The following is a 72,089-nucleotide window of genomic DNA, read 5'->3' on the forward strand; positions in this document are numbered from 1 at the left end:
TCCCAGGGGTGGCAGTGCCACATGGGAAGAATTTCCTGCATTCAAACCATTTGACTGAATGGCCTGGGAGTTCAGGTGAGAAGGTGGGAAGTGTTAAATAATGGCTTGGCCTTGGGAGAGGGACATTTACTGAGTTTAGGCGGAAGGAAGAATGGTGGGATAGGGGAATAAGTTTGGAAAAGAGAGTTGGGTGGAGCAAGAAAAAGTTAGGAAGGGAGGGAAGTTAGGAAACAGGACATGAAGGAGGAGACAAAGATAAAATATGGGACAGTAACAGATACTCAATACTACCTTATAGTATGTTAACACTATTTAACAATAAAGCACATGTCCAATAAAGCATCAAATATGGCCAAGTGGAGGTCAAAGTTTGAAAGGCAGATCTGATCTGGGAGCAGGGAAATCCTTGCAGGTACGCAGGTAAAGTGAACAATCAGAACTCAGAGCCCTCCATAAAAATGACTGGGCCTGGGGAGGGTGGGGATATGGATGTCATTCATTTCAAAATCAGTCCACAACTACAAGTATTTTTAGGCCTGCACAGTTTGCTCTGGATCTGCCTTTGCTTGTGTCACTATTGGATTACTTCAATGGTGTCAGAACATCTACCTAAAGGACTGCAGTTGAAAATTAGCCAGCTGGTTAACACTTGTACATTTACAGACGTGTGAGATATGTGGATTAATGTGCTTTGTCCTTATAAATACATAAATGACAATGCAATGGAATTGTAGAATTTTTCTGTGTTTGTGTTGTGGCACTTAAAGCTCTTGTATTGTTCAAAGAAAAACACACTTCAGACACTTGGTTTTTAAACCTGCATTAATTAATTTTTTGGCCACTTGGGGGCAGTGGAGTATTTTTCCACACTGTATGACAAAATCACACAATACTGTATATTATGTATTAGCTGTTTGCTACAGTTCATTCAACCTATTTTTTTAGCATGAAAATATACTGTATTTTGTGCCATTTTGCATATATTTCCCCCAAATTAAATAAATTAAATTAAACATATTTGGGATCTTTAAACCTTTGGGAATCTATCTACAATTTAAAAAGTTCTATGGTTTGGAATAACATACAGTAGAGGAAGTTATCCCCTCTCTTATAATTGTTGTAATGAAAGTGCACTGTAATAGTTAGTTGTCCTCAGACGTAAGCTGTTTAGGTAATAATTTTCAATTTTTTACCGATCACTTATTCTCCTTGTTGGAAAAACTAACTTTTAATTCAGAAAAGTTTATTGCCTATCTATAGAACTATAACAAGTGGGATAGATGGAACAGAAGATTATTGAGGCAGAGGAGAGAACAGATTCTACATATTCATTTTCACTGTATGAACAAACTTGAATATGTGTATATGAATTGACCTGACAACTCCCCACAGTCTCACTTCCTGCTAATGTGAGTCAAGGTCACCAAATTACATCAAAGTTTGATATGAAGACATATGATAATCAATGGTGTTGTGAAGTGGCACATGGATAAACCTTGTGCTGACTTAGGAATGGGGAATACAAAAAATAAAACTGTAAAAATATGTCTGGGATTTCAGAGTAATTTGCCACTTAAGGGCTTTCTCGGTGCCTCCACTCAGTTTTCTCGAGCGAGTGTAGCACAAAATCCTCTTTTACAGACCTCATTACATACTGAAGGAATTGATATAGCAGGGGAAAATCTAATAAAGTACTAACAGCTGAAGATAAGTGTGTAAAGAGTTTTGAGGCTATCACAGGGTGATCATTCAAACAAACATACAAAAAAGTCATGCCTGAACTGTATTTCAGGTTGATTTGATGCCAAGTAATTTCACACTACCTGCTACTGAAATTGGCCCAAAGCAGCTTCTGGCCCTCCATTCATATTTTGTGGAGATCGTCTGTTTAACAATCTTTATGTGATTTAAAACCTGACATAAATCTCAAAATGCATCATATGTTCTAATGATGGCAATGCCAACATTATTTAGTCTGTTTTTGATCCAGGACAAAAAATCTCAAAAACTACTGGCCATGAAATTTGATGTATTAGTCATACTCATCAGAGAATGAATCCTATCTATTTTGGACACTCCATGACCTCCCCTAGCACCACAGTCAGGCTAACTACTGGTTAGGCTATGAGAACAGCACAACTGTCAGTATGTTGCTTTTTTTGACAAAATTTTTTTGTTGGGATAGTATATTGTGTCTGTGGGTTCATCACAACAACCAGCATCACAAATAGTCACTTAATCGGCTTAGTTTTATAACATAGTGATTAGGGGATCTTAGAACTAACATTATCTAAAATTAGCCACCATACACCACTGGTAATACCAGACCACGAAAGGTTGTAGTAGCAGAACCCTGAGAGTGTTGAAATGAGCAAGGATGCATTTTATTCCTTATGAATTAAAGTGTTCTTTTGTAAGAGGAAGAATACATTATTATTCCTTCAAAAGATACATAAGCTTGCTATTCTTGTTTCTGGTGGTTTATTTTCTTATGATACCTATCGACTGAATGTTATCACTTATATACCTTTTTGACTGGATCAGAATGTGTTGTGGATGCTATCCACTTCACCTGAGGTCTTACTGTATACAAGTAGCCTGTCAGACACCAGCAGGATTAGTATAAAAGGTCACCAGACCATTGTCTTTTCTCAGGCAGGTCCAGCATGACAGTGATGCCATTGAAAATCAAACAGGCCAGCATTTTCTTTGGAGATGTCAGAAGCCTTCAAACAGCTGCACTGAGGCGTTCCTGTCAACTGTTTCTTAATGGTTACTGTCTGCCCCCACAGAAAGACAAAGCAGCATATGTAGTACATGCAGGATGCAACACAAACACCCAAACTCAGTGATAATGTACATACATTGCCAGAGAACATAGATACACACCCATTATTTAGCTTTTATTGAGTAAATTTACAACTTCCCCCAGCAATAAATACAGAAAATGAGCAGCAGTTCAAGAAGTTCTTTAGTCCTGTTCAAGTGATTAGTTAACTAACTCACTCTTAGACACACAGACTCAGCAGTCACGGTGTCAAGCAGAAAAAATATTTTCTTTACCTCACATTGCAAACACGTTCACCACACAAGCCTGAACACACTCAACTCTTTGCCCTGCAATTTCTAAGCTTCAAGTAGCTTATTCCAAATTTTCTAAAACTTTCCATTCAGTTTCCATTTGTTCTCACTTGTTTATACATTCATTTATCCTCTTTTCCCAAACCTTCACATCTTCCTGCCAATCCTGAAGAATTACTCAAATTTAAATCTAATCCTTCTTTAAACTCAAGTTTTAAAGCTAAACTAGCTGTTTGTTGAATTGAGGACTAGCCAAAGAAGGAAATGTCCTTCATCTTTCTGTTTTAGTGGGGTCAATATACACCATAGACACAGATATAGTCTCTTAGTTCAAAACATATATTTAATACCTTTACCTTCCTGAGCCAATGGATCCTCCGTCTTCGTCTTTCCCTCAGGGCTCCCCTCAGATCTTTGTCTGCCTGGTCCGTCTGTCGAGCCAGGACTTCAAGCCCTCTCCTCTCCTCAGCACAGCACAGCACACTCCTTGTTCCATCCCCCTCCTTCTACCAGCTCACACTACATCTTTATTCCAGCTTGCTTGGTTAATTCAGGAGATCCCACATACAAAAATACAGCAGGCAGCTTAAACCACCACCCTCCACCACTCTGGGCCAGCCTCCCTGCTGCCTGATCCTCCTCCTCCACTACCTCTTTCCTCAGTCCACCAGGACTATCCCAGGGTATGGAGCCCCCCCAGCTGTGATGTGGTCAGAGGTGCTCAGCCAACAGCTGGTGCTGCAGCAGTCTTACATCTGTAGATTATAGGTTGGGGGCAGTGGCTTGTCTGGTCTCTGCCTCTGGTGTTCTCCATCCTTTCTCTTGATTTCCACCATGAGCCTGGGGCCAAATTGATAGTTAAGGAGAAGATTGAGGGCCAAAGTAGGGAGCTTGATCTTGGCAGCGTCCTTAAGTCTGATTTCTTCTTTGTTCCCTGCAGTGAATCATCCCCAGGTTTCGTCGCCCCCTTTTCCACTGTGCCTTGCTGCAGTATCAGCTCCTCTCTGTTTTCAGCAGGGCCAAATTCCTTCTCTTCCTCTCTCCTCCTCTGTCACACTGTCCCGCTTGGCTTGCTAGCTGGCAGACCAACACTGCTGAGCTTCTCCTCCACAGCTCTTCTCTCTGTCTCCTTTAACCCCCTTCTCCTTCCCTCTCCCCTCCCCTCCCTGAACACCCCAGCTAACTCCCTATCTCTCTGCAATGCAGCCAGCAGTCTCCAACAAGCCTGGGGACTGTTTGACCAGTGCCCCCTCTCCTCTCCTCCTCTCTGCCTGACTCAAAGCATCCTTTATGGGCTTATTTACCTACCCTCCCTTCCTCCTCTCTCCTGCTCTATGGCTGAGCGGCTGACATCCTGCAGGTTCTGTGACCATACTGGGCTGGCAGCCTAAGATAAATTACAGTTTGCCTCTGAGAACCAATACATGGCTGCCAAAGCCACTCAAACACATTTATTTAAATCAGGTCATAGAATGCACATTACTTAAAACAAACTCTCATCAGGAAATAAGGCTAAAGTGGCTCACAATCATCTCTATCATACATTCTCCTCTCTGGCTCCCTGACTGTGACACATTGTGAGATATAGTAATTACTGTAACTGACCTCTCATGGCTTCAGCACACCCCCTCTCTCAGTGGGAAAACAGGGTAAGACTAACTCACTATAGATGGCCATATTAAAGGCTTTTAGATAGAGCCACCAGAGTTAATTGAACAAAAGGATTTTCTCAACAAGTCAGTTAACAGCTAACCAAGGTTGAAAATTGGTATCATAACGAGACCACTAGTCCACTCATTTATGTCACGTCTTGTAGTCCCTGGCATGGATAAAGACTCAAAAATGCTGGATCTGACAATTCCCATTATGCAACATGTTAGTATCATTTGTGAGGCTGTAATTATACTTCTATGTAAACATTTTTGCGAAGCAACATAGGAAAGGGTGTTATGGGTATAGGTCACAGAGGCTCGCAGGGGAGCAAAAGGACACACTTTCAATACAGTCCGGGTTGAACTTATCGGCGTCCCTGAATTTTAAGGAAAGAATGTAGAATATCTTCAGAAATAAATGCAAAGTAACCAATTTTGTATAATAAGAATATTCAATAAATAAATAAAAAAAGAATAATGAGATAAAATATGCTAAAAAGCTTCATAGAGCTATGTGGAACCGCAAAGTTGTTGAAAAAAAACCAATACAACTACACAGCTACAATTTAGCTCTCCATTTAGAGTACCCAGTGGGACCTTGACCGAAATAACATGTACAATGCCTCATTCTCAAATGAACCCGTCAGACTACGTTCACAATTATTCAAGTGACAATTGTCTGCAGTCTCATTTTGTGCAAAAATGTGTTAACTTTATCTGTAGCTAACATGGGGCTTCACTTGTTTGAATTAGACAAATCAAGTGGGTATCTTCCAAAGTTAGTCTTTTTAGTATGAAATTCCCCATTTTGTTACTATCCCTCTTCTGTAGCTCAACAAGGAAACATTGTTGCAGGAAACACAGAGGGAACTTTGATTTGAAAGATAGTAACCAATCCTTTAATTTTTTCCAAGTTTAGCTTCTAGACATGTATCACCTCAACTCAGCATGTTTTCTTGATGATGCAGATCTATAAACATTAAGCATTTTAACCTGTTTGTACAAAGGTTGCTGTCTTTAATTTAATGGGAATTAACTCTTTGACATGCAAATGATACATTAGACCTTGGCAAACATTTTTTTTTTTAAACACGTCTTATTGTTAGTGTTTAAAATCTACCAGCAGGATGTTTGAAGCATTGCTAACTGAAAAATAAATAACCTTCAGTGTAAACACAGGTGTGATTCAAGAGCCATTGATAACAATGCTGTGAAGAGGCCTAAATCTGCCATCATGATGAAAGAGCCTATGTTTTAACCGCCTGAAGCACTGATACTGTGACTCAATGTTGGGGAATAGGTCCATGGATTACAAAGAAGGCTGAAGCTCCTTGTGTTTTCTTGCTGTATGTTCACACAGAGGGAGAGATGGAGAAGGTCAGGCTTCATACACTACTCGCTTATTGCCCAATGGATGAAACAAAAAGAAGGAATGTGTCCTTCCTTTGAGTAGGCCTTGAGCCCGACTGTTCAAACCTTGCTGGAACCCATTCGGCCCTGTTTACACAGTGGTCCAACTATTGTCCAGTTTCTTCTTCATGTTAGTGTTCAAAGATAAAAATCACTGCTTGCCACCATGTTTTCAAAGACATAAAAACGTAATCACAGCTCTGTAAGTCTCTAGTCTGTTTAGAAAACCAAAATATATCAAACCAGGTGAATTTTTGAGAACTCAAGTATAATGGCATCTTCAAACCAACAAAACTTGTACTTGACTAAAGTAGTTAGGATTAACATGTTACTCTTGCAGTGATTTTGAATTCTACATATAAGCAGATGTGTTCTGAAGTGGCACATACATGTGATTTAAGGGAATTTGTTGCATTTTCCAATTCCTACTTAGAATTTTCTCTTTGTGTCCAGGTGAGCATCCTCAGCTTGCCCTGACAGTGTAACTTCACCTACAATGGGATGTTTTCATGCATCGATCTCAGTCCGGTCCCCTTGCCTGCCTCCTCCCAGTCATTGTCATCCAGTTTAACATCAAACCACTTCTTTATTTCTGTCACAAAATGGCACTGCTCAGCTGTAGTGTTTCCTTACAGCCCATAACACAAGTACTGACAGCGCTAAATATGTATATTTTTATATGCTGATTTCTCACTGCAGGACTTCAACCGCCACAGTCGGAAGTTTTTTCTTCTTGGATAACATTTTTTAAAACATTTTTCTCACACCTCCTCATAAACTGACAGTTGTTTAGTTTTTCATCAAGTTGAAATACAAAAAACAATACTGTCCGCTTAATTATTTTCTTACTTTTCTGATGATATATGATCATTAATAAAGCTGTTTGAATTGGGCAGTACATCCAGGGTAAAACAGTGGCATTTCAAAACATTGTATCACTTTACATATTTTGTATACTTTATAATAAAATGGAAGAATTTGTTAAAACTTTATTTTGTAAGTTGAATATAAATGGTACAGTAGAACACACTGGTGTAGGGTCACTGTTCCTTTCATTATGGAAAGACTTCATGAAGGATTTCATCACTGCTGTTTGGTGACCTTTGGTTTGTAGTTCTGAAACCAACTGACCACAAAATCCAATCACATGGAAGCAGATCTATTACTGCCTATAAACACAGCACATAAAAATAAAGTTCTCTGTAAATTCACACCATGAAGGGATTATGAAGACCCTGCAAAATAAAAATTTAGTTCTACGGCAACACAACAATCTTCTTCTCCAGCTTCTGTTCAGGGAAGATGGACCTCCGCATTACATCATCAAGCTCCTCCAGAGCCAGCTGGGCATGCAGTACTGCAACGTCATCTGGATCTGAGCGCACCACCCACTTTAAAGCTCGGTACAGATCCAACAAAACATCACTGAGAACCTGGAGAAGTAATGGGAGACAGGGAGAGATTTCTACATTGTTGAAACAAAACTTTAAACTGGTCTGCAGACTAGGATGGGTGCTTACAATGGACAGTTTGTTGTTAATGTTCCCCTTTGTTTTCTCATCCAATTTTGGCAACTTATGGATAATTACTGATAGTTTAGAAGTTTTTCCCATCAATCCTAAGACCCAAGTTGTATGTAACTGAAATTTTCCTCCAAAATTTGGTTAAGTACAGACAGGCAAAGAAACAAAAAGGAAACAAGGACGTTAACTGTTGAGATATATTCATCAAAAATCAGTTGAGCCCTTTGTGCAATATATTTAACTGAAAGAGAGTTTAATACATAAAGAGGAACGCCACAAATAAAAAATTGCCCCTTTTCCATTTTTCTCCCTTTAAAATAATCTCCTTCCGACCCAACACACTTTCATACAAAAAGAGAAAACTGTTAATCATTTCTTTTAATCAGTCAAGGAAAAAATGTTAAATAATGCCTACTTCACACTCCACAAGTATAACAACGTGTTGCCCTTCCCTGTCCCATATTTTCATGAACTGAATATCTTTGGGTATTGAACTGCAACTCGAACAGAACAAGCAACTAAAAGATGTCTCCTCAAGTTCTGGTAACTGCAATGGGCACAAACAACTAATTGATTAATTGCGAGAATGGTCAGGAGATGAACTGCCAAAGAAAACAATCGTAATAAAAGTTATAATCCTTAAGATTTTGATGAAATAAAACCCTTGGATGGCTTTGATTATGAAACAGTCACAGGAAATATAATGTATTCGACGCAAAGGTTAGTGCTGACTGCAAATGTTCATCAAAAACACATCTACAAAGATAACGCCTCAACAAGGTAATCAACTCCTTTTACTGTGTCCTGCTGTTGTGAGGAACACTAATCACACTGTGCACATCATGAAACCAGATTATGGTTGTACATATTACTGACAAACTTCTTTAACAAAATAATTTGAGTTTGTTTGGTTGTGCTGTACAGATAGCCCAGTTGCTCTTTTGTTGAATTTCTGACAAAGTAGCTACGCAGTGAGTGTTTGCTGTCAATCAGGACTGACATCGTAAGGATTACAATTAAACTGCAAGCCTTCTTATAACAACAATAGCAAAATTACTGCATCTAACCACAAAAATTACATATTTTTTTTTAGGCCTTTAGTGGATCGCTGGATACCCTGACTCCTGCCTCAGTGTTTTTCAGTCTCTATTTTCCTCTTCTCCACCATACACACCACCACACTTGGCCTGCTCTTCTCCTCTTTGGCCTCACCTTTGTGCTCTGTTCTGCCAGGGTCTGTCCCTCTCATCAGTTCTAAATTCACCCTGTGTATCATTAGCCCTGTACAGCTGGTGCTGCCCTTCTCCAGCTGTTCCAGTAATGACAGGACTGGGTCTGGGATCAGCAGCTAGCCAGTTGACTGTAGTCGTGGCATCACACTTGAAATTACTCTAGTTCCATGACTGGTTCATTTCTTGCCCACTATAAGATGACTGAAATCTGCCAGAAGGAAAGCAGCTGAGCTGCTGTTGGTGACAGAGACATTCCTAATGACAAATTTCTCTGTTGATAAAGGGTTATTTAAATTTAGACTAGTAGACTAGTCTAAAAGTAGAAAACACAATTAAGTAGGATCTCAGCGTTGGGTAAATGATATTATATTGGTTTTACGAGATGTGATCTGTCCCACTTTTCACCTTGCTGGTTTACAACATCTGGGCATTACAAGAGGAGGGGGGGCTGCAGCCCTGGCTGGTGGCGGGTGGTTGCCGAACATCTTAGGCACAACAGTTTACTGGCGTTGTAAATTAATAAAATACCAACAAATAGTTTAACTGACTAGTATTTCTGGTGCTGTCTATTGAGGATAGCAACGTTTAATCGTTTAGTTGACTAATCGCGCAGCTATGCAACAGGTGGCAAATAAGTGACTAAAACTTTGAATTATTCTGTTTGTTTGGATCAAGCAGTTACAATTCCATCAATGCACCTAAACAGTTCTTTCACTATAAATTTTTAGAAATAGACTTGGTGCTACTGAACCAGAACAAAATCTTACAGTTTTCATGCACCCACCTCCAGATCAGAAAAACATTTGTATCATCTTTTAAAATATATCACAGAAAACAAGACCTTTTTTGGCCTGCACTTATGAAACACTTTTGTGAACCATTAGACATGAAATCATGTCTAATGGTTCACAAAAGTGATTCATAAGTGCAGAGCATTGCAGAATTTTTTCAACTCACTTCGTAATGGTTGCAAAGATTTCACCCGATAATACAATACGGTAATTTTATATAATAAATGTATTAAACCCACTGATGATAATTTACATTTTGCCAAAGACTTTAAAACATTTTTACGGATTTCTTCATAAAGTGTCATCATTTAGGTACATTGTACATATCCCATTTATTATTAGTGCCTTATAGTGCTAAGAATACATGGCTGGCTATGAATACATACTGCCCCTAAAATATACACCAAACCACATCAGTGATTACTGAATTAGGAAATACAGTCAGGGATCCTGCATCACTGCTTCCATTTTTAAAAGGCCAAAGAGCTGTGATGTGATTAGCCTGGACCCTGTGGTCAACTATCTCTGAACAACACTTGAGCAGAGACGTCAACAATACCACAGACTTTTACACTAGTTATCTCCTTCTCACTGCTTCATGTTCCTTGGTATGAGTGAGTCTCCCAATGTTTCTTGGTGAGAAGCTAACAATGAATCCTGTAGGACCTGAGACGGTCTGTAAAAGCAGCCTCTCACTCTCAAAAACAAACCCTGATCCAAATTATTCAGCTGTTCAGCTGTTTGAAATATATACAAATTTGAATTAGCGCACTACTTTGGTTTATGACCAAATACCTGCAAAACTAATGACATTCCCAACAGCCTCAGCTGTACTTTGTGTTTAGTGCTCCATTCCTGAAGTCATAATGTCTCCTAATGGAATACTACCAGCTATGAAACTTTCAGAAGCACCAGTTACGTCCTGTTGTTGCAATGAGCAGGAGGCAGGTACTTTGTAAATCTGACAGGGAGAACAAACGCTTTGGGAATACTTGTGACGGATTCAGTTTAACCTGCAGGTCAAAGGATTAATGACTGACACCATTTCAGGTCATGAAGTCTTTACAATATTTAAATGGCACAGTAAGTTTTGTGTAAAATGGATGGTGCTAAAGAGTGTATGTTTTTCATGCATGCTCAGTTGTGAATGTATGTGGGTGTGCGTTTATACCTGGGTGGTTTTGTTGCTGATACCTTGAAGCAGCAGGGCAATAACGTGGACAGCAGCTCTCCTTACCTCTGCCTCCTTTTCTGTCTTTATCAGAGCAGTCACACAGGAGCTCAGCTGTGCACACACACAAATTTACAGTGATATAAATATGAAGACATAGGTGAAAAGCTAAAATACAGTTAGAAATCATCTATAAGTTAAAAAATACAGCATGATCTGGAGCGGTGCTGAAGCTGTGGGGACATGCATACAATAATGCTCACAAAACACAAATTGTCATTTTTTTTTTACTGACATTATTGTAAATTATAGTGTGGCTTGTGTTTCTTATATCATACAGTTGTGAATCATCTACATTAGGGATATTCTTAACGACTAATTTCCCCATCAATTAAACAAATATTTAAATTAGGACTAGTCTACTAGTCTAAGAGTAAGACAACACTCAGTCAAAATTGAGCACAATTTAATCAACAAGTTTAAACATTGTCTGAAAAAATATTGCGTGTATTTAACAGCCATTCGAAACCATTAAACAGATTCTTAAATAACCCCATTGTATTTTAAACTGCCGCTGAGGTGTGTGGCACTTTGCACTGTGTATCATCAACATTGCACATTATCCCACAAAACAGGACAACAACTCACTAAATAAAAAGTTAACATAACATTCAACATAGTAATAAATATTAAAAATAATAATCAGTTATCAGAAAAACTAGCAATAATAGGCCTACAAAAAAATAAATAAATAAATTAGGCATCGATTAATTTTTATTAGGCTATTCAGCTACTGCGTTAACCACACACACACACACACACACACACACACACACACACACACACACACACGGTGGTAGGACTGAAGTAACGTTTTTGTTCAGCAAAAATCAGCATGTCAACATGTTCGGGTTAAAAGCAAGACCTCTCTTGTCTATTAACAATAATTCCAGCAGCTTAAAAAGCTCTCTCAGCTGGCACAGATGTTGCAGGCACACAGAGATAGTGACTTGCTAGGTGGCAAAGTTTTGGAAAGCATCGTGAATCCTGTAACACCACTCAAGTGGATCTTCGTTTGGTGGGATACAGGTGTCTATCAAGTAGCGCTCCAGCTCAACTTGATCTGCAAACTTTCCATAGCCTTTATTATCCACATTTTCCTCATCATCATTTGCGGGGAGGCTGTTATACTGATCAGCAAGATTTTCTGTTACTGTCCATTGTATGTCCATCTGGAGAAAGCTGAGGTGCTTTAGATGAGGATCGAGAGCAGAGGCAAGCAGTGCCACACTTGCAGCTCTCTCTGTGTCTGGTTCAAGCATTTGTCTCTCCAGTGATGATGCCACCGTGTTGCTGGGAATTGCCTGCGGAGTTTAGATGCCTAATGGAGATAACTAATTGGATGAAAATGGTATAATCCGTTAAAGATCTCCTCTGGACGTGTATTCAAACATAAAAAGACTGTGTGGAACTATATTGTGTGTCGTGGTGGCACCTTTGAGGGAATCCAGCAGAGGGAGCATAGACTAATTTGTTTGCCAGTTGTCATTCGTCAGCTCCAATGCCCTGGCGTCTGTTAGTTTGGTCACAGTTCTGTCCAACAGACGGTGATGGCCCATCACTGTTCATGATTGCGGTGGATCATGTCACTGACTTGAGTGACCTTGCAGGTCTGTATAAGTTTGTTTGCAGGCAGGCCTTGCTGCTCCAGATGGCCATGGTGGCTACGGTACTGTGTTGGAAATCATTCACCAGTCTCGTGCATACACCAATCAGCCAGCTCAATGGCGTTTGTCTTAAATGCATCAATTATGGATAATTGCAGAGACTCCCACTCCAGCAGGTCATGAGGGAGCCCATCAAGCAGAATAAAGAGGCCTGGATGACTTTGTTCTCTAGTCCACACTTGCTAATAGCACTTTGCAGGTGTGCAGCCAAGTTTTCAGCAGAATGTTTTTCCTTTAGCATGCACGTCTGGAGCACATTATAAACTAGGTTTCCTTCAATGATAGAATGACATTTTATTGTTGTGTACGAATCGGTTGTCATGGAAGTCCATCTGTCTGTAGTTATGGCCACATATTCTGCCTTCTCCATGTTTGGTTTTATCTACTCTGTCATTTTTAAATGGTTGTACTCGAATCTGCATGTGACCTTTGTCTACCAAAAGGTAGCAATGGTAATTGTTAAGTCAACTATTCACGCACATCCCTAATCTACATAATAATGAAAATTGTTATGTAGATGGTATGCATATACCATCTACATGCGTATACAAAATTTTCATTATGTATACGCATGTAGATGGTAAATAAAAGATGAAACAGAATAGACCTCTGGGAGACCCTTCAAAAGAGAGGAGCATGACGGCAAGAGACATCTCCAAATATAACAGAGAAGGATCTGTTGGAAAGATAAGAGATGAACAAATCTAGAGCCACACTACTGATGCCAACATAGTTTTCAGATGTCTGATTAAGATATTATGATTGTCTGTTCAAAGGCTGAGCTCAGGTCAAGGAGAATTAAAATGGAGTACATGCCTGCATTGGTGGCAAGCAGAAAGTCATTGGTGGCCGTAACCAGAGCAGTCTCAGTGTTGTGCAGAGAGCAATACCAGATTCAAGCTCCTCAAAAATCTGATCATTGTTTCTAAAAGAAATTTTGTGGAGACATTTTTTTAGATCTTAGATAAAAAGTGCAGCTTAGAGATCGGTCTAAAATTACTTAAAACAGAGGGATCCAGAGAAGATTTCTAGGGGTGGTGGCATGTGTAAAATTGGAGGGGGAAAATGCCAGTAGACAGAGGGCAGTGATGCATCCATCCATCCATGCACCCATCCATCCATCTTCTGCCACCTATGGTGTCACGATGGCAACAGGTTCAGCAAGGTAGTCCAGATGACTCCTAGGGGACCCAGAGGCGTTCCCAGGCCACATAATATGTGTAGTCTCGCCAGCGTGTTTTGGGTCTACCCCGGGGCTTCCTACCAGTTGGACATGTCGGGAAAACTTTCAGTGGAAGGTGCCCAGGAAGCATCTTGATCAGATACCCAAACCACCTCAACTGGCTCCTTTAGATGCCAAGGTGCACCAGCTCTACTCCGAACTCCTTACCCTATCTATAAGGGTGGGCCCAGCCACCTTACAGAGGAAACTAATTTCGGCAGCTTGTATTCACAATCTAATTTTAGATTAGGTGATTTTAGATAGGTGTAGCCTTTGCAGTAACGCTGTCAAACCCTGACCATTTGTCAGGGTTTGACAGCGTTACTGCAAAGGCTACACCTATCCGCCTCCCTATGTAACGCTCCATTTTAAAGAGAACCTGCAAACTGTCCCAGTACATGCTGGAGGTCATGGTCTAATGAAGCCAACAGAACCACGTTGTCTTCAAAAAGCAATGAGGCAATTCCAAGGTCCCCAAACACACACTCCTCCTCCTGGCTGTGCCTTAAGATCCCATCCATGAAAATTACAAATGTGATCAGAGACAAGGTACAACCCTGATGGAGACCAACACCAACTGGAAACTGCTTAACGTCCTATCGAGAGTACGGACACAACTCTAACTCTGGTTATATAAGGACCAGATGGCTATTAGTTATGGCCCTGGTACCCCATACTCCCACAGTGCCCCACATAAGAGGGGTCCCTGTGGGGGGGCCTTCTCGAAGTCCACAAAAAACATGTAGATTGGATGAGCAAACTCCCTCAACCAATCAAGTAACCTTGTGAGTGTAAAGAGATGCTCAATTTTTCCACGGCCAGGTTGAAATCCACATTACTCCTCCTGGATCTGAGGTTTGACAACCGGTTGGAGCTTCCTTTCTCGCATCCTGACAAACATTTTTCCCAGGGAGGCTGAGCAATGTAAAACCCCCATAATTGGAGCAAACCCTCTGCCCCCCCTTTTTAAATATGGGAACCACCACCCTGGTCTGCCAGTGCACAGGACCTGTCCACGACCTCCATGTGGCATTGAGCAGGCTTGTGAACCATGAGACCCAAACAATGTCCAGAGCCTTCAACATCTCAGGATGAATCTCATCCAGACCTTGTGCCTTGCCGCCAAGTAGCTTTTTAACTCAGTGACCCAGGTTCAGGAGTTTCTCAAAGTGCTCATTCCACCGTCAGACGATTTCCCCAGTCAGAATCAGTAGTTCTCCTCCACAGCTGTACACATCTTGGGCAAATCCCTGCTTTCCCTTCCTAAGTTGTCTGATGGTTTGCCAGAACTTCCTTGAGGCCAAGTGAAAGTCCTTCTCCATAGCCTCCCCGAACTCTTTCCAACCCTGGGTTTTTGCATCTGCAACCGCCGCAGCCACAGCCCTTCTGACCCACTGGTAACCCATCTGCTGCTCCAAGATCCATGCCCTGAAAGGCCTCCTTATTCTGCTTGGGCTTCCTCACCATTTTTGTCAGGCACCTACAACCTTCTGAGTGCAACTCTCAACAGCCACCTCCACAATGGAGGGTCTGAGCATGGTCCTCAAACTCCCCTGGGATGTATGAGCAATTCTTCTGGAGGTGGGAATTGAAGAACTCACTGACATGGGCTTCAGCCAGATGTTCCCAGGCCTCCTTCACCACAGGTTTGGGTTTATTGTCTGTCTGGGAGCCTCCCCTGCCATCTGACCACCACCTGGTGGTGAGTTGGATCAGATGGCAGGGGAAGCTCTAACAGAGCTGACGCTTTTGACACCTTGCTCCTCTCTTCACCCAAGTGTCCAAGACATATGGCCGCATATATGAAGATCCGACCACAAAGTCGATCATTGATCTGTGCTTATGAACCACCCTATGCACGAGCATGGTATTTATTATAGCCCATCCATAAGGAGCACAGAAGTCCAGAGGGCAGTTAATAATTGCTAAATTATCTAGACCATCTGTCTGAAATACTGCTTCTAAAAACCAAGTGGGAATGTAGTCAGGAGGGCAGGAGGATGACTTTGAAAGTGCAACAGTGCGTTCCATGGCTGACAGAGCGATTTCACTGAAGTGAGTTAGCATTGAAGATCTGTAGGAATTGTAGTTTGAAAGTTTTCTAAATTCTGTATTAATACCAAATATGCATATATGCCAAATCTTTACTATTTACTTTTGTAAGTAATTCAGAAATTCTTAACATCTCTCACACTGTGCCTACACAGAAGGTATAGTGTGAGCAGCACGTTAACAGAGTAACAGCAGCAGCTTTGGTGCTCTGTGTGTCTAGAGACACTGTCGTTCAGACACATACTGAGCTGTAGGCCACCCGCATTTTGGTGCACATGTTGCCCAATACACAGTCACTGTACACATAAAATGCAGGAAAATGAACGTGAAGCATATAGCACAAGTAAAACACGAGTCATTAAGTAGCTTGTGTAGACAGCTGGATTGATTTAAATAGGAGCATATCTGGTTCCTGTACACCTACATGAGACAGATGACTGAATAATGCAGCTGAAAAGCTCTCTGTCTAGACATGCTATTAGGACAAATCACAGAGTTGATGATTTTGAAGAGGATTCTGGAATTATGACCCCATTTAGCCATCAGCTGTGAAAAATAGGAGTCCCTTGGTTCTTTGATGCACATGACATGTAAACATCAGATCTTTTAGGGAAGCTGGTGAATCACTGCGTTTGTTTTTTTTTTTACATTTATGCTCTGCCTGCCTTATTTCTCCATTTAACCATTGCAGATAAGAAGTTTTTGACTTTTTGTATGTGACAGAGGCTATAGAATATACAATATTCATGCAAGAGCTAATAAAAACAGACAAACTCCTCAACAGTGAGAGAGTATTTAAGTGGCGGGAGCAAATCACTGAGGGAGGTTTGGGGTCGAGAGAGAGGACTGGAACCTGGAACAGATGAAAGAATCAACCAAATTCACGTCTTCAGCAACAAACCATAGGAGAGCACAAGTTCAAGTGTGTTCAAGTGCTGGATTGCTTGACATAGTGAGTGGGAGTAAGAATCACAAGTAAAAGAAGAGGAAGGGTGTTAACAAAACATTCATATAAAATCAACAAAAATAAGAGCTCTGTCATTTTCAGAATGTCAACATAATGACATTCTGAAAATTCCTGAATAAAACCAGAACTAAGTTTGGGGTCTGTATATTAAAACACATAAAATGAGTATTTATTCTTTAAAATGAAACAAGGACTCTTAAATGTGAGGAAACAGCAAAGTAAAACTGGAGAACTAAAATGGTTTATGTGCATTACTGCATGGCCACCACCTAAGCTAGTTGAGGTAACACTCATTGTAAACTAGTTTCTTAAAAAGCCTACTTTTAATCCAGTTGTTTTAGCTAACTATAAACCTATATCTAACCTTCCCTCTCAAGATCTGTGAGAAGGCTGTTGCCAACTATTTGTGTTACCTTCTACATAGTAGTTTATTTGAGGATTTTCAGTCAGGATTTCTCTATACTTGCCCTGTTAGGGGTGCATTTGGCACTCTTGACCATTACATCCTATTACAGACTATCATGTATCATGAGACTGGAACATTTAACTGGCATTAAAAGAACTGCTCTAAACTGGTTTAGGTTCTATTTATCAGATCCATTTCAGTTTGTGCACATTAACAATAAGTCCTCCATATACTCAAAAGTTAGTCACGGGGTTCCACAAAGTTCTGTGCGTGGACCGATTCTATTCACCTCAAGTACATTTAGGTCCATAAGTATTTGGACAGTGACACAATTTTTGTAATTTTGGCTCTGTACACCACCGCAATGGATTTAAAACAAAGCCATCAAGATGTGTCTAAAGTGTAGACTTTCAACTTTGACTCAAGGGATTTAACAAAAATGTTACAACAGTTTAGGAATTACAGCCGTTTTTATACATAGTCCCTCATTTTCAGAGGCTCAAAAGTAATTGGACAAACCAACATAATTATAAATATAAGGATTATTTTAATACTTGTATGAAAATCCTTCGCATTCAATGACTGCCTGAAGTCTAGAACCCATGGACATCACCAAATGCTGAGTTTTCTCCTTTGTGAGGCTTTGCCAGGCCTTTACTGCAACCGCCTTCTGTTGCTGCAGTAAAGGCCGGCCCTCAGTTTTTTGTCTTCAGTAAGTGAAAAGCATGCTCAATTGGGTTGAGGTGAGGTGACTGACTTGGCCATTTATTTGCGTTGAGAAGCTCTTGGGTTGCTTTCGCAGTATGTTTTGGGTCATTAACCATCTGTACTGTGAAACACCGTCCTATCATTATTTGTATTTCCTAGCATTATTTGGCTGAATCTGAACAGATAGTGTATACTCCTATATACTTCAGAATTCATCCTGCTACTTCTAGCAGCAGGCATGTCATCAATAAATACCAGTGACCAGTTCCACTGGCAACCATACATGTCCATGCCATACCACTGCCTCCATCATGATTGACAGATGATGTGGTATGCTTTGGATTATGAGCCGTTCTTTTCTTTCTCCATCATCCTCTTCTCTTCCCACCATTCTGGTACAGGTTAACTTTGGTTTCATCTTTCCAAAGAATCTTGTTCCAGAACTGGGCAGGTCTTTTTAGATGTTTTCTGGCAAAGTCTAATCTGGCATTTCTGTTCTTGAGTGTTACCAGTGGTTTGCACCCTGTGGTAATGTAGTAGTAAAATCCCAAGAAATATACTCTGTGTGTTACAGTATAGACCAGAATGTACTGGACATTGATTTTAGCGTTTAACATTGATTTGTGATAATGATAAATCAGACTCAATCATTGGGCTTGCTGTGAGTAACAGAAGTATTGTGATTAATCTGAATTAAGAAAATGATTGCTATAATACACAGTGTGGAAATATTAAAGTTTTTAAAAATGTGACCTAAGACAGCTTGGAGATAATGGTGTCAGGAGATGCCCGGACTTACCCAGGCAGGCCGGGAGAGTTAGGGATTTTCAAAAGAGACTGACACCATTGTTTCCAGGTAGATATGGAGGATGTGACCAAATAGGAAATGTATGACACCATTATTTCCTGACGAGGTGAAGTTTAGAAAATTAGGTGGAGGGCCCACCAGCAAGGAGGAGCGAACTTGAGGTATAATTATATAATATAATATAATATAATATATCTAGCTATGCTTTCTTCAGTTGCTTTCCTGAGGTAACTCAGGTTTATCTTGTGAAAGAATAAACTCTATTGCATTGAACTCTGATCATCTCCAATGAGCTTTTTTGAACTTTTTGAGACTCCAGTAACTCATCACCTTCACAGATGTTAAGTGTTTCAAAATAGGTCCAGAGATACACTCTGGCCCTGATCTAGGAATCTTTTTCTCCAACAGTAAACCCTCTTCACTTACATTCATCATTTGTCTCTCGATTATAAACTTTGACAATGATACACCTGACTCCTCTTGAGTGTTCTTGACCTGGCTAGATGTTGTGAATGGTTTTTCTTCATGCAGGAAAGATTTCTGTGATCATCCATTTTATTTGTCCTCTGTGGTCTTCCAGGCCTTTTGATGTTGCTGAGATTGCCAGTGCATTCCTTCTTTTTAAGAATGAACCAAACTGTTGTTTTGGTCACTTCGAAAGTTCCTGTTTCTTCTTTTCTTCTTCTCTTCTCTGAGAGTTCCAATGAACTCCTACCAAATGCAAATTCAACACCTGGAATCAACTCCAGACCTTTTATCTGAGTCATTTGCCATGAAATAACAAGGGAACAGGCCACACCTGGCCGTGAAACTGATCAACTGTCAATTGTCCAATTACTTTTGAGCCTCTGAAAATGAGGGACTATGTATGAAAATGGCTGTAACTCCAATTGTTTTGTTTAACCCTTTGAATTAAAGCTGAAAGTCTACACTTCAGTCACATCTTGATAGCTTTGTTTCGAATTGATCGTGGTGGTGTACAGAGACAAAATTACGAAAATGATCTCACTGTCCAAATGCTTATGGACCTTCCTTTAGGCAATATTATTAGGAAAAACATCATTAACTTCCATTGTTATGCTGATGATACTGAATTGTACTTGTCAATGAAGCCTGATGAAACCCACCAGTTAGCTATGGATGTTATTTTAATTGGCCCCCAACACCTCAGAAACGCATTGTCTAATGATATACTTGCTCTAGATGGCGGTGCCCCGGCTTCCAGCACCACTGTTAGGAACCTCTGAGTTTTCTTTGATCAGGATATGTCCTTTAACCCACATAAACAACTTCAGGGACGGCATTTTTACACCCACGTAACATTGCAATAACCATCCTGTCTCAAAAAGACACAGAAAAAACTAGTCCACTTCGAGGCTGGATTATTGTAATTCGTTATCAGGCTGTCCCAACAAATCTCTAAATACTCTCCAGCTGATCCAGAATGCTGCAGTGTGAGTACTGACAGGAAATGGGAAAAGACGTCATATTTCGCCTGTGTTAGCATCACTGCATTGGCTCCCTGTAAAATCCAGAAGAGAATTTAAAATCCTCCACCTCACTCCTATAAAGCCCTTAATGGTCAGGCACCATCAGATTTTAAAGAGCTCATAGTACCCTATTACCCCCCTAGAATACCAGAAAGCAGGCTTACTTGTAGTTCCCAGAATCTCCAAAAGTAGAATGGGACGCAGAGCCTTCAGTTTATCAGGTTCCTCTACTGTGGAACCATCTTCCAGTTCTGGTGCGGGAGGCAGACAACCTCTCTATATTTAAGAGTAGGCTTAAAACCTTCCTTATAGTTAGCACAGGCTAGTCTTAAACCATCCCCTAGTTATGCTGATATAGGTCTAGACTGCCGGGGGACTTCCCATGATGCACCAAACTCCTCTCTCCTCCTTTCCCTCTCCATCCATATGTAATGATATCCCATTAATGCCTTGTTACTAACTTCGCTTCTACTCTCTCCTGTAGTTTTGTGCTTTCTCGTCTCTCTCCTCTCTCCTGGTCTCGCTTTCTGCAGCTACTTCTGCCTCTGGAGCTTTGGGGAGTCTGGATCTGTGAATGCAAACCACCTACTGCCCCCATGATCCTGCTCAACACGCACTGCTTGAATAATAATAATAATAATAATAATAATAATAATAATAATATTATCATCATCAATAACAACAACAACAACAACAACAATAATAATAATAATAATAATAATAATAATAATAATAATAATATTATTATTATTATTAGCTTGAACACCGTATATAACTTTGAGGCAGAGATAGTCATTTTAATCTGATATTGGGAGTGGATATGGTGCTGTCAGGCTTTGTAATCTCCTCAAAAACGACAATAAGTTCCCAACTTTGAGACATTTCTAGCAGATTGTGTGAATAAACAAGGCCGAGACCTGACTTGTATTTATGATAGCCAGTAATAGCAACTGGAAGTTAAGCGACAAAACCGGAAATGGAACAAGTGAAAAAATGGGTGGGCCACATAAGATCAATACAACAAACTAATAACATGATGATTATAGGACAATAAAGAGTAAGAAAGAATGAACTCTGTTTCCGTACTTAACTGTATCCAAACCCCCCCATAAAAGCATACTCCACTTAGGCCCCATTTATACTTGTCATTTTAAGTGTCTCACATCTGGATAAAATCCTGATGAGATGTTAGACACTTTCATTTACACCAAAAGTAAAATACTACTTTTGATAGGACATAAATATTTCCTCTGCCACGTAACATAAGTACTTAATTAATATAATTTCCATAGCAGCACACAATATTATTGCTAAATTGAAATATTTTCACTTTATTTGCATACTGCTTATTATATGCAATACTTTTGCAAAAGGTACTCCTGCTCACGCTGTGGTTATACCTAGTGCTTTCCACCGAAATATGGATCAGAGGGAATCCAAAAAGTACTGCGAGATAGCACAAAAGTACTGATATTCCAAGGGAATGCAAAATTAGTTCAGACAAAAATCAGAGTAGATTTGTCTAACTTTTTTTGTTTTTTTAAATTGTCCACGTCACTAGTTGTATTCTGTTACCTTTCTGTATTATTTACTATTCAATCAGAAAGTCCTAATGCATGATGAGGTTTCCCAACATGAGATGGAGGTGAAGTACACCTCTGCCAAATTGATTTACTTGTACATCATAGAGTGTATTATTACATTTAAACCATGGCAACTTATAAAAGAAAACAAAATGAGAAAACTGTACATCTTCGTCCTTTTTTTTTTTTTTTTTACTTTTTGTGTAATTTATGGCGCATCTTTGGTTTTACTGAGTTTCACCATTTATACAATGTAAATCATCTGCATTAATGTTATGGTTACTTTCAGATTAAAATCTGATTAGTTTATATGAGCACTGATTTAGAACAGCAATTGACCAGAACTATATTTGATATTTTCCTGGTGTATGATTTTGATTGACAAGTAGTTTCTGTAGCCAATGTGTGAGATAACTATGGCTTTTTGCTATGTACTGCTGCAGGAGGATCGTAGAAGTTTAAATGGAGTGTGCTCCATCTCACCTCGTGAGCTAGCGGCCCTAGGGCATAGTCCAGTTGCTTACAGAGCTCCCCCAGGTTGGACAGACTGCTGGCCCGGACTCTTGCGTCCGGATCCCTGGTTCCTTGCAGGAAGACGCCTATCAGAGGACGGCCAAGGTGGGGCGCCAGTTCCCCTGGAGGAGGAAGAGAGGGGAGGAAGACCAGGCAGACAGGTTAGTCCTCAGGTTGTACATCTATTTATCAGGTTAAATAAGGTTGATGTCAGCTTGCTGAGTCCCTGGCTGACAGCAGCCATTATCCTCTATTAAAAATACAATAAAATCAGCAAAATAAGGTTTTATCATTTTACATAAGATATAGAAATGCAAGAAATATGCGTTGTCAGGCTGGGAGTCTTTAGAATCAAATAGTATATGTTCTGCTAAAACTTTGAAGGATTTTTGAAGCAAAGTGAAATTTAACAAAAAACATAAACAGAAATGAGTCATATTGGCTGTTTACACCTCTGATCAGATTCACTGATGCAAACAACATGGACCTACTGACACTTCAGTCAAATTCAGTGAATATCGCCTCACAATCTGCTAGCACTCTGTTCTGTGTGTGCGCTGGGAAAAAAAAAAATAATTTGGTTTTCCTACACAGCCCTAGCTCTGTAAATGGGAAACAAATAAAGTGTCTTGACCCAAGGCAAACATGATTCCACCCAATCAGCAACAGGGAGTTTTCCTTCTTGTGCACAGGACATGGGAAAGAAGCAGGAGAGGAGGAGAGATTGGGGAAAGGGCCAGTGGGAGCAAGATACTGTAAATCTGGCACGTGCTAATGGATAATGCCAATTTAAGGATTACCAGGAGAAGGAGAAGGAGCAGTCTACCCTTCCATCACCGACAGACTGTGTGGAGTTTTGAAAGGGATTGGTTGGTACTGCAGATGATAGACCTGCAGTGACTTTAAGGCAAGTGCATGGAAGAGACGTCTACCAGTGGCGGTGTGACAGCGGCGTATACTCGACAACATAATCAATTTGTCAAGACTGAGAGATGGCCAAGAAACGGCCAAAGGGGTGAAGGTCAGAACAACAAATTTTGAAAAAGAAGTGGTATAGTCAGGCAAGGAAGAAAAGCCATGTTAAAATCAGTGAGGCAATGGTGGAGAGATAGGTCAGTATTGTTCTGTCCCTTTTGCTTATGTTGTGATAGCTAATCCCAACTGATTTATTAGTAAGCAGGTACCAGTGTCACATTTGTGTGGCCTGTTGTGAGTATCGCTGTCTGCAGCTGGGAAACCATCATGTCCTCTCTGCATGTCAACTTTGCAGCAGAAACTGTGGTGACAGTTTACTGTCTCATTGCTCTATATCATTGTACTTGTCCATACTTGTGAAAGGTTTTACAGCCATGAAGATCTAAAAACACATTTGCTAGCACAGTGGATTTATTTGAATTTATGCATAATACGAAATGCTTCGCCAGATAACGTTACCTTCTTTATTAGATTAGCTACAAACCTACGATCCTCTCTTTTGTCGCTGTAGTTTTGCAAAGACAATCAAAACAACTAACTGTTGATAGTTTTTACTCTGTTTTTTGGATGCTTTTTTTATGCATGTGATTTTTTGATGACATTTTATAGTCTTTGTCCAGAATTGCTTACTCCGCTTTTAAACACCAAAACAGGATCCTGTAGCAAAAAAACCCAATACCTCTACATAATTTCAAAAAACACACAAGTTTCCCATAAAAACTATTCACCTGTTTCCACATGTGCTTCAATATTCAAAACTCTTTCTGCAAAACCTTACACAAATGTGATCAAATAAGTGATTCATTGCACTAAAGGTTCATTCAGCAAACACATGCTCTCGATATAATTAACTCAAGTCATCAGAACCTAAACTAAAAGATCCCATCTTTCTCCAGGTGCAAACACTGAACCTCAAAATTTTTAACACATGATACATGTAATGTTGTAGTGCACATAGACTGAATCTACACTTTGTCTTCAGTGTAGTTTTTACTGTACCACAGCACAGTAAAGCATAACCATAGGTCAGTAATGGTCAAATTTCCTTTTTGCAGAACTGAGAGGCAACCATCTATTGGAGGTAGGCGTAGACTTCTCACAGCTGAGCAGGAGACTGCCCTGGTGAATATGGTGATTGCCAATAATGCCATCCGTTTGAGGGAAATTCAAACTCAAATAGGAACTAACATCATCAGTAATTCCACTGGATCCTTCAGAAGAACCAGATAAGGACAAAGCAGCTGTACCGTGTGCATTTTGAAAGGAATTCAAACAGAGTTAAGGAGCAATGATTCCAATATGTGCAAGTAATTGCTATACTGTACAGAATTTTTACAGTATGTAGAGTATGGCCCATCTCTCCAGCATATCAATGCAGTTCCATATATTACTGTAATGGGTTACAGCAACAGCAGTACACAATCATTCATTCCAGTACAGTAGTACACTACAGTACTGTATTTGTAGTAAAATTAATTTTTACTTCTGTACAGAATATATAAACTGGATGCCATAGCTGACCCACGGGATTACATCTTCATCGATGAGGCATGGTTCAACCTAACAAAAAGACACAAAAGCAGGTGCAACATCATTGGTCACTGACCCATCATACAAGTTCCTGGCCAGAGGGGAGGCAAACATCACCCTATATGCAACCATCAGCAATGGTAGCATCCTCCACCACCATGTCAAAGTGGGTCCATACAACATGGCACAACTCCTTCAATTTGTAGATCAGCTGCACAAAAACATACTTAAGGAAGGGGAGCCAGGGAAACCAGAGCAACCCAATATGTTGTCATTTGAGATAATGTGAGTTTCTATCTAACTGTTCTGGTTAACGCCTGGTTCAATGCCCACCCCAGGTACACTGTTGTTTTTTTGCCAGCATGTTCCCCATTTCTGAATCAGAAAAAAGGCACACAAGGGCATTTTTCCCCACACTGGCAAGAACAAACATAATGTCTGATGTTGATGAGATATTATGGCCTGACCCAGACCTGAGACAAGAAGATAATAACGCTGATGCTGAGCACCCTGTACTTTTGCTGCATTTGGAAATACTGTAAAGCTTTTGGAAATTGGGTATTTTACTGTGCAAGCATAGTAAAGCAGTATATACAATAGTATTCCCTTAACCACTAATGTAAAGAGGTATTTATAGTATTACAGTACTGTTTTGAATTTATTGTGCCATGGTGTCCCTGAAAGGGTCATCTAGATAGTCAGTGCTGTGATTTTATAAAGTTCCAAATAAAACCTATTATAAACAGTTTTGCAGTATCGTTTTGAAATAATCCCTCCAGCGTGTAACAAACAGCGATACATTCTGTGTTTAACAGCTTCTGTGTGATTAATCACGCTGTATGTATGTCTTCTCTAGCTCTTTTTAGAAAACCTGGAGCATGAAGACTCATTCATCTACCTGTCAGCCATTCAAGGTAAAATAATGGTAGAGGGCAAAGTTTGAATTGGGACCCAGAAGTTAGATTATGTATCGTTGGGTATGACTTTTTAAAGTTGTGTTTGAAGATTTGAGAAAAGGGTGAGTTGTTCCAGGAATTCTGTCTATGCAATTGAGAAAAACTTAAAATATAACTTCCATTTGATGCAGATCATTTTGGGTAAAACATGTATCTAGCTAGTGATCCTACAAGCCTGGTGTTTGGCCAGAAGTGCTGCATGAGGTGAGTTTTTGGCCATGTTAGCATCTCTAGGGATGGCAATGTGTGTCTATCAGTCCAGACTGGATTACCTCAACAGCTATTAGATGGACTATGATGAAATTCTGTACAGATGTTCATGGTCCACAGATGATGACCCCTATGGACCTTGATGAACCCCTGACTTTTCCTCTAGAACAAGTTCACGTTTGGTTTTTAGTGCTATGTGTTGGGTGTACTGTTATACAATTTGGTACAGACATTCATGATTCCCAGAAGATAATTCCTACCGACTTTGGTGATCCCTTGACATTTCCTCTTGCACTACCAGCAGGTTGACATTTGTGGTATTGAGTGAGGTGTCTTAACAACTGTTGGACAGTTTGCAATCTGGTACAGACATTCATGTCTCCCTCTGTATGAATTGGTTTATGACTAAATACCTGCAAAACTAACTACAATCTTATTTTCATCATTTCTACTTTTACTTTGTGTTTTGTGCATTTTAACAAATTAAACTAATATGGTGAGCATGGTAAACACTATACCTGCTGGGCATCAGCATGCTAACAATACTATAATAATTAGAATAATTAGAATTTAGCTCATACACTGCTGTGCTTAAGTACAGCCCTATGGTGTCTCATGGCTGTAGACTTGAAGAGTCTGGTTTCTCACATCTCCACCTGTATATCACTGATTTGGCCGTTAGCCCCTGTAAGGGTTTAATTTTTGTCCTGACATTGAAAACCAGAGAAGGGGCTTTAAATTTAATCCAGTCATTTAATCCAAATCTTTACACAATACTAATATTGCTGTTTACAGGGTAGTCATATTCATCTTAACAAGCTGTGTTTGTGGTTGACACTGTTACATAGACAGACATACAAAGAACACAGCCGAACAGTAGACTACAGCTGCTCATGCCAAGCAGCAGGGAGGAAAGCCAAAAGCCTCCATGGAGAGGAGACAACCAGCTGACTTACTAGTAGTAGTAAGATCTGATTGACCCGTGTGTGTGTGTGCGTGTGTGTGTACATTACAGCTAGTTATATTTGCCTGATCCAGAAACACACACACACACACACGTTTGTCCTTGTATCTTTGTGAGGACACTCACTGACATAATGCATTCCCTGACCCCTTTCCCTAACCTCAACCATCAAAATTACATGCTTAACCTCAACCCTTATCCTAACCCCAAGCTAGACCTACTTATAACCATAACCCTAAAACCAAATCTTAACCCTCAAAACAGTCCTTTCAAGGTATGTCAAAACCAAACCAAAACCAAAACCAAAACCAAACGTGAACTCCATGATTTCACAGGATATTACATTGACTTACATTCATTTCCTGGAGAATCACTTTAACCTTAACCAAAAATACTACTTGCCTAACCCTTACCCTAAACATAATTCTAACCATAACCCTAAAACCAAGTCTTAACCCTCAAACAGTCCTTTCAAGGTATGTCAAAAAGTGAGGATCAGCCAAAAATATCTGCCCCCCAAAGGTCTAAAAACCAAACTGGCCCTGACAATGTATAGCCAAATAAGTACACACACACACACACACACACACACACACACACACACACACACACACACACACACACACACACACACACACACACACAGAGTTGTGTCTCCATGATTTCAGGGGATATTACATTGACTTACATTCATTTCCTGGAGAATCACTCTAACCTTAACCAAAGATACTACTTGCCTAACCCTTACCCTAAACATAATTCTAACCTGAACCCTAAAACCAAGTCTTGACCCTCAAACAGGCCTTTGAAGGTGTGTCAGAATGTGAGGACTGGCCAAAATGTCCTAACTTTCCTAAATGGCCTCACTCCAATTCTCTAAAACTCAAACTGGTCCTCGCAACATGCACGCAGGCACGCAGGCACGCAGGCACGCACACACAAATATGTACTAAACTCAGTCCGTTTACATGCCCTTAAGAATATTAGGTCTCTCTGAGAAATCAAGTTACACAGGTGCACTTTAGTCAACAGATTTATTTATAAACATAGAGTAGGTCAGTTATTTGATTTCTCCTCTACCCCAAACCTTAGTCTGACTTACTTAAACTGTACTAATGATAGAATATCCTGCTTACCTCCTTTTGCTTTTACTATGTGTGTCTGACAGTGCAGACCGATTGTGCAGTGAGAGGGTAGACAGACGCAAAGACATGAGAAGAGACAGCTTTTCCTCACAGCCTGAATGCCTCAGAATTTTACAAATACTAATAATGGAATTATTCTGAATAAAATGATGCATTGCTATGTGCAATAGTTCTTCCTTTCTTCCACTTGCTAATCTGTCACAATGGTAGTTTACCTGAACACCCTGATCTATATAGTTTGTTCTAGATTACCCTCTTAGAGTACCAAGCACTTCCTCAGAGTTACAAGATTCAAACCCACAACACACACGCATCATAGGAAAACAACATTATCACAAATATCCAATTTTTTTAAACTCTATTTTGTCTGCAGTCCCTTCCTGCATATGTAAATAAACTTTATGTATGGGGAAAGTCATTTAGTAAACAATTCTCTTTTTTTAGTAAATCTTCTGCCCATTGTTGTAAACTAAGGGAACACATGGGGCCCTGCAAGTGCAATAAGTCTGAAACTGGAAGCAAACCAAAGCAGAGCCAAACATTAATTTATTCCACATTTACTTGACCAGGCGAGTCAGTTACGAAAACCCTCTTACTTACAAATGACAGCCTGGCAAAAGGCATATCTTAGCCACTCGGGGTCTAAAGACAAACACAGAGGCTCTCTGGATGTCTGTGAAGCAAACTGAAGTTCTATCCAATCTCTCAGCAAGGATATAAACCCCCCGATTGTTCCAGGGAAGTGGTACGATGGCAATCTGGCAGAAAAAAACAGACTGGGGAAAAAACCCAAATGGGGTTTTCTATCAGGGATAGGTTCTGATACACAGGGTCCCTTCTGAACAGAGTTCTGTATTGAAAACAAGCCTGCAATGTGGCTTTTGTGGTGTGGTGGCTGCATGCTGATAGCTGTTCACCACAGACAAATATATATGTCAAAAAATATGAGCACATAAATAAACAGACATATATCATTCTGACAATGTTTACCACTCACAAAGTCAAACTATTGGCGAGATAAGGGTACACTTTTTAAAACATTTGGCAACCTCCACAGGTCAAAGGTCAGAGTCAGCTCTAGAGAGTTCCTTTTTTAAACAAGAATTAACACTGCTGAATCCTCCAACCCTGTTCAATTTCCATTTTGTGACTGTTGCCAAAGTAAACAACATACAGTTGTGTCCATAAGTATTTACAAAATGCCACAATTTTCGTAATCTAGCCTCTGTACTCCACTACAATGGATCTCAAATGAAGCCATCAAGATGTGATTGAAGTGTGGACTTTCAGCTGTAATTCAAGGGGTTTAACAAAAATTTACAGCCATTCTTATACATAGTCCCTCATTTTCAGAGGCTCGAAAGTAATTGGACAAACCAACATAATTATAAATAAAAGGATAATTTTTTAATATTTTGATGAAAATCATTTGCATTCAATGACTGCCTGAAGTCTAGAACCCATGGACATCACCAAATGCAGAGTGCTCCATTGAAATGCTTTGCCAGGCCTTTACTGAAGCCACCTTCTGTGGCTGCAGTAGTGGGTCTCTCTGCCCACAGATTTGTCTTTCAGTAAGTGAAAAGCATGCTCAATTTGGTTGAAGTTAGGTGACTGACTTGATCATTGAAGAACATTCCATTTCATTGCCTTGAGAAGCTCTTGTTTTTCTTTAACAGTATGTTTTGGGTCATTATCCATATTTACTGTGAAGATACTGGAAAGATACTATAGCCCTATACACTTCAGAAGCATCTGTTCTTTAGCAGCCATATTTGTAATATAGTTTAGAGTTGTTTTGCCAACATTTTTCATATTTTACAAGCATAAATACGTTTGCAGCTCATTTACATGTAGTGGCAGATGTTTTTTGGCTGTACTTAAAATTTGACAACCATTCGTTACTTCTAACCTCCTCCCATATGGGGGTATTTTTGTGTCTTAAAGTTGTAGTTTAATAAAACACATTTGAGATCAAACCTTTTGTACTGCAATCAAAAAATATTTCATTGCCAAGACCAAAAAGGTTAATCAAGGGAAAGTAAAGCTATTTACTTTGCAATCAAAAGTTATGGAGTTTAAATGCAAATTTCTTAAAATCCCAACTATTTCAATTTCTAACCAAAAAATATCACAAAACACTTTTCCCTTTGCTTGCAGTTTGTCAGTTTAAGTTGCACTCCGACAGGCTTTCACTTGGTGCACATGTTTTGTTTACCAGAGTCTGAGTCTTAGGTTGCAATTGAAAAATGTTTGCGATTCAATCACAATCAGATAGGTGGGGTGTGGCGTCAGTAATGCATCTCTACTGGCCAGTCGATTTTGTAGTGACAGAGTGACAAGGTAATGACCTTAGCCGGACCTTCCTGACCTTACAAGGCAGATTGACTTGGAGGAAAAGGATGACTGGAACATGTTGGTGGAAGTCTTTTCAGTTGAGTTCACAAGGAATAATATTAAGTTACTGTTTAAGAAAACCATATCCTTTATGTTTTAGCTACGATTTTAGTATTCTAGTGTGTTTGCTTCCAGGCTAGGGAACCACAAAGACAAGATCACAAATATACACACAGCTAAAAGCTGAAATTACCCTCTACACAGTGGTAGCTCTTCTGCTGCTCAGGAAAATTTACTATAATTTTACTGTGAAAATACCGGGGGTTGGTTCTGCTACTTCTCATACCCTAGCCTGGAAGTAAACACGACAGATCACGGGTCAGGAAATGAGTATCAAGTCAAGTGAATGTCCTCACTAGTATTTATAAGTGCCATACCTAGGCAAGTGGACTGCTTGAGGTTCTTGAAGACATTTTCCCTCTCATCTGAAAGGCTCCTTCAGTTCTAATTGACTGGTGGGGAGTCCAGGCATTTAACTTCTTGTAGGGTCATTAACTTTCAAACCATCAGTCTTTCTTGGCCAAAATATGTACATTGGTCTTCTCTGACCAAAATGTGCCCTTACTAGTTTGGTCATACAAACATGATTTGAACAAGAAGCAAATGATGCTCACCCACACCCCTGCTTGCCCTCATGAGGACTTCTCCCACTTTGAGGCGGGTTTCCAGGGACTGCGCCATGTTGGATGTAGGCAGGGAGGGACCATGTTGAAAGTCTTTTAGGAGCCTTTCCAAGATCCTCTTAGGGTAGGAATCAGCTAACACAGCCAGACCTAAAGACAGTTTATGCTCAGTCCATCTGCCTTCAAGAGTACTGACAACTTTTTCAGATAGGCAGTTAATATTATCAGTGTATTAAAGAGGCTACTTCTGCAGATTGAAAATCCAAAATTAATTTTTTCATTGCATTTGGCCAAACTATACCATTATTTTACCTTGAATGGCTGACAGGTAGACGAATGAGTCTTCATGCTCCAGGTTTTCTAAAAAGAGCTGGAGAAGACATACATACAGCATGATTAATCACCACAAAAGTCTATGTTTCACTTTACTGTGAATATTCTGCCATTTCTCTGAGAAAAACATCAAAAACATCACCCATATAGATCTTGCCAATAGAACAAAAGAGGATCAATACTGGCACACTGAATACATTAAAAACAATGAGATCAGCGATCAAAGGGAATAATCCAAACATAACCCCGGGCTACTATAATGGGCCTTTGAAGATATAGGTGTGAGTGGGTACAGGGAAAATGGGGGACTGGAAAAACAAAGGGTTTCTTTGATAAACTGAATAGAATAGGCTGGAGTTTCCAATGAAGTAAAGAGGGAGATGGGGGGGGGGGGGCCTGATTACAGAGAATACTAGATGAGTTGTTATCCTTTCTCGCCCTTTCTACCTCAACAAGTCCCTAGAGCACACCATTGTTCCCTCTGACTCCCCTGAGGAAGAGGTTCAACCACCTTATTTATTATACATGCTTGTTCAGAATGTCCAGGGAGGCGCAGATAAAACCACTACTTACACTTTCCTGATGCGCACACAGAGTAAATATGACGATATCATAGTGTCTTATAGGTTGCTAAGACAACACAGTTCCTAGGTCAACCAAGCAATATCAACCATGGCTATATAATCCAATTTACCTTGATGTCTATATAGTGTTTGCTACTTACAATTAACTGTCATCAGATTAATTAATGTAAAATGTGAATTTCTAATTAATGTCCATGTATTTACTAATCAATAAGCTTTGTTATGTGAAGATGTCTGTATAGCACTGATGGTTACATTGATTGACAAAGGACATACTAGCGATGGCTGAAGATGTTTTATCTCCAATCTAATCCCTTCTCTAATATCAGATTTTTGACACATTGTTAAATTTTCTTCTTGGCTTGTTACAACGCATTGCATCTTGTAATACATATAGCTGTGGTACATGATCCTGAGAGTGAAACTAGGACTACAGCCTGTTTTGGCATTGTAAAAAAAACCAAAAAAAACACAAGCAGACTTGACCCAGAGCTTTACTGGTACAGTCCTTAAATGTGTTGGTCCACAGAAGAGATAATAGGATTCCCATTGAGGGAGCATCTCTCAGGCCCACAGAGGTTGGAGATATCAACTGAGGATCAATAATACACCACACTGGTAATGTGGAGGTACCAAAAGAAAAGTATATTACTGCCAGCACCTGGCAGTAATATACTGTACGTATCCTCACTGTCACTACTGGACGCTGTGTCCCTTTTTTCCATAAAGTCTATTTTTTAGTTGGTTTTGGACTACTTCAAGTGGAGTAATGTGTTATTTTATGTTATTTTCTGCACCAATAATTTGCCATGGCCAGTTATGCTTAGCAGATCCTCTAAACTTTTAGCTGTTGTGTAGCACGCTGTTATTCTACCTCAGGGTACTGAGGTAGAACCAGATATACAGTTAGGTCCATAAGTACTCGGACAGTGACAGAGTTCTTATACATAACCCCTCCATTTTAAGAGACTTAGAAGATGGGTAAATTGTGGCAAAGGGATGCACATTGTAAGCAACAATACTCTGTAGACTGTAGCATTCAAATGATGATTGATTGGTATTAATGGGGCCCAAACTGTGCCCAGAAATCATTCCCCACACCATTACACCACCACCAACAGCCTGGACTCTGGACACAAGGCAGATTGGGTCAATGGATTCATGCTGTTGATACCAAATTCTGACCCTACGATCTGCATGCCTCAACAGAAACGTTTTTCTAGTCTTCTCCCAGTTTTGGTGAGCCTGTGCCCACTGAAGCTTCAGACCTCTGTTCTTGCCTGACAAGAGTGGAACCTGACGTGGTCTTCTGCTGATGTAGACCATTAATGTGTTGTGCATGATGAGATGCTTTTCTGCTGACAACAGTTATAAAGAGTGGTTATCTGAGTTATCGTAGCCTTTCTGTCAGCTTGAATCAGTCTGGCTGTTCTGAGCTCATCAACAAGGCGTTTCAGTCCGCAGAACTGCTGCTCACTAGAGGTTTTTTTTCCCCACATAATTCTGAGTAAACTCTAGACAATGTTATGCGTGGAAATCCCACGAGATCAGCAGTTTTAAAAAATAATCAAACCAGCCAGTTTGGCAACAATACGGCCTGACCTGTATCTGCAAGATTTTATGCACTGCACTGCTCTGCTCTGCTCCCAAATGATTGGCTGATTGAATAACTGGATAAGTAGATATACAGGTGTTCCTAATAGAGTGCTTGGTGAGCGTATGTTTATCCTTCAAATTTTTGTTTTTCATACTTGAACCACAATAGAATAATACATTCACACACACTTTAACAGGAACTGTTTAAATTATTTATATAAGAAACGTAAAATTATATATTTCCAAAATTATATTTAACTCTGGCCAGCAAGGTGGGGGCTGCAAGCCCCCGGAGCAACCCGTTCCCCCGATATTGGCTTCAATATTTGTTTCACTTATGTTTCCCACGATTTATGACTTAGTATGAGCTAAACTGTGAAGAAAAAAATAAAAACAAGGACTATCATCTGAGTGTCATACGCGTTTAAACTACCCCCTTAAATTTATTTAACTTTTTTTTTTTTTTAGAAAAGTCTACGAGTTTTGACAAGAATTATAATACTTCTGTATCAATATTTTTCAGGGCATCATAACTGACTACATGCTAAAACAAGAACAAAAAAGCTGAAGTACATAACCAAGCAACCCACCATGAGCACTTTCTCCTGGGCCTGGACAGCCTCTGGGTTTCCATTTTGCACCATTTGGGTCAGGAATCTCAGGGCAAACACTCTGGTTGGAACATCTGGGTCACACGCCTCTAGCAGCCAATTAGAAAAAGGCTCAGTAGAGGGGCAAGGAGCACTATTGCCAGAGGTCCTCCCTCCAGGATGTTGAGTTATTCCTGCTGCAGACCCTCCAGAGGACACTGGATGTGTGATGTGGGTGTTACTGTCTGGGAGAGATGAATGTGAACTATTCTGTGAGTCATTTGCTTCAGTTTGCATCTTTTGCTTTTTCCTAGAAGACACACTGGTGTTCTTGGCTGTTGTCTCAGGGTTTCTGGAGGGTTGAGTAGCAGCACTGAGGTTTTCAGGCCAGTAGGAACCGTAAGTGGCAATGACAGTTCTGAGGTTGGATGCCAGCTCCTGGATGCCCACCTCGGAGTGCTTCTGAGACAGTGTCTCTAGTGGTGGGAGCAACCTTGACATAGAAGAGTAGTCCTCTGCGCTAAACTGTAATTTTAAAAAAGGGGAGAGGATAGATGGAAGAGAGCAGGTTGTGCTTACCACCTTACATGGTCTACACTTAACATACTTTCAGACAGCAAGTAGTTACCACTGCACCTGCCACCTGAGACATCTGTGTTCTGGGTTTTGAATGGGCAGCAGCATAGCACAATTTTGGCGCGGCTACAGGCTATACTGGATCCCACTAACAACCTTATACTGTACTCTTCAGGTTGCCGCTATCCACCTACTGTAATCTCATCACGTTGATACTGCGGATTGTAGCTTAATGGTTACCAAAATGACATAAGTAATACAGCAAGTTTAGGTAACTAATATCATGAACACCGTTTATTGACCTAGATTAGATAATCAAACTTTGAAGCTGATGTTGCTCCTAGACTACTGCTGGTGAAGAGTTGTATAATCCTGGGAACTCAGATACCAGCAATAATAGTTCCTGCAACTTTTCTGTGTGGAACTTGGTTACACCAGTAACAATGTAGGCAGCATTGGCAGCAACTGCCTACTGTCTCATGGCACCTTTACGGCTCAGTTCTGATTTCTGAGACTCCTCATGGTCCATTTGAGTATCATGGTACTATAACACGATCTGCTACATTCGAGGAAGAGACATGTAGGCAGCACATCCTGCCTACATGTCTCTTCCTCCATTGAGCTACTGCTGTATAATATACATATAACTGCTGTATAATATACATATAATATTGCAGTGTAATCTTAATTTTTTGATTTTTGATTAGTTTTATACTGTCTTTGCATTCAGTCTGATTCTTCTCTATAGTCTGGCCATGTTCTCTCTTCTCTGGAGTGCTTGTCTCTCAGTAATAGCTTATGTGAACACAAGAGAGAACAAATAAATTAACAAGTATGGCACTCAGTAGGGCGCATAACTGCGCCAAGGCTTAATATTGACGAAATTGTCGAATAACCTCTCGTTAAGGAAAGTGATAAAATAAACAAAACCAACAAACAGACATGGGTGAAAATATTTCCTCTTTGGTGGAGGTAAATATTGCAGACAATAAATGCCACAGAGCAAGAGGTGCCCACGTGGCTGGATGTTATTGAGTTGAAGAATGAACACTGAACATTTGGTGCCAAGGAATGTAGCAATAAGCCAGCAAAGGCAGGGGAGAAGAAAACACAGATATAAACAAGCTTCAAGTTTCCAAAAGTCAGCTCTACAAATGTTTCATGAAGAAGGAAATGCATTCAACACATTTATTAGGCCTCAAACACACATACAGTGGGTTGTGGTGATTTACACAGAATTTAATTTATTTTTGTTTGCTCCACATGGGGTATCTTTAACAACTAACAGAAACATTGTTTTGACTTCCTGTTGCTAAGGTCTTGTCATGCTGCAGTGAAGTACACTCAGATAGCGGTTTATTAGGTACACCTAGCTAAAAATAATGCAGTCTAATACAACAGCCCTGCGATAAATACGACCTCCGTCAAGGTTATAATGTTCCGTTTTTGTTTAAGAGAGGAGTTGATTTAATTGTATGATATTTTTGGATGATGTAGTCTGTGATTGTGTTGAACTGTCTTCTGCTATACAGAGAGGTGTTTCTGTTAATTAAGGAGCCTCCATGTTGTACGTCCTAAGGCTTCGCCTTTTCTAACTTTATTGCCCTACAGAGGTATTGAAAAGGTCGGTGTTGTGATATTTGCACATATCCAAAACCTGCTGATATCCAAGTCTTTAATAATGTTCAAAAAAAGGTGTGTTTCTCCTTCCATCCAAAAATTGGGCTCTTTTGGGCATGCATCTCTACCCCAGTCTTGCAAACTTTTGAGTATTTGTTTGTGTACAATGTACAGAGCTGACTGTAAACAGGCAAGAGGCTGTGTGTCACAAACTGCTGTGAAAATCCCACTTGAAACGCATATTCCGAACACGCTGTATACATATCCATGTTCCTAAAACCCAAATAATATTGGCATATCCCACACGTCTTAATAGAAAAATGCTAATTTCAGAATAAAGCCAAATTGGGAATATCCAAACTCAATAAAATTCGAATAATACTGGAAAATTAGTGTAATTGTAAATGTACTGACTGATATAAATGGGGTGGACAAAATAATAGTCTCCAAAACATACATCAAGTTGAATCAACACCTTTATAAAACAGTTTCAACACAAACTGAATATTTTAACCATCATGAAGGTTGGATTTATTGCAGGACTCCTGTATTACACCAAATTAGTTTTAGCCAGGTGTACCTAATAAACTGCTAACTGAGTGTATAAGTGAAGCCAGGATAACCATGAATGTTGTCGAGTGAGGGTGAATTTAACTCAAATTCACCTCAAAAACATATCTTTAGGTTTTAATGTTCTCTTATTATAACACATTATTAGATGTATAATAACAAGTGAACATGGCCTACGAAAACTTTGGGTCAACTGATATGGTTTTTTTCAGTGCCGATACCTATTCCGATTATTAGTAATCAAGGAGACTGATAAATGGTATTTGCAACCGATATACATTTTCAATAAAGAAAATCTTGGTGCCAAAATTTAGAAGAACACAAACGCCAACACAAAACTTTAAAAAGTTAAAAAAAAAAAAGCCTTTAAAAGTGATGAAATGCTTAAATGCCTTTAAGCATACAATTTAATTAAAACTTTTCAATATTATCTTAAAACAAAAAGTTAAAAAAAAAGTCAAAAAGCAACTGAAAATTTTAATAATAAACAAAAAAAAATAGCTTTACGTATTTCAGACTGCCTTCCCTGGTGTTGGTTGAGTGCAATACTCCCATAGTGCACTTTTAGACCTTTTCTTTAATGCATACCTCTGCAATTAGAGCTTAGAGAAAGAGGGAGATAAAAGTGGGGAGATAAAAGCTGAAATATGCTGGAAGCACGATTATGCCTCATTTATTACAGCAAACCACCTTTGGAAAGCCTTTAGTTGGTTTCAGTTGTTTAAATGTTATATATTTAAATGTGACAGCATAGAACTGGCCATTCAAAACTAGGCTACTCCATTACTAATGATTACTATTGCTGAATATGTAAAATAACAATGGAACTGACTATTCAACTATGACACCTGTACAACATTTATGTGGTACATGCATGGATTAACACAGGCCTTAGACGCAGTTCCATTATATCTAAAGTCTCTAACAATATCCTGCACCTCTCTAAATGAAACAGAGCTAGAGACAACATCAGGATACATTTCAGTAACGTTACTAGTTGTCGTAGGTTTAGACTGAGAGTAATACTGGCCCTGGTAAGTGACCTGCAAGAAACAACATTATAGCCTATCATTTTTTTTTGTTAGTCAGCTGGCTAAATTACGGATCAACAAATTAACTTGATGACTTTCGCTATCACATTCAAGTTAACTCTATGAGACGCAACATTAGCTTACGTTATTATGACTATCTGCTACCTATAACATGTAAAAACACCAACTCATACAGGCAAGAAATGTTATGTTTGCAATATGCTAGATAAAATAAGTTCCACGTGTACTGGCACCAACATTACTTAAAAATATAGTTACTGCCACATAAATAAATAATAATAGATAATAAATAAATAATAAATAATAAATAATTGTATTATTTCATTATAGTTAACTGCATAACACTGCAACGGGGTGCATTATTATCCAGTGTAACTGGGAAACTAGGCATGCTTCTCATCATAGAAATAGCCAATAAGTATTTGATGTTTATTGCAACTTCTGCAATATCTGCTGCCTTACCTTCGAAACACAGTTCTGCTTACTCATTGGAGCTACTCAAGTCTGCAAATGCGTTCCTCTCTGCCCATCTGTGACACAGTAGCCTTCAGAGTTGATAGGCTATTATGTCTGGCGTGTAACCAATCAGACAATGCTGGAGACGGGACATTGCTTGAAACCACAGACTGGTGACTACAGACAGAGAGGGGTGGCTACATCAGAGCCAAAGTAACGCCTTTTTAAAAAAAATTTATTTTATCGGCAGTTGGATGAAAAAAAAAAACAAAAAAAAACAAAAAACAAAAACCAATTCCAATAATCGTAAAAATGCTGCATATCGGATCCGATAATTGGCCAGACTGATACCTGGTCAACCCTGAACATAAACAGTTTTCCGTTATATAGAAAGTACATGTAACATAAGGTGGATGTAGTTTAATAAGCAACATGTTGATATGTGGAGTTTTAATTTATGAGTACCTGAGGTCCAGACAGCAGTGTGGCCACCAGGCCCATCCCCATGCTCAGTGTCTGGCTCTCTATTGGGTTCCCAAGACTCGGGTCAGTGATCTGATCCAGACCCAAACAGGCCCTCTGAATAAATGACACTATGAAGTCAACCACCTGGAGAAAGGACAAACTGAATCACGAACACAAATAATACCCAGAGAGAGATTCACAGGCCCAAATGCAGTCCTGGTTGAAATTATTGGCACCAATGAATTTTAAGTACAGAATTTAAAATATCTCCGAAATAAATGCAAATTTACCAATTTTGTATGATCAAAATATGTAATAAAATGCCCAAAGTTACTGAGCAAAAAATAAATAAATAAATAATGCTTTCATATAGTAAAATAACAAATACATACATTAAATGTACACTTCATACAATTGTTGGCACCCTTTTGATGGATGTAATTAGTCCCTCAAACAAAATAAAAAACAGATAAGACTCACCTGTGCTAAATTTTCAGGGTTCACGTGACCTGAATTAACCAATGAATAATGGTTTTACTTCATAAAAAGGGGCTGATTGTTTCCAGTTTTTTTCTCACAAAGTCAAGAGAGCTGTCTGAAAACATCAGAAATGCTATTAGCAAAAAACATAAAAATTCGCCAATCCCTGTTTCAACAGTTTGTAATGTTATCAAGAAGTTTCACAGTCATAAAACTGTCAAGTCACTTCTAATGTGGTGCTAAGAAGAAACTCAATGAGAGAAGTGTCATTGAGTCTGATGAAGATTGTTGAAAAAACACCACGCGAGACATTTAAAGAGCTTCAGGCTGACCTTATGTGTGGTGGTTTCAGCCTGTACCCTGCAAATTAAACCAAGTAGTGCTCCATGAGCAAAGGCCAAGGAGGATACCACTATTGAAAGAAAAGCACAAAAAGGCAAGACTAAAGTTTGCAAAAACGTTCATACATAAGCCACAGACTTTCTAGGATAATGTTCGATGGACAGATGAAACCAAAGTAGAGCTCTTTGGGAATGCACTGCATCAGTTGGTTTATAGGCGACAAAATGACGCCCATAAGGAAAAGAACACCCTACCTACAGTAAAACATGGTGAACAAGGTTCTATCATGCTGTGGGGCTGCTTTTCTCCCACTGGTCCTGGAGGCATTGAAAATCAGAAGATTATCAAGGTACCCAGTGTCAGAAAACTGGGGTCTTTCAGCGGTACAACGACACAAGACACACATCCAGCAGCACAAAAGAATGGTTGAAAAGGAGAAAAAATGGACTGTTTAAACTGGCCAGCAATGAGTCCTGGCCTAAATCCCACTGAAAACCTCAAGAGAGAGCCGAAATCTGCCATTACAAAAAAGGACTCTCGTAAACTTAAAAAAAGAGCTTGAACACACAACAATGGAAAAATGATGGCTACGGTTCTGCAACCAAATGTGTCTATATTTTGTGTTTGTATTATTTCACTATTATGTTTTGTTTTTTATACTTAGATTATAGAAATTTGTTCATTCGCATTTAATTCTGAGATATTCTTAATTCTGTACTTAAAATTCAGGGGTGCCAATAATTTCAACCACTACTGTATGATTAATGAAATGTACAACAAAAAACTAGAGCTAAATTACTTCCAATTGGAAGTAAGTACCAAGACAGTTTTTTTAAAGCTTTTCAGCAAATTCCCAGAAAACATTCAGTCCTTATAAAGACATCCAAAGGTAAAACATCTAAAAATAAGACATTATCCAATAACGTGAGGCCACTTATCAGATATTTCCTAATCTCTAAAAGAATGTTTGTAAAATCCCGGTCTGCCAGCGAGCCTGCCAGCCTGCCGCCGCCAGACCCCCCCCCCCAAAAGGCTATTTTGGTGTGGCAGAATGACTCATCGTGGTTTGTTTCCATTACAAGAACTCCCAACACAGACTGATGTGCTCGAGAAAGACAGTTGCAATCCCAGGATGATGAGCTAACACCTCCTGTTTAGTTTATGGCAGAGGTTGACACTTCACGGACATTCCTCTAAGCAGTTAGAACATAAAACTGCAACAAAGTGCATTATGGCAGCATTACCCACAGGGTCCAAAAAGCAAGTGAAAGGGTCCCAACACTTAGTTTCTCAAAATTTCAATAAACCATCTGCCAGTCCACTCTGTCCTGCCTACAGGAAGCAAAGCACAGTCAGTGCTTTGCTCAATATGTGCCAATACGGATTTAAAAAAAAAACATTTTAGAAAAGGATACAAAGTTCCAACAAGCAATTAAGGTTACTCAGCTGCAGAAATAAAATATGGACAATACTGCAACGTAGCTATTACTATGAGATCCCAAAGGCTACACTACTTTTGCTCTTTTGCTTATATTGTGTTATAAGTGACAGCTACTGTCTCTAGTTTCTCACAGGGCCCAAAGCTAATAATCGCTGGAAGAAGACCATGTAAGCTATAATTTTTGTTAATGAGGGGCACACCTTACAGTCTCTACTAATGTGAGAGTCTCTACTGTATTACCTATTAATTCAAGAGATTCACTATAGGATACTTAAATGTACTGGTTACAGCTACACTAAATATGATACAATGAAGTAATCCTTGTCTAAGTGTATAATAAACGCCCCAGAGCATTTAGTAATGAACATACTTACACAGAGGTTGTTCATGCTGATTGCAGCGGTGGCAGTGGAAGTGTTACCCCTTTAGGGTAAATCAGGCCATGTGTTGCATGTATCTAGGTTCTGTATTTATTGTTTTAAACTGCGGCTATCAGAGTAGGCTGGTATTAAAGGGATAAATGTAAAGATGTTTAGAGTAATATTATACCAACTGGACTAGTGCCTCCTAATCCATCTGGGACCATCTACATTGCGACAAAAATCAAGGATTTTGTGACTCTAACCTGGCAAGGTCTTAACATCCTCCTGTACTGTGAGCTGCTAAAATACTCTAATCTGAAGGGAAAACAGCTGTGGCTAGCTAAGAGTTGTGAAAACCAAAAAAACAAAAACAAAACAAAACAAAAAAGCATCTCTGTTCCTTATGTGGGGTGTGTATCACTTTACTCACCTGTGTGGTTTTTCTCAGCAGTACAGTATGCTGCAGAGACTCAACCATCACAGCCAGCACCTGAAGTAAAATGAGCCTCTGGCCTTGCCTCGCAGCTTGACCGAGCAGTTGCCCCTCCACCTCCAGAAGTGTCATGGTTGACACATCCAACTCCTGTTCATCTTTCTTCACTTTATCTGCTTCAGCTGCCCACCTGGTAAGTTCCTGCAGGAGAAGCAAGGAAATGACAGAATGTCGACAGAGGTTACTTACTCTATTAGGTGGACAGAACAAACAACAGAAACACTGTGCAATAGAATACAATCTACACACACTAATACCTCAAAATTACCAGAGTTTAACAAACTTCTCTGCCATAAACTAAACAAAATGGGAAAATTTAATACACTGGATTAAATTATGTTTTGCAGGTGTGTTTTAGTAGTGACCTGCAGCAGGTCCAGTAAGAAGTCTCCAGGTAAATCACTGTCTTTGAGTTCAGCTAGCAACTGCATCAGACACTCCAGCCTCCACTGCTCCCCTGAAAGCTTCTCATACAGAGCATCGTTCTCATCACTGGGAGATAAGAAAAGAGAAGTGAGGGAGACTGTGGGAAATCTTACTGGCAATCATCATTCCTAAAAAAAAAGAAAAAAGCAATAAAATGGAATGGAGGTGAAATGAAATACATGGACCTCTTTTCTTGTTGCTGATTGGCCCAAGACATCTCAAAGCAACAGCCCTACTCTGCATTATTTGTCATGTTTTTGTTGTGAGCATCCTTAACAACACACACCAGACAGTGCTCTTTCACAAAGATCACTCGTGAGAATATGTCTGTTCTTTGTCAGTCACCTCAAGTTATCCCTGGATTTGAATCTGGCTCCTCCATCACTGCCTGGGGTGAAGTGGAAGTGTGCTGTCTCTGTCTTCTGTTCCTGCAGGCCTGAAAGCTGCCTCAGTGATGACAGGGCTACAGACATCTCACTGTGGCTCAGGTACCACAACAAAATGTCCTTGCAGGGAGCACTGTGGAACACAGAGGACACACACATAGCTCATTTTCAGTAGGTTTAGGTCTGATTGACTATGAATCATGTATACTTTACTCATTTTTAAAATGGTTTCCGGCCACACAGCCTTTTGTTTGTTTTTAGTACACAACAAAAATCAACAGGTTGCTAATTGAAACTTGCTCAATATAGGTGATCATTCATGATATTTGTGTTTTCTTATTTATTCATTTATTTTCACTCAATTTTCCATTATCATCATGACATGTGGTAATACAATTTCAGACTAGGACTGTTTTGAAATCTAAAGGACTACTTATAGGATAAGACTGGCTGGTATTCTTTATTCTAATTATTGGCAACAAACCAAAACCATCAACCTGTTAGTCCGTCTCTCAATATTTTCAGATTCCCTACCCAATCTGTGGCACTCAGCCCCAAATGTATTGGTTCCTACTGTAATTCTTACTCTTCTCTTTAAAAAAGGCCCAGGTATTTCCTAAAATCTGTGGCCTCTATAGTTTTTAATCAAACGTTACTCAGGAGAAAATCATTTGTTGTGGACTATTTCCTGTGGCAGATTAATACAACACTGGTTCTCTGGTGATTATTTCTGGCAACAGAACAGTGTGTGTGGAATTGAATAAAAATAAACTACAGTCTGTGTTCATGGTAATGAAAGAACATGTCACCCAGTGCAACAATGTCGCTCATCGATGTGATTTAATAGGTTTTGATAACAAATTGAGCACAGAAGAGTAAGACATATTAGGCTTTGGATACAGACACACAATTCTTGATAGTAGGATCAATTTCCCTGTTGTTTTTTGTCTTTTTATGGGATTTGTTTACAATAAGAAAATATAGAATATCCAGATTTATCCTTAAAATACAGGAAATGTAACTTCATCATTACACAATCATAAAAATTTTGTTAAATTGCATACATATTGCATTTTCAGAAATTGATATGAACATTTTATTCTTGCATCATTCTCATAAAAGAATGACCTAGAGCACTGTGATGTATAACATCTATAGATGTTTATTTGTTGTACCCACATGGATAGACAAACCACTTCCAAAACACTATAAAGGTTCAGATGGATAAGAGTTAGGTTTTGTACTCATAATTAACCAGCAATTTACTGCCTGAAAACTTGGTCTTTGTTTCACTTTGTCCAAAAATAAGATGACGGAAGCATTCACTCTGGTGAATTACATACAGTGCATTCAAAGTATTCAGACCCCTTCACTTTTTTCACATTTTGTTATGTTGCATCCATATACTAAAATCGTTCAAAGTAATTTTTTTCCCTCATTAATCTACACTCGAAACCCCATAATGACAAAGCAAAAACAGAATTTTAGATTCTTTTGTAAATTGATGGAAGAGGAAAAACTGAAATATTACACTGGCATAAGTATTCAGACCCTTTACTCAGTACTTTGTTTAAGCACCTTTGGCAGCAATTACAGCCTTGATTCTTCTTGGGTATTAAGCAACTAGCTCTGCAAACCTGGATCTGGGGATTTTCTGCCCTTCTTTGCCGATCTTCTCCAGCTCTGTCAGGTTGGACAGGGACCATCGGTGGACAACCCCAAAGCATGATCCTGCCACCACCAAACTTCACTATTGCGATGGTACAGGGCAGGTAATGAGCAGTTCCTGGTTTCTTCCAGACATGAAATTTAGAATTGAGGCCAAACAGTTTAATTTTGGTTTCCTCAGACCAGAGAATCTTGTTTCTCTCAGACAGAGTCCTTTAGGTGCTTTTTTTTTTTTTTTTAAAAAGTTCAAGTGGGCTTTCGTGTGTCTTTCACTGAGGAGAGGCTTCCATCTGGCCACCCTGCCATAAAGCCTAGATCACTAGTGTTGCAGTGATGTTTGTCCTTCTGAAAGTTTCGCCCTTTTCCACATAGGATCTCTTGAGCCGGAGTGACCATCGGGTTCTTGGTCACCTCTTACCAAGGCCCTTCTCCCCTAAATGCTAAGTTTGGCTGGGCGGCCAGCTCTGTGAAGGGCCCTGGTTGTTCCAAACTTCTTCCACTTTAGAATTATGGAGGTCACTGCGCTCTTGGGAACTGTTAATGCAGCAGAATTTTTTCGTAGCCTTCCCCAGATCTGTGCCTCAACACAATCCTGTCTCTGAGCTCTGCAGGCAGTTCCTTCAACATCATGGCTTGGTTGTTGCTCTGATGTGCATTGTCAGCTGTGAGACCTTATATAGACAGGTGACTGCCCTTCCAAATAATGTCCAATCAATTGAATTTACCCACTTGGACTCCAATCAAGGTGTAGAAACATCTCAAATATGATCAAGAGAAATGGGAGGCACCTGAGCTAAATTTCAAGCGTCATAGCAAAGGTTCGGAATACTTACGTCAATGTGATATTCCAGTTTTTTCTTTTTAATAAATTTGCAAAAATTTCTGAAATTAATGAAAAATTGCTTTGTCATTATGGGGTATCGAATCTGCAATATAACAAAAAGGTAAAGAAAAGTGAAGGGGCCTGAATACTTTCTTAATGCACTGTATCTCAACCCGGTTTTAAGTCCCAGAAAGTTAATTTTCACTCTCTACTGAAATGAATTAACACTCGTGACTGTCTAAAATTGAAAAAAAAAAAAGTATGTGTACAAATTATTTAAAAATAAACATTGTAGTTAGTCCATTAACTACATGGTTTGCAGTTAATGGACAAAAACACTGGTGCAGTTCTTGGTTAATGTCTACTACATTTACTTTGTGAAGGTAAGGCTATTTTAGTGGTTATTTCTCAGAGTATCATTATTTATAAATGAAAATCCCAGTTAATAACAGAAAAGATTACCGTAGGTGGGAGACATTCTGCTTGGTGAAACAGAAGAGTGTGAAAATAACAGGAAGAACTTCTTCTAGGGCTTTGAGTAGAGAAGCTGATGGGCTGTTTCCAACCACCCAGATCTGATAGCAACAAGAGACAAAAGAGCAAAAGACAATGACACCAAAAACAATGTAAGAGGTATGATAAAGATCAGAGCCAGTAAAAAAAATATACAGTGTTATCAGGGAACATCAGCGTTACTTCATATATTACACCAAAACCTAATAATCACTAACATCTTCATTTATACAACCATTATTATTCAGAAGAAGTTCTGATTTAGTTTTTTTAATGCAAACACTATTTTACAAAAACCCTCAAAGCAAGAAAATAATTACATATTATCAAAATTCTATGTATACAATTTAGCTTAAGTTTTGTTATTGTTTATGGTACCAAGAAGTGCAAAAAACAGAGCGGATTCTAGCATATTTATGCAAGTATCACTATATGTCACTACACAAAGATTTTCATGATTATTGTCCTCCGACCACACAGAAGGTATTGTCAAGGAAACAGACATTGTGAGTGCACTCTCTTCGTATATGCCTTGTACAACTACACTAAGTACTGTGTAGTCCATCTTGAGACCATACCAAGGGCATGAGCTATGATCATTACTATGAATTTAATGTGCATCATTGTAGTGTTTGGTAGATGGCTTTACTTGTCCTCACTTTGTACACATCCTCCACACAACGTGTGAGCTCCCACTCCTCCACAGCAGCTTGGGAATGACTCTCATCTGGAAAACACACACAAGCACCACAAAGTTCAGCCCTGCTGGGATATGACTTATCATCTATCTGCTGTTTTTGTGACGAGGTGATGATACCTAGCTGAATAAACAGAACAACAATTACTGTCTGTTCTCCTGAAAGAAATTTCTTATAAACACACCTTGTATATAGCATGTAAGCTCAATAGGCTTTGAGGTGGAAATATGTGATATATTTTTGCGGACTGACACTATTTTCTTAAGTAATTTACTCCCTGTAGTAAATAAAAGAAATACTTGCCTATATACTTAATGTCAGTAGTAACATTTAAACAAAATGGCCACATCTGAAATCCACCATGGAGTTTAGCTAATTTACCTGAGTAAACTGCATCTTAAAATATGTAGGATTACTGCAAAGAAGTGCAAAGACCATTCTCCATGTATATTAAAGAACATTAAAGATTTAATTAAACTATCATCCTCCCAAAGCTGGAAAGTGTTGTTTCAATTCCCTGTGTGCTACTGTACTCTCTGAAACCAAAAATAACTTTTTTTTTTAGGTGTTTCTAATACTAACTCTGCCAGAAAATGGCGGATTGCTCCTTTCCGGTTGGGAGAAAATTGCTGCTTTAAGTGAAGACGTATAACTATCTTAATGTCTTGAGTGTGGTGTAAAATGGAGCGTGACATTGACAAGCAGGTTGGTTCAGCATCAGCAGTAAACCAATCGTTGTACCAGACCAATGTGGTGAAGAGGGAGCTGAGCTGGAAGACTGTTGATTTACTAGTCTTCTATGTTCCAACCCTCATCTATGGTCATGAGCTTTAGGGATCGACTGAAAGAATGAGATCTTGAACAGAAGCGGCCCAAATAAGTTTCCTCCATAACGTGGCTGGGCTCACCCTTACAGATAGGGTGAGGAGCTCAGCCACCTGAAAGAGAGCTCAGAGTAAAGCTGTTGCTCCTTCACGTCGAAAGGAGCCATTTTCAGTGGTTCGGGCATATGATCAAGATGCCTCCTGGGCCCCCTCTACTAGAGGTTTTCTGGGCAGATCCAGTTGATTGGAGACTCCAGGATAGACCCAGAACACGCTGGAGAGATTATATATCTCATATGGCCTGGGAACACCTGGGATCCCCCAGGAGGACCTGGAAAACATTGCTGAACACTACTTTGAATTTAACATTTAACACATATGGATAAGAGGGCCACTTTACTGACAGGAAGCAGTGGTACAGCGGTGTAGAGGCTCAAGCAGAGGAGTGAGCAGGTACTGATGTGCAAAGCTGGGCTTCTCCTGCACCATGGAGACTGCCACCCTGGTGGCCACACTCTGAAACTGGTGGGCTGTCAGCTTGTCTTTGAAGTGCAGAAGGTCGAGGATCTACAAAACAACAAATACAACAAACAACAACAAGTGCATATTAACAATATACAAATACTTATGTAGTCCAACTCACACAATCAGGGGTCTACAGATTTTATGTTAAAACATAATTCCAGTTTATGACAACTTTGGATTTATTTTTGTAGTTTTGGCCACTGCTTTCAGTAATGTCATACTTACCTAACTGAGATTTGGGAAAACCGTGACAGCACTACAAAAAATTCTGACAAGGCAAATAACATGAGTAGTCAGCCATTCAGACAAATTGGAAACAAGCAAACGGTTTATCCGTATAACCTAAACCAATTTATCTGGAGGTCAAACTGAAAGTGAGCACATCTAAAATGTAGTAATAATTCCTCACTGCATAGGAGAACTGTGTGGACACAACTATTTAAGTACAATAGGTCAAAGCTGAACCATCAAGTGGGTCTGTAAACTGTGATGGATGTTTACAATGGATGGTTTCTCTTTCAAATAAGTTTAGCTAAACAGCTTTTGTTTTAAAAACTGTCTGATCACCTGACTGCACATGCTTTTGAAATAATTCTGACTTCTTTTTAGTGATGTGGCAATGTTCCCTGATGCGAGCACAATAACATCCAAGTTGTAATACACCAGAATTATCCTTATAGCTAAAACTACAAAACAATCACATATTGTGCATGTAGTTTGGTCCACCCAAGCTACACTATTAACGGAGTGATTGAGATAAAGGCTCTTTTTTGTCTCAACTGCGGTCAATCAGTGCATTTACACATACTTAAGTAATTGGGTTAAAGTCAAATTTCTTCAGTTAGCTGGTTTCTTAAATGCCATGTAAATGATAAACATGGTTTTCAAAACTTAGATGGGTGATAAAAGAAATGTAATTTCACCAGCTAGATTTCTCTCGGAGAACACCAATTTTTTTGGTCATAAATATCGTACCCAATCTGCTTTTTATACAGGTAAACTACCATTGTGACAGCCTAGCAAGTGGATGAAAGGAAGGATTTTTGCACATAGCACTGCATCCTTGTATTCAGAATAATTCCATTAATAGTATTTGTAAAACTCTGAGGCATTCACACTGTCAGGAAAAACAGTTTTTTCTCATGTCTATCTTCTCACTGCGCAGTCAGTCTGCACTGTCAGACACTCATAGTAAAAGCAAAAGGAGGGAAGCAGGATATTCTATCATTAATACAGTTAAAGTGAGTCAGAATAAGGTTGGGGGTAGAGGAGAAATCAAATAACTGACCTACTCTATGTATATAAAGAAATCTGTTGACTAAAGTGCACCTGTGTAACCTGATTTCTCAGAGAGACCTAATATTCTTAAGTGCATGTAAACGGACTGAGTTTAGTACATATTTCTGTGTGTGTGTGTGTGTGTGTGTGTGTGTGTGTGTGTGTGTGTGTGTGTGTGTGTGTGTGTGTGTGTGTGTGTGTGTGTGTGTGTGTGTGTGTATGTGTCCTACTGAGCTGACCTGAGGACAGACTTGTCTATAGTAGCTGTCCGCTGAGGCAGACTGTTGAGGGCAGGCCACCAGGATCCTGGCCACACCATCACATTTCCTCCAGTCTGACTCGCCCCCTAGTGGAAAGAAAAAGTATTTGGACACCTCAAATAAAAGTTCCATTCTATAAAAAGATTCAAAATGTAAAATACAAGATATTAAGCAAATGATATAATAATAGAGACGAACATAGTGTGAAGGAGACAAATCAGTAAAACTAATCAAATGCTACTCTATTGCTTTGTGCTCTTATTATTGGATGGATAACATGCATTACATTTGAGTGAATATTTAAGTCTATACTTGTTTCACTCAGAATGTGCTCCTCACTACTTTTCCTTGCTTAATTTTACCATCATTACCTCCCCTTCTACTCACCTGTTCCTCCCTCCAGGATCGCTCTGACTACAGCCTGGACACCGTTAGGCTGCATCAGGCGCTCAGACAGTAGCTGACCACACAGACGCCTCAACCAGCCTGGTGCTGATCCCAAAGCTGCCCTTCTGCTTGAACCACTGAAGCTTCCCACTGCACCACACTGGAAGGACGGACAGTACATATAAACCAAGGCCTCACAGGCCTGTGAACCTTATGAACACCTAAATTGGGAAATCTAAATGGTTGGTTCATATAAAGTAGGCAACGTCTTGGTATTATGTGATAAACAAACATGTAGGCTTATGGTGTGTCAACACAGAAAGTGTTTCAGCTGTGTTTTTCACTTGTCTGATGAAACACGTTTCTGTCTGAATCAATCCAGCTGTCTGCAGAGGTTGAGTAACGGCTCATGCAGGTAACGGCAATTGAGGCAATGGGCAATGCTAACTGATAGGTAAACTGTGCTGTTTTTGATGACTAGTGGCGCTATGGAGCAATGTTTTTATGAGTGGGCCCGGTTAAGTTTGTTCTTGTGTACACACATGATGATCCATTTGTATGCATTATGCAATACACATTTCTACAAACGGTTTAATATTATTGTACTGATTTACAGATTGCAGTAATGCACCAATAAACACAGCAATGCACCAAAAAGCAGGGTAGAAGACCACTAATAGGTAAACATGAGGTAAACAATTCATGTTTCAAAATGCTTTGCAAATGTTTCAACACTTTTGCCAGACTTCATGGATACACACAATGTTATTTACTGAGAACACTGCATGTAAACATAACTTGTTCATTTACAAGAAAACTCTGCAGTATACCTTTAATAACAGAATGCTGCCATCTCTTGCCTTTTGCTTTAAACTGAAATTTAGCTTTTAAATCATTTTATGAGGCAAATCCAAGGCAAGGCACACAGTATTGTGTCTTTAATGAAATTATTTGAAAACTATGAAAACTCTGGCACCATTTCAATTTTTATTTTCTTTGCTTAATGCAACACTAATCAATAGGTTTATATATAGTGACAAAAACACAAAAAACAATCATTCAGTCTAATTGCTCTCATCATTAATGTTATTTCCAGCAGCAGACAGCTTTTGTCAGCCAAAAAACTCTGATAAAGTTAGTGCACTGTTGTGCTTACATCTTGTTGCCCCCCCCCCCCTCGGTCCCTGCCATAGTCCACCACCACACGTGTACATGCATACCAGTTTGGGTCCACCTTGGAGGATCAGTAGCTCCTTGATAACAACTGGCTGGTAGACTTTTCCTAGAAGGCTTTTGAGGGCTTTTTTGCAAGTTTGACAATCCTCAGCACTGAGCTCCTGCATTTAAAAAAATTGCAAGAAAGAAGAAAAGAAAACAGGTGCTTTTTATTTCTCTTGACTGAATGCGTCAAACGCATTACTCTTTTAAGGTTATCCTTCCAAAAGAGGAATAAAAACCCATATCCTGATGTGTTACCTTCTCCTCCTCAGTGCCCCTTCTCTCTGTCCGGGACAGCTGGTAGCCAAGTTGGCACAGTGCTGCCATCACATCCCCCAGATGATGTGTGAACACCAATGTGGCAAAAGATGACAGCTCTGCCAACTGCAATAGGACATTTGTGGTGGTAAGAAGGCGGTGTCCCACTGCTGACACCCCTCCACCACGGACAAGTTTTTCCACCATGGCTCCAAAAGCTGACCTGCAACCCAGTGGCACACCCACTCCAGGAGCCAAATAGGGGCAGAGTCCCAGAGAGACCACAAACTGAAGAGCAGCTCCAAGCGTCTTCTGCTGGGTTACACTAAGAATATCAGGAGGTAAAGGTGGAGCCATTTCGGGAGTGTGTTGTTTAGCTGCAGAGGGAGCACAGGCCTGCTTGAAAAGTTCAAGTTCAATAGAAAGGTGTCGGGCTAAGGTGAGGAGCAATAGGAGACACTCCTGGACAAAGCCCCATGTGGCATCTTCTGTATTGCTGGAGAACCATTTTGCTGCTGCCATCACCTCCTCCCTCAGCCTCCTCACCTCCTCAAAGCTCCTCTCACTCTGAAGCTGCTCAAGGAGAAGGGCTCTGTTGCCCTGCAGCACTGCCAGGAGAGCCTCTTGGTGTGTGGGCTGAGCATCATGCACAGATGCCTCTACAGACAATGACCCAAAGAACATCGCATAGTGGGTTGTGTATGACTTATTCTGTACAGTACTGTTGATTGAATGTAGCCTGTCTTTTAGTGCTGCTGACAAGCAGTATCATACTGTATGTACAGTATAACTGTCACATTTGTGGGGACAATGTGTTAAGTGTGAAACACTTTAAATGGCTCTTTGCCATCGGTTAATTACAGTGCATAACGTTAATGGGAGCTAATCGTGTATAGGAGTTTTGGTGTAGTTTTTATCATTAAAGGTTAGGTTATATCAGCCAAAACGTAAATTCTACAAACAGCCATCCATACCATTCTATACTTGTTCATTATTTATGTCAGAATCGGCAAATTTATTGATAACTTTTATCTTAGTTTCCTCCGTTATCCTCGATCTATCAAGCTATTCACTTACCGTCAAGAGGTTTCGTGAGAGTATTTATTGCTGAGAAGATAGCTGAAGTCATCTCGCCATCCCATACACAAATAATTTTACACTTACTTATTTTTAACAAGATCAAGATTAACCTAGTCGGGACACGAGTGTGTTAAGCAGTTAGCTGAAGCGCTACCTAAAACGTCTCAAAATGGCGCTGAAATTATACGTCAACACGCATCAACCTTGGATCATGGGATTGGCCGAGGCCGAGGCCGATCATTCGCAGTACTGCTGTAAAGTTTTTTAGATTTACGCTAGAATCAACAGCCTTCACGGGCTAACACAACGTTAACTACCAACAGGCTGTGTATTAAAGAGCGAAAAAGATGATAGACCGTTCCTGCCAGGAAAAGGAAAAAAAATCATGCATGTTAAACACCCATTTTAAGTCAAAATTACGACATGGTAAAAAGTTTGACCTATTACCGCACTCTTTTGACAGCTCCGACGTATTATCTTATAATTCTAAATCACTAAAACTTCGAGTTGTAAGTTGAAGTTTTTCTTTCAGGTTGGAAATGGGCTTCCACATTAATCAGATTGTATGGTTAATAAACCATTTGAAACGCAGGTGCATGAATAAATCTTATATTCAACATGCACTGTTAGAACATACGCAATACTCTAAATTGTTTCAAACTTGTGTGCCCTGTGCTTGATTATACTGCCGGGGTTAGAGGCCTTAGAAATATCTGTGTGAATCAATGCAAAACAGTGCTGTATGATACTTTCTTGGTGTGCATAAATATGCACCAAAGTTGACTACAGTGGGGGACAAGGGATGGGAATCGTGAGGCTCGTCGGGAGATATGCATTGCTCAGTTATGGCATCAGTTACTTGATATGGAAAAAAGTACGTAGTCGAGACAATATTATCAGGGCTAAACAAATTTAAGGTTCTTGGTCTAATAAGGCATGCACATTGTTCTGCAACTCTGAGGTGAGGCTTTTTTTAATAATGAAAATTTAAAATTTTTATTGTGAACTGCACAATGCTCTGTAAGCTAAAAAAGATATTAATTTTGTATATATGGATGATGCACAATGACTAAGTTTGCTGTTCACACATGAAACATATAAATTAGCCAGTTATCTGGGGGAAGCCTGGGAGAAGAGAAAAAAAAGGCCTGCGTAGGATCAATCACCGGCGATCGCCGCACAATGCATCAAGTTAACATCTTGAGTATATAGTTTGTGTAAATACGTCGGGATTAATGGATAAAAAAAGTTAATAAGAGTAATAATAATAACAATAATGATAAGATTACGCAAATTTTCTGTGAAGCTTAAAAGATATATACGTTTTAACATCTTTTTGTTAGAACATTCACACACAAAAGAAATGTATTTGAAGTTTACACTCAGCTCTAGAAGGTTTGGCTTGTTGTAGTACAGACCATACACTTGAGGTAGTAGAGACATGATAGCCAGAGCCTCTGGTGGATAAGGTCATAGCTTCTCTAAGCGGAGCAGATGTAACTTGGATCTACAACATGATAGAGTCAGTGCAATGTGAGGCTACATGGGTTTGAATCCTCCCTTTTCAGAGAGCATCTTTCAGAATTGGGTGTCATTACACAGTGTCAACTTGAATTCCTCATCTCTCAATGAATGGTTCTGCTTAAGCCATTCTTGGTCTCCTGAACCTCCTTCCAGCAGCTCACAAGATTTACATCACAATTGTGCATCACAAACAGGATTCCTAATTAAAACAAGACTGGTAAATGCAAATTTAAAACTTTTCTTTACTTTTGCCTTCCCATGTATGTGTTTGACAGGATCATAAAAAAAACTACATTTTCTGCAATTTAGCTAATTGTACTGCTTGCTGAGTGTACACTCAAAGCAAAAATACTTTGCTTTGCTGAGTTTTTGTCTTAAAAGTCTCAAATTGCTAACACTGATGTAGTGGTAAAACAGCAGAAGAGAAAGGAGACCTCTTGATGCTGGAACAGTGTTTACTGATATGTGTTTTTATTTTTAATGTTTGAATGTGAATCCAAATATTGGTAATAATCAGCCCACATCAGAAATTAGAGGTGAATTTGTGAATAATTCGGCAAAAGATGCTAAAAGTAATAATTCAAAACAAAGATCAATCAACCACTGGTTAAATCACAGTAACTCACAATAAAAAGCAATGTTTTTTCACCACGAATGCCTGCAGAATAGTAAGTAGGCAGAGAAGTGTATGTGTTGCCATTTGCTCATGTGTGAGTGAGTGTGTGTTTGTTCTTTTGAGGAATGCAAGCTGCGAATAGCTGAAGTCATCACAGGTTCTCTGAGACAGAGCTCAGCCCTTTTTTTCTTTTTGTTTCTTTTTTTTTGACCCAATAAAGGAAATCCTGCCTGGGATTTTAGATATATGAGAGAATGTGTTTTATGTATGTGATGATAAAGAATAATGTATGTGAGGGCAGGGCACAAAGCCAAACCCAGTCCAGATTAGCTGTTAACAGTATTGCGTATTGCTCATCTGCCAGTTAAGAATCAATCAGAAAGCACTGTTGTATTTTAAAAGCTTGTTATATTAACCATTGTGTCAAATCTTCATCTCAACTAAAGCCGTCAAATAAATGTAGTGGAATAAAGTCTAAAGTAGCAAAAAATGGAAATACTCAAGTAAAGTACAAGTATCTCAAAACTGTACTTAAGTGCAGTACTTAAATAAATCTACTTAGTTACATTCCACCACTGACAAATAACAAGGTTTCACTATATCGAAAACACTCTACTAACTAATTGTAAAGGTGAGTCAGGCCCAGAACGAAAGAAAAAAAGACAGATGAGCTTCTGGCTCAGATTCATAGTAGTGAAGGGAGAGCAGCTACTGTGTGCAGAAAGGCAGAGAGGCAGTCCCCCTCACAGTCCTCCTCTGACCAGGTCTCATGGGAAAGTGGGAGGATAACAACCTGTTATCTATTCAAACGTTCGTACAAAATGTAAAACCACACTTTGCCACAGCCTACAAAATGTCTGTTGCTGATTGGACATCGACAATAAATAAGCGGTGTCAGAATCGGAAAAATCCCCGCAGGGATATTGCTGTGTTACAGCTGCCAACACTCAGGTAGGAAAGAGGAAGTAAATAAGTAAAAAGTATAAAAACTACAATAGAAGAGAAATAATAATAAATATACAGTAAGTGAATAGAAAAATGTGCCAAAAGTAAAAGGTAATGTGCATTGTATAATCAAGGAATGGACATAAATGCAAACAGAAACATGCAAAGATAAAATAATGGGTTTACATAATGGGTTTTCTGCCAAAGCATAGCTTTTGTTAGTCCTAAACAGTTGATGTAACATAAACATTGAGAACAAGCCTCAAAAGGGGCAACAAGCGCGATTCGGCTTTCAAAAAGTCCCTCTCAAGATCCAGTTGTGCCAGTTAAGTTTAATAGTACTGTTGATATTCGGATAGATAGTGGAGCTACTATGTCAACAGTTAAAGCTAATGAGCAAGTGTTTGCACCAACTTATAATTTTTGACTACATTAAGAGCCTCAGGCATTCCTATTGCAGAGCCAATGTAAAAATCTACTGTAGCAGTGAAAGTCCTAATATCTTAGAAAGCCCAAACAATTTGATGGGTTGCGAATTGTTATGCAAACTGCTAACTATTCCTGATGAAAGGGCCTTGTAGGCAGTTCAGTTTTTACAACCAGTCATTGACTGTATGTACTGCTGGACATTGCCATATTTTGATATGTTACATACTTTGACCATGTCAAACATTGAACACGTTGCTAAAACATCAACACCATGTTAATCATTCATGTCTGCTATGAGGCCTGTCTTGCATTGTCATTGTACGGCAGCATTTAATCCTCCTAAATACAAGCAATTGGCCAATGCATTTTTGAATACACAATAGTGTATTCCCCCAGTCATACTAATACCCACATTCCTCGAGGCAGCGGCCAAGGAGGTAGAGTTGCAGCCATTTTCAACTGAAGCCTGTTAATCAACCTTAAACCTAAACTCAATTATAACTCATTCGAAAGCCTGGTTCTTAGTCTTACACATCCATCATGGAAACTTTAAAGCCTATTCTATTTGTTATAGTGTACCGCGCTCCTGGCCCATACTCTGAATTTTTATCTGAATTCTCAGAGTTTTTATCAAGTTTAGTCCTTAGTACAGAAAGAAGTAATTATAGTAGGTGATTTCAATATTCATATGGATGCTGATAATGATTGCGTTAGAACTACGTTTATCATAATGTTTGACTCCATTGGCTTCGCTCAGGGTGTAAATAAACCCACTCACTGTTTTAACCACACCCTTGACCTTGTTCTGACTTATGGCATTGAAATTGAACATTTAATAATCTTACCACAGAATCCTCTTTTATTGGACCATTATTTAATAACTTTTGAATTCCTGTTACTGGACTACACACTATTAGGCAAAAATGTCTTTTCTAGATTTCTATCTGATAGTGCTATAGCTAAATTTAAGGGACTGATTCCATCAGCACTTAATTTACCGCCATGTTACAATATAACAGAGGACTCCTATGCTAACTGTAGTCCCCCAAATTGACCATCTTGTTGATAGTGCTGCAGGCTCAATGAGAATGACACTCAATTCTATTGCCCCACTGAAAAAGAAGACAATAAAACAAAGGAGGTTAGCTCCATGGTTTAACTTCCAAACTCGTATATTAAAGCAAACTACGCGAAAACTTGAAAGGATATGTTCTAACAAAATGGAAGAATCCCACTTAGCCTGTCATGATAGTCCTAAAACATGTAGGAAGGCCCTCTGTAGTGCCAGAGCAGTCTATTACTCATCTCTAATAGAGGAAAATAAAAACAACCCTCAGTTTCTTTTAAGCACTGTAGCCAGGCTGACAGTCATAGCTCTATTGATACATGTATTGCTATAGCTCTCTGAAGTTACGATTTCATGAGCTTCTTTAATGATAAAATTCTAATTATTTGAGACAAAATTCACCACCTCCTGCCCTCAACTGGCACTGACCTATCTTCAAACACAGGCACCTTAGAAACAGCTGTGCAACCTGATGTATACAGTTTCTCTCCCATCGACCTTTGCCAACTTACTTCAATAATGTCTTCATCTAAACCATCAACTTGTCTCTTAGACATCCCAACTAGGCTGCTTAAGGAAGTTTTACCCTTAGTTAGAACCTCTTTACTACATATAATCAATATGTCTTTATTAGCAGGCTATGTACCGCAGTCCTTTAAAAAAGCTGTAATTAAACCTCTTCTTAAAAAACATACTCTTGATCGATATGTCTTAGCCAACTATAGACCCATATCTAACCTTCCCTTTCTCTCTAAGATCCTTGAAAAAGCTATCGCCAACCAGTTGTGTGACTATTTACATAATAATAGTTTATTTGAGGATTTTAAGTCAGGATTTAGAGTGCATCATAGCACAGAGACAGCACTGGTGAAAGTTACAAATGACCTTCTAACTGCATCAGACAAAGAACTTGTCAAGGTACTTGTCTTGTTAGACCTTAGTGCTGAATTTGATACCATTGACCATCATATCCTATTACAGAGACTGGAACATTTAATCGGCTTTAAAGGAATCACTCTTTAGGTCCTATCTATCAGATCGATTTCAGTGTGTGCACGTTATTGATAAATCTTCCATATACTCAAAAGTTAGTCAGGGAGTTCCATAAGGTTCTGTGCTTGGACCAGTTCTATTCACGTTATATATGCTTCCTTTCGGCAATATTATATATATTATATTATATATATATATATATTCGGCAATTCATAACTTGACAAATAAAATGCCCTTTTCGACTGTGTCTGATTTCCTTGGTTAAAAACAGTATAAAAGTAAATTATAAGGTGTAAAGAAGTCCAACATACTCTCTAAAATTATGCAGTCTTTTGGAATGTTGGTCAGTCAGTCGCACAGTCTTAATAATATAGAAGATATATCGTCCAAATGGTTCTTAGTGGAGCACACAAAATTAACAAATGTAAGATGAGAGGGAGAAAATTATATAGTTTCAAGTCTCTCCATGACGCAGTATCAATCATGATAATGAGGATCAGTACTAAGGAACTAGGAGACTAAACCTGGTTACATGACATATGAGGTTTTAGATACATTCCCATTTCACATTCATAATATGGGCATAGATTTTTCTCAATATAATTTGTGTGAACACTTTTTCCACAAATACATAAAATATTTGTAAATGAACAATTAACAAAAACATCTTGCAAATATAAAATGGATCTGCAAATACACAAATTCCACAATTTAAAAAAATATATGTGAATACATTCTATTAATTTACAAATAGATATTCAATCATTTGAGAATATCTTCCTAACATTTAAAATTTCGAACAGGCATTTGTGAATCCAGTTTTTATTTGTGAATCAGAAACGTATTTATGGATCTCAGTTCTATACTTGTGGCTGTGGTTGTGTGATTTGTATCTTACACACACAGTTTTGAGACAAACTATCCACCTGTCAAACAAAAATTCACCTGTATCAGTTGGCCATTTTCGGAGAGCACATGATCACCTGCTGACATTGTCATTTCAGCGTTTCAAAGTAAGAGCATGCAGTCTTTCTAAGAGCTGTTTTTTAAAAAAAAAGAGTGATAAGTAATGTGCATTCATTATTTTATTATGTTATTACGACAAAGTGAGTATTAGTTTATGTTTATTTGTTTGATGTATATTATCTAGCACACACTTTCATACACATTTCTGTCTGAGTATGAAAGGTGATGGCGCAAGGATGCTTGTGGGCAACTTTCAGGCCCCAAAAGCGGTGGGCTTTCGCTGCTTCTTCAGTCGTCAGTTATCTAGTCACTGATAGCCAGCCACCTCATCATTTATATTTTTCATTCATTCTTTCCCATATGAAGGGATGGCTTTTGGCAGACTTCCAAATGGCATCTCTGTAGGACCAAAGAGAAAACCAAATGATGATGGTTCCTGTGTTTCCCCCACATCCCCCTGTTTTCTGTTTTGTTTCCCCAGTCAGTTCTGTGTGTGCATATGTGTCTATGTTTGGGGTGTGGAACTCTTCCATCTTCCTCTCCCTCTCTTTAGGCCACCTGCCTTCAATCAGCCTACACACCTGCCTCTCATCCACTCATCAAGTCTGTTGCATATATCTACAGCCACTCTTTGCCAGAGCATTTTTCTTATCAGTGGGGTGCATGTGGCTCAGGAGGTAGCGTGGGTTGGCCACTAGCTGAACGGTCAGTGGTTTGATCCCTTGCACCTCCAGTCTGCATGTTGAATTGTCCTTGGTCAATTTGGGACCCCAAATTTGCCGGCCTCCCCCACGCCATCTCCAGACTCGGCCAACCCCTTCACCCTTCAACCCGCTACCCCTTAAAGACTGTGCCCGCTACCTCCACTGGCAACCCCCTGAACCACTGTCACCCCAGATCCCTGCATCCACTGTACCCTCTCCCTGGTCGTCACAGCCTCTGCCCTTCCCAGCCCACCTCCCTGCAGGTCTCCTGCTCACAGTCACCTCCCCTCACCTCCCCAGCCCAAAGCCTCACTCCTCAATCAATCTTTGAATAAACTTCCTTGTTCTTGGAGACTCTGTGTTGATGTGTCTTGCATTTGGGTTCCCTAGTCTCTCGTAACAGAATGCTCTTGCCACGATGAACTCAGCAGATGCAAGCACGCTTCATCAGGTCCTCGCCAGGCAGGGTATACTGGGGACATCCGAACGTGCTGAGGTAAGGGTATTGTGTCATTTCCGGTTGCCAGCGTTTGTGTGACTGGTAGCGAGTTTTGCTGCTTTTCCTCTACCCAATTAATTTTGCTATTTTGTTCACTACAGCGGCAAATTACCCACTGTACGTTTAAACCTACATTAGTTCTGCTTAAGCAATCTTACCTTTCCCCTTCTTTTAGCAATTTCCGTGATACTTCACAGTTGTTTACACGCTATTCAGATCGGCCAGATACTTTAACTTTGCAGTAAGCGATGGTTTCTCTCGCTCCCTCTCATTCTCCTGCTCTCTCTTGCTCGTGTGTCTTATGTTTGGTTACAACTCTGCCTCCTTTAGCGATAATGGTGCATGTAATAAATGTAGTTTATTTGCAGCAATGGAGGCGAGATTCAGTGAATTGGAAGCACAGCTCCGCACCATGGAAACCAAATCGTTAGTTGCGGTAGTTAGCCAGCCCCCAGTAGCCGATGTGAGCCGACCCAGCGTAGCTCCTACTCTCCCCCAGCTGCTCTCGAGCAACCAGGAAGATGGGGCAGCTGCGTGACTGTCTGTAAAAAGAAGCACAGCCCTAAGCAGAAGCCCATGGTTAACCACCAACCAGTTCATGTTTCAAACAGATACTCGGTGACACCCACTCAGTGACACACCCGCTGAGAAACCAACTGTGGTTATTGGCAGCTCTATTTTGAGAAATGTGAAGTTAATGAAACCAGCGACCATAGTCAAATGTATTTCCGGGGCCAGAGAGGGCGACGTAGGATCCTATTTAAAACTGCTGGGTAAGGACAAATGTAAGTACAGTAAGACTGTTATTCATGTCGGCGGTAACGACACCTGATTATGCCAATCGGACATCATAAAAATTAATGTTGAGTCAGAGTGTACATATGCAAAGACAATGTTGGACTCTGTGGTTTTCTCTGGGCCCCTGCCTAATCTGACCAGTGATGGCATGTGTAGCCACATGTCATCATTCAACTGCTGGTTGTTGAGGTGGTGTCCAGCAAATGACGTGGGCTTTGTAGATAATTGGCAGACTTTCTGGGGAAGACCTGGTCTGATTAAGAGAGACGGTATACATCCCACTTTGGATGGAGCAGCTCTCATATCTAGAAATCTGACTGAGTTTATTAGTAGACCAAAACCATGACAACCTAGAGCTGAGACAAGGAGGCAGAATTTCAGGCATACACGCTTCTTTATGCTTCCATTACAGCAGTATCCTACCCAGAATGCCATAGAGATCTTGTCTGCCCCCTGACCACCTAAATTAATAAACTCAAAAATAAACATAAAAGGAGTTGTCCACAAAAACCACAAACTAAATTAAGACCACCACTGCAGAAGTACAACAAAATAAGAGAATTAAATGCGGACTCTTAAACATTATATTGCTCCAATCCAAAGCCATATTAGTAAATAATCTAGTATCAGATCATCATATTGATATATTTTGTCTTATTGAAACCTGGCTGTGTCATGATGAATACGTTAGTCTAAATGAATCCACTCCCCCCAGTCATACTAATACTGGCATTCCTCGAGGCATTGGCCGAGGAGGTGGAGTTGCAGCCATTTCCAACTCAAGCATAATAATCAACCCTAAACTTAAACTCAAATACAACTCATTCGATAGCCTGGTTCTGAGTCTTACACATCCAACCTGGAAAACTTTAAAGCCTATTATATTTGTTTTAGTGTACAGCGCTCCAGGGCCATCCTCTTTTATCAGTACAGATAAAGTAATTGTAGTAGGTGATTTCAATATTCATGTGGATGTTGATAATAATAGCCTTATCACTGTGTTTATCTCATTATTAGACTCCATTGGCTTTGCTCAAAGTGTAAATAGACCCAATCACTGTTTTAACCACACCCTTGACCTTGTTCTGACTTATGGCATTGAAATTGAAAATTGAATAGTCTTTCCACAGAATCCTCTTTTATCGGACCATCGTTTGGTAACTTTTGAATTCCTATTGCTGGACTACACACCATTAGGCAAAAATGTGTTTGCTAGATGTTTATCTGATAGTGCTGTAGCTAAATTTAAGGAAGTGATTCCATCAGCACTTAATTCACTGCCATATCACACTATAACAGGGAACTTGTATGCTAACTTTAGTCCCTCCCAAATTGACCATCTTGTTGATAGTGTTGCAGGCTCAATGAGAATGACACTGGACTCTTGGCCCTCTAAAAAAGAAGATAATAAAACAAAAGAGGTTAGCTCCATGGTTTAACTATCGAATATTAAAGCAAACTACGCGAAAACTTGAAAGGACATGGCGTTCTACCAAACTGGAAGAATCCCGCTTAGCCTGGCATGATAGTCTTAAAACATATAGGAAGGCCTTCTGTATTTATTTTTCAGTACAGTTCAAACTCGACTGATATTTCAAAATGCTCATTGTTACATACTGATAAACTTTACCAACTTTACATAAGCTTATTATGATGAAATACAGTCTATGAGTTATTGTGATTTATGTATAAGTCACACAGAGCTGATTCATTCTCATTGTATTTATAAATTGGTACCTGTATACACTACAAACTATACTCAGATTTTACAGAAAAATGGTGACTATTGAACACTGACTCATTATGATTACATGTACAGTTGACCATTATGTATTAAAATTAAATGCTGAAGTGTGTTAAAGCCCCCATTCACACCCATTTCACTCCAAGGTCAATTAATTTTCTTATGATTGTAATGTCCAACAATCATACCAGTCACCAGCAATTTGCACAGCAAGCACAAACACTTTTCTCGGGAAATGCCTCTATTGTTCTGTTTTACAATACATTAGTTTGAACTATAATCAGTTCAAACTTTGTCATTAAGGTCTTTGATGGGTTTGATAGATTTGATAGTCGCCTTCACTCCAAAATGGTGGAGTCGTAGCTCTGTTGCTATGCACTGATGTTGCAATGGAACAACCAAAGAGCTTTCACTTCTTATCAATGTAAGTTCTTTGGTTGCTATCCACAAACTGCAAAACCTCAGGGCATGATGGGAAACGCCTGGGTCTCATTAAATCTCAGAGCTGATTGGTTTGGGAAGTTGGATAAACATGACATTTTATAGAATCGTTTTATGTTTAATTGGACATTTTGATTTTATTTGTCGGATTTTGTGCTATGAAGGTTTATTCTGTTAACTGAATAAATGTTGTGTTGTTGGTGAGATAATAGTCAGAGGGGCTGAATAAGGTCAGCTATATGGGAGCGTACCTATGTTCCCAGGGTTCTGCAGTTCAATATTGTGTCAACACACATTAACCCTCCTATTGTGTTCAGGTCAAATTTGACCTGTTTCAAATTAAAATATTTCATAATTATTATCTTTCTTTTTTTTTACTGGAACATTAACCCTAATCCCTAATCCCTAACCCTAACCCTAATAAACTGATACATTCCCTCAAGTGTAGCCCTATTATGTTGTGAGCCATATGACAGTGCTGGGGAACAAAAAACCCCTTTGAGAAGATCCCATAATAGCCCATGTCATCTTAAGCGAATGCAGAGCTGGGAAAAAAATTTTCAGGTTCCCATTACATGCTATATAGAGCAGGGTAATACCCTGGAACCCTGGAACATAGGACCCTGGGAGATCACATGTGTAGAACCGGGGAACAAAGGACCCTGGGAACATAGGACTCCAGCTATATTACAGATAGTTCTAACAGACCAAGTGACAACCCACTGTTCCCTTACCCACTGGTTTGTGGACTACGGTTTTCTGCCATTGCCATCTTGGTTTCTTCAAGCCACAAGTGACCATATTTGGAAGAGAGGGTGGAGCTGGCGAGGAGTGAGGGGTGATGTTATTGAGAGCCTGAGGACACTATGCACGACTACTTATACTGGCAACGTGACTGCACCAGGCTCCTGGCTATTCTATACAAAGTCACTGCAAACAATGTTAGCTTCCATAATTTGATATAAACTTTATAGCTAAGTTTTAAAGTAATCTTGGTAGCTAATTGAATACTTGTCCACATTTGACAAATATGACATATAATAGGGATAACCTTGTAATGTTATTGTAGCTGCAAATCTAAGGTTACGTTACCTAATTTAGTGAGAAACATTGACAGCAGGTTGTCGTAGTCATTAATACATGTTATCTAACTATATACTATAACTATAATGAAGTTTCCTGTAGGTTACAATTCATAGACCATAATGGAACAAAAATTATATTACAGTTAACTGTGTCTCGATGTGCTGTTCGTTCATGAGCTAACAGATGGAAATCAGCTAATTTAAGTTAATGTTACACCACAGAAAATTGTTATTGATTAATGTGTATTCTCCCAGTAAAATAAATGAGGTACAGTTAAACATTATCTGAGTGTGTGTTACATTATAACATTCCCAGAAGGGCATGAGCCCATCCAACTACCGGCCAATAACCTGCCTCTATACAACATGGAAGCTCCTGTCAGGCTTCATAGTGGCTAAGATGAATAGGCACATGGCCCAATGCATGAGCTGGGCCCAGAAAGGAATTGGTGGTAATACCAGGGGTGCTAAGCACCAGCTACTGGTCGATAGAGCAGTCACCCAAGACTGCAAGACCAGGCAGACCAACCTGTGCACCGCCTGGATTAACTAAAAGAAGACCTATGTATCAGTGCCACACACATGGATACTGGAATGCTTGGAACTGTAAAACATCAACAGGTTACTAAGAGGCTTCATCAAGAACTCAATGGGGCTGTGGAAAACAACTCTGGAGGCCAACTCAAAGTCAATTGCACAAGTTACAAAAAAGTGCGGCATATACCAAGGTGATGCACTATCCCCGCTGCTGTTCTGCATGGGCCTGAACCCCCTCAGCCAGATCATCTCAAAAAGTGGCTACAGGTACCGGTTCCGAAGTGGAACAACCATCAGTCACCTCCTCTACATGGATGACATCAAGCTGTATGCCAGGAATGAGCGAGACATTGACTCACTGATCCACCTCACCAGGATCTACAGCAACGACATCGGAATGTCATCCGGACTAGATAAGTGTGGTCTGACGGTATTGAAGAGAGGGAAAATGATCAGAACAGAGGGGGTTGAACTACCAGAAGGCAGCATTGCAGATGTTCAAGACAGCTACAAATACTTTGGGATCCTGCAGGCAAATGGGAACCTTGAGGAGGCCGCAAGGAAATCAGGCACAGCCAAATACCTACGCAGAGTAAGGCAGGTCCTGAAAAGTCGGCTGAATGGGATGAACAAGATATGGGCCATCAACACGTACGCCCTGCCAGTCATCAGATACCCCGCTGGTATAACAGAGCCACTGTCAAGGACGAAACAACCAACATCCAGGAATACATCAGGAAGATGGCCCCCAAAGATGAACTGCTAAGTGAATACCTCAGGCAGCAGAAAACCGATGATGCAGAGGAGGAGGAGGAACCATCATTGAGGGACAAGCCCCTACGCGGCATGTACCACCAACAGATAGAAGAAGTGGAAATCCTTCCAGTGGCTGGAAAAGGCTGGACTGAAGGACAGCACAGAAGCACTAATCATGGGAGCACAAGAACAGGCACTCAGTACAAGATCAATAGAGGCAGGGATCTACCACACCAGACAGGACCCCAGGTGCAGGCTGTGCAAAGATGCTCCTCAGATAGTTCTGCACATAGTAGCAGGGTTTAAGATGCAGGCAGGAACAGCATACATGGAACGCCATAACCAAGTGGCTGGCATAGTTTACAGGAACATCCGCACTGAGTATGGGTTGGAGGTCCCAAGATCACAATGCAAGACACCTCCTAAGGTGGTTGAGAATGACCAAGCCAAGATACTGTGGGACTTCCCGATCCAGACTGACAAACTGGTGATGGCTAACCAACCGGACATCGTGTTGATCGACAAACAACAGAAGAAGGCAGTAGTGATAGACGTAGCGATCCCAAGCTACATACCAAGGGCTGAAAGAGGAGCTAGAAAAGATGTGGGGAGTAAAGGCAACAGTGGTAATTGGAGCACTGGGGGCTCTGACCCACAAACTGGGAGAATGGCTCCAGCAGGGTCCGGGTACAACATCTGAGGTCTCTGTCCAGAAGAGCGCAGTCCTAGGAACAGCTAAGATACTGCGCAGAACCCTCAACACATGTGTGTGTGTATGTATATGTATATACATATATATGTATATGTGTGTGTGTGTGTGTGTGTGTGTGTGTGTGTGTGTGTGTGTGTGTGTGTGTGTGTGTGTGTGTGTGTATATATATATATATATATATATATATATATATTTATATATATATGTATATATTTATATGAGGCAAGTGTTCTGTCGTAAATGGAAAATTCATTTAGTAACATTTAATCATGGCAGGTTTATTTAATCATGGTAGGTTTATTTAAAATTCAATATAACAAAAGTATGATCACAGTTACAAACACATTTTCAATTACAATAACTGTAGTTATGAATAAAACTAATGTACAAGAGCTGTACTACACTCACATTTTGGAAGTCTCCATTAAATGAAAAACATACAAGGACGTAATATCAATTACATAACCTAACTGCTTTGAAATCTGTCAAATCTTCAATACAAACTTGTTTTTTATGCCTAAAACATACTTCTAAAATGGTAAAAGCAGTACACATCTATTACAGGGGGCATTTCTGGTTGGCCCATTGCAGGTGTTTCTTATCGAAGACCCTTTTGATGTCAAATTGGGAAATACTTTCAGCTGTGATGTGTTCATTGTGCTAGAGTTGGTCCATCATTTAATTACAGTTTAATATTTTTACAATTCTGTTTTTAAAAAAAATTACTACATTCACCTATCTAACAACAGCAGAATTTAAGTCAAAGTCAAGAAATTGAACATGTGAATACTAAGGAAAGAGAATAATAAACAAACTTCTAAGAAGTTGGTCTGTCCTTTCATCAGAGGAAGCTGAATGGGAAGTTTTTTTCTAGCATCATTGTCACAACCCATTTGAGAACTTAGGATGTTGTCCATGCACCAAATACGCCGCTCCCTACATGAGGTCGTCCTTTTGTTGGCATCGGTCATTTCGTTTTCACAGTTGGATATCTTTTGAATTGCAGTTAAAGACAAAAACTTTATCTAAGACATGGTGGATCAAAATTTTACCAGTTTGTCAGGATAGGTACATGAATATCTGCTTTAGTTGAGGACTATTGTGTACTTACAGTATCAAATGAACAAACTCCTACAGAAAAAAAGTTCTTTGATACATCGTGTATTGTACATGAGAACACACTTATAACTTACACACCAAGGTGTGTAAGTGTGTAAGACATCAGTGTAAGAGCATCAACACAAGTGGTTAATTCCAAAGTAATATATTGGAAAGACTTCCTGTTTTGGGTTTTCCATGTACTTTAAGAAAGGGCTGTGGGCACAACTACAAGTCCTGTAACTATTTATATATTTTTAAAAGGAATCACATTATACAGGAGCATCATTACACAACCAAATTTTTGCAGTTGTAATGAGACTGTGTTAATGTTGGTAAAAGTTAAAAGGGTGGCATCAAGATCACAGACATTATAAAGGGTGACTGATGATTTCATTAAATGTTCGCATCCACACATTCAGATATTTACTGAAAAGGTACCCCATGTTAGATTTTGTATTTCAGCCACTTTCGACACTAAGCCTTGGTACATTAAAAAAATGTACTACATAATTAATGCATTAAAAATGTATCTGTCTACCTTCTTGTCTGTGAGAAACTGATCCTCCTCAAAGTGCGTACTAAACAGACGTTACCTGTTAAAAGGGGTCCAGTTCTTTCTCCTCACCTTCAGCAACCATTGCTTTCAGCAATGGAAATCTGTTTGAAAAAAAAAAGTGCTTATTGTTGTGCATTAAGACTTTACATTCCAGAATGATGGGTTTATTAACAATTTGCACTAACAAGGCACCACATCTGCAATATGAATCTGAAATGAAAATTTGAGAATTGTTTGTTTATTTATTTAATAAGGAACAATGCATATTAATTAACATGAGCAATTGGGTCTATCGTGTAAATGTGCCAGATTTAGCCATACAGGCTGATTTTCCCTGGTAGGTTAATGGCTTTAAGCAAACATTAAAAGAAAACAGACAAAAGCACATAAGCACAGACAAATAGTAAAACTATGAAATACTTGGCAGGCAACAAGCAGCCATTAGCGTGTAAGAGCATATTAAAGCAGAGATAAAGACCCTGGCATCCCGCAATCAAACATTCCCAGCATAGGGGAAATCACGCAGCATGGCAGAACACAAGCCTGGAGCACAGCAACACACAAATCATAGCATAAATATGTAAGTGGTGTCATACACTTCAATATGAGATTACTTATAGCCACACATAAAGGGACCAGCAAAGTATTAAGTCAAAAGTTATATCAAACACTCAATATGACAACACATCAAAAGTAACACACCAAAATGAACACATAACATCACAATAACATAACCACTATGCTACTCGAGATTATGAGAGCATATTTGATTGTCCAGTAATCACAATATTTGGGTCAATTAAAAAAGACATCCAAGAAAAACTATAGCCTACTATCTGTGCAAGTGCTACTTGTTTATTGAGTATCTATTCGCAAAGTGTAGACAACTTACTGACTTATGACATTCCTACCCAAACAGCATAATTTGACAGCTGCACTACATAGCTACATGGCTGTTTATGATTTGAGTATGTGAGAGATACATACAACTTTTTTCACCTGCTTAACTTATGAGATACAGCAGGTATTTAGAACTACCCAATGACAACGTAGAAAGTTAACATTATAGTGTCACATGTGGCAGAAACACAAAACAAACGTCGTTAGCTTAATGTTGGTTAAATTTACCTTTTTATTGGGCTTTGATTAAATAGCTGCCATTACATTAACGCACGGGTTAACACCACAACAGTCTATGGTTTCCCACAGGTTACTAGTCTGGCGGGTGCAGGTATTGTTAGCATAGGAAATGCTAACTTATCACCTAACGCTAGCACTAGCTGGCTTAGTTAGCAAAGGTGTGTCACTACATGATCTGAGTCAACATCTACTGTTGTCATAAAATGCACCATTTTATGACATTTTATCACAGCCAATTTGCGGCATTTTACACAGTCAATTTGCATGTGAGGACGGAGACCAGAGACAGAGATAAGAGATGAAGATGAGTGAATTATTTGGCGTGTGAAGCCAGAGACTGATAAGAGATGAAGATAAGTGAAAATTAAATGAAAAATTAAATTAAATTCTCAATGAAAAATTAAATGAAAAACCCAAAAACTCTAGACTGTGAGAGTTTGGCCCCTGCTTTTATATAATCTAGAACAGTTAACAAAATCTTCTTTAAATTTGACTAGATGGCTTTACTGGCTAGACTCGAGCATCTGCTTATTCACATGAGACCTACTAAACTTTTCTTTATAATCTACAATATTTAATGATTTTCTGACACGAGAAATATGGTAGAAACAGGAAAAGTTGTCCAAGATGGCAGACCTTACATGCCGTAAAGCGTTTACACTTGCACATGCATGACTCACATCTACATTTGACTCAGATCGTGTAATGACAAGGTGCTTCTGTAATTCGTGTTAACTGTGATATTAATTGGGATGCAAATTTTTGCTACTGAAAAAAACAATTAAATCAGAATGTACTTACCAGAAGAATTGAAAAGCTGACTCTCTAGTGTGTCTTTTAGTACAATCGAACACTGAGCAAGAGGTTTTTAGGAAAACAAATTGTTACAATTAACTCTAGTGAACTGAAAACACGAAGCAGCGTTATCATCAAGCGGCTAACTCTGTAAGGAGAACAAAGGAGCAACAAGTGATCTCTTCAGCAACACAACCAGCTCAACTTAAAATCACTGTATTTAAAAAAAACAGCACGCCAGACCTTTCCCCTCTTCTCCTCATGCGGGCCTATTGTTCACACCAGATAATGTAAATAAATCATTCCTATTGTGTTGTTAAAGGTTGCACACACATGTGACCAAATTGGAGGGGCAAACTTCCCACCCAGGGTTTGAGGCAGTGGCTTCTAATCCATATGTGCAGTGTAGAGCAGTGTATGGCACATATCTGCAGCTCTTGCAATAGCCAGACTTGAACAGGTCAATTGTATTAAGAAAGAATGAGCAGGATATTCATTATTAACCTTAGTAATTATTTGTCACCTCATGTCAGATGTATGCAAAAGCCGCTACTGCTAGATAAACAAATACCTCTACCTCTCTGTCAGTTGTTACAGAAACGTGGCCTACCACAATGTAGTTTGGTAGTGCTAGGGATACCTGGGCCAGCGCGACCGGGGGGTTATACCCTCATGTGCAGTTACCTAGATTACAGAGGAGTTCCCAGAGGATAGAGGCTACAGATTTCCTTCCACCCCTTGACTTATAAAAACAATAAAAATACAGAAGTACATTTTTTCTCATTTGTATTCAAACTATTGTTTAATATGACAAAACATAATGAACAGAGTCAAGATTAGAACACATGAAGCCCAATATCTGATTACATCTAATCCTTCACCATCAACCTGAAACACCAAAAGGTGATAAAAGTGAAAAGCATGACACAGACTAGAGCTGCACAGATGCTAATATTGGGCTTAATTGTACTAAAATGACATATTAAAAGTGTGTGTAATTTGTCAAAAACCAAAGCAAAGCAAGTTCATGAACGGTATTTTTGAATGTTTGGAGAATACATGCAACATTTATGATGCCAGACTTTATCTTCCAAATAACTTAACTGGAATTCAGGTAAGGGAATCAAAACTAGGATGATTTCTTTGAAATATGGATATATAGTTGAAATATTATGTCCATCAAATTGGGGTAACTCAAAGATGCACTAGAGATGAATACTTTGGTAGCTTCCCACTGCTTGTGCAGAGCAGAACAGTGACAATATTTCAGTGCATTGGCAGTCTTCAGTATAATAGTGCAGGTGAGATGAGCAGTAGGCATGAAGGTGTCGGAGAAGGGATGTGATGGGCAAGCTTCCAGATGGTTTGTTTTCAGTGGGCACCAGTTTGTCAGACAAAATTAAAGTCTTTTTTGTGTTTCAATTTAAAAAAAAATTGAGAACAGTTACCCCTCCTATGCGTCTGTGATGCCCTGACCTGGCCAATTGTAAGCAATGATACAAAGTAACTTTGTCCTTACCTGCACCAATTGGTTGTCCTGTATTGTGTTGGCCTTGAGGTCTATCATAGTATAACTGCCCATCTTAGCACAATATCCTGAATTTTAAAGGCAGAAATGTACACTACGTTTCTGTGCTACTGCTTGCAGTAAATAAGTTTGATAATAATTTCCTACAACATACCACACCATCACATAAATACTTGTATTACCACCAAGAACCACCTCCACACTGCTAATAGTGTCTTAGATCAGGTCAGGTTGGTCTTTCTTCAACTGCCAGTTGATGGTGGGGAGGAGCAGGTTTCTCTGATGCTTATGACAGGTAGACTGACTGATTCCTTCAATGTTAAATGACTTCATGAACTAAAGAGAAAATCAATTATGAAGGCCTACTGCCTCAAAAGATGACCCTCACAAAATCCTGAAGTCGGGTGCAAAAGACCACATGGGGACACTGAGCATAACCGCCATGTCCACCAACTGTGCCAACATAGGCATTCACACAATAGAAGCCGTAGAAGGCCATATGTGGAAATTCTGGCCAAGAAGTGTGAGCAGTCAAATGATGGATCAGACGATGACGACATCGTCTCTGACCACAATCCATCAGACAGTGGCAGCACCTCTGAATGCTTCCCTGTCTTCAGCTACCCAGAGTGTTACAGACTGCTAAGCATCAAGAAAAATTTTAAGCCCAAGAGCTCCAGAGTTCACCCTTCACAGTACTGACAGTAAGACAGA

The 72,089-nt window shown here is 39.5% G+C and overlaps 1 protein-coding gene across 2 annotated transcripts; it reads right to left on the reverse strand.

The window, feature by feature from the left end:
- Nucleotides 1-7,107: 7,107 nt before the first annotated feature.
- On the reverse strand, nt 7,108-52,618 carry tango6 (transport and golgi organization 6 homolog (Drosophila)). Of its 2 annotated transcripts, XM_040132556.1 has the most exons (18): nt 52,438-52,617; nt 51,361-52,019; nt 51,105-51,221; nt 49,885-50,044; nt 49,477-49,583; nt 47,839-48,001; nt 46,572-46,639; nt 45,862-45,974; nt 42,868-43,041; nt 42,462-42,588; nt 42,034-42,237; nt 38,979-39,122; nt 34,240-34,764; nt 31,449-31,506; nt 31,128-31,286; nt 22,307-22,458; nt 10,861-10,974; nt 7,108-7,576 (listed from the first exon to the last, which is right to left on the reverse strand). In XM_040132556.1, exons 1-18 carry the CDS (start codon nt 52,487-52,489, stop codon nt 7,400-7,402), a joined length of 3,273 nt encoding a protein of 1,090 aa, XP_039988490.1. In that variant the 5' UTR covers nt 52,490-52,617; the 3' UTR covers nt 7,108-7,399. The 2 variants fall into 2 exon arrangements, with proteins under 2 accessions (XP_039988490.1, XP_039988491.1); XM_040132557.1 differs by lacking the exon at nt 38,979-39,122 and having other exon boundaries at nt 52,438-52,618.
- Between the last annotated feature and the right edge of the window lie 19,471 nt (nt 52,619-72,089).

Source organism: Xiphias gladius, chromosome 8 (genome assembly GCF_016859285.1).
Source record: "Xiphias gladius isolate SHS-SW01 ecotype Sanya breed wild chromosome 8, ASM1685928v1, whole genome shotgun sequence".
Classification (NCBI taxonomy): domain Eukaryota; kingdom Metazoa; phylum Chordata; class Actinopteri; order Istiophoriformes; family Xiphiidae; genus Xiphias; species Xiphias gladius.

Bases quoted from the DNA above. Each gene is read 5' to 3' on its own strand.
- tango6 (XM_040132556.1), bottom strand. From the start codon at position 52,489: ATGACTTCAGCTATCTTCTCAGCAATAAATACTCTCACGAAACCTCTT. The intron at 51,222-51,360 runs GTAACACATCAG...TTTTAAATGCAG, and splicing joins GGGGCACTGAGGAGGAGAAG to GAGCTCAGTGCTGAGGATTG. The intron at 50,045-51,104 runs GTATGCATGTAC...CCGTCCTTCCAG, and splicing joins TCCAAGGTGGACCCAAACTG to TGTGGTGCAGTGGGAAGCTT.